This window comes from Passer domesticus, chromosome 33 (genome assembly GCF_036417665.1).
Source record: "Passer domesticus isolate bPasDom1 chromosome 33, bPasDom1.hap1, whole genome shotgun sequence".
NCBI lineage: Eukaryota > Metazoa > Chordata > Aves > Passeriformes > Passeridae > Passer > Passer domesticus.
The window spans coordinates 1,928,631-1,989,639 of NC_087506.1; the positions used below are offsets into that span (position 1 = coordinate 1,928,631).

Here is a 61,009-nt window from a genome sequence, read left to right on the forward strand (position 1 = left end):
AATGTTGATGACTGCCAGTGGACTAAAAGCTTAGAGAAAATGAAGTCTCTTCCACCACAGAGTAATAAATGGCTACTAGATAACATTTTGCCTGATCAGAAAATAAGAATGGTCTCCAGAGCTTTTCAGGTTTTGATCTTTCAGCCAAATCTGCCATGCAAGGAGCCTGTTGGTAGTAAATTTTTTGTCTGTGTTTGATATAGTTTGGTTCAGAAAATGAGCAGAGAGCAGATTTCAGAGACAATATGAGAAAACACTCGTGTTTTGGATGAATTTCAGTCCCCTGTGTAGCATTTTGCTCTCTCTATGCCCCTACTTCAGTGGACATTATAAGAAAAAATGCCATTAACATTGGGAGGGGAAATGGCATTAAAATGTGGAGATGCTCAAATGCCACAGCAATGGGGTCTAGCTAATTCTCTAAGACACCCTGAGGTTTGAAACAGCTGCTTGTTGGAAGCCCCAGAAGCATTCTGCCAAAGACACCAGCTAGTCACTGATATTTCCAATCCAACTGCCAAGCAGCAGCCATCTCTGGTGGGCTGGAGTTTTGAGGTGTGTTCTAATCCTGCCCTTTGCTGTGTGTCACTGAGCAAAGGGAAGAGCCAGATTAGACATCTGGCACTTGACATCAAAGTTATGAAAATGGAATCATCCTTTTTATTAGAAATCTCTCAATTTTCTCTCCACGGGTCATTTCCAAATCTTCAGTGTGGGTTTAGACAACTTCTTAATGGAAATAAAAAGCAATTGAACATTTCGTTTCTTGTTCATGCAGAAAGAGATTGTGGAATAATTTAGTAAAGGGACAATGTCTGCCACAGGGACAAGGCTGTGGTTGGAGAAATTAGTCCTGAGGGGTTGGTGGTTCTGTTTCCAGGATGATCAGCTGCTTTGCCCGTTTCTGGATCATGGGGCTCTCTGCTATTTTGCTGATCTTAGCCAGAAGGCTTCCAGTTAGCAAAAGCAGAGGTAGATCCCTGTTTGCATTGAGGCTGATGGTTGAGAAGCTGTGTCTCTCTCCCGGCAGTGCTTGTGGAGTGGTTTATGCCAGGAGCCCTGAAGTGGTCCAGCACGACGCCCTGCCCGTGCTCTGGTCCTTCCTGGAGAACAAGGCGCTGCCGGTGCGAAGCGCCAATGTCCGCACTGTGGCCACCAAGCTTGCCTCTGCCCTCCACAAGGTGATGGGCACCAAGCTGAAGAGATGTGCTGCCAGCCAGCCTCCACATGTGCGGGAAAACCTCTCCAAAATGTTGGGCTGGTGAAGGCATGATGTTCTCCAGAGAGATGACAACGTGCTGAGTTGGACACCTCCAGATCTGCCTTGTTAGCTGTGCCAAAAGAGACCAAATGCTAAGGAAGGGTGTGCACCTGCCCCCTCTCTCTCCATCGCCCTTCCTAGTCATGGCATGGGGGGCCTGAAGCAACTCCAGACTGAGGACAAGGTGAAGGCTGATCATGGCTCAGCCTCACACAGAGGTGAGGGGGAGCTGGGCCAATCTCTGGTGGGAGGAAGGGTCTTGTGGCAGCCCAGCAAGCCTGTGCACATTGCCAGGGAACAGCTGTGCCTGCATGTGCCCCTGCAATGAGCTGTGCTGCTGCCAGTGCCTGTGGAGCTGGAGGGCTGCTCAGCTGTGGGGCAAGCAGAGGAGCAGGAAGGTGCATGTGCAGCTGAGCCATTGCTGGAGATCACAGGGCTCTGGGCTCCCTGCTGTCCCAGGGCAGCCCAGAGGCCAGGGTGCTCCTGTGGGAGCCCTGTGGAAGTGGGTCAGGGTTTTTCCTTGTCCTGCCTCAAGTGCCTGCCAGCAGGAGCATGTTTCCCTGTGCAGCTCTTTAGAAGTTTGCAGGATGTCTGTCCCATGAGATATGGAATTTAGCTGCTTTAGGTTTGCATTGTGGCCCCTGTTAAACTTTGTGTCTCCATTTTGCAGATGTGACTGGTTACAGTCTTACCGAGAAGGTTCCTCTGGACAATTCCCATCGTGCCTTACCCACAAAGGCCTTGCCTGCTGTACAGAAGAGCTCTCTTTCCTCCAAGCTCAGGAAAAAGCTGCTGCCTGAATGAAGAGTGTTTGAAGAATAGGATTTATATGTTAGGCTTCATAGTTAGAGATGTACATATGTTCTAATCTTTAGATGTAGTTTTGAATAAATATCTTTTGATTGTACCTTTAAATTTTGATGACATATTTTTAATTTTGATTATGAAAAAAAAGTAAATAAACAAATCAAATTTAAATAAACCAGGAGGAGAATGTGAGACCAGGTCCTGCTAGCCTAGAGATTATGGGAGTGCAGCTCACTCAATGAGCCGGTGTCTCACCACATCCTTTCCTCCTCACTGGGCCTCTCCTCTTCCTCTTTGGCCATGTTTTCTTTGCGTCATTTGTGCTGCTATTTGCTACTTGGCATTACAACAGGGCCACCTGTTGACTTGTTTGGGGGACAATGGATCCAAAAGATCCTGTATAGTCAAAAGCTTTCTACATAGGTGTGTTCTGTGCTCAGAAAAGGCCGGAGAAAAGAAACAAAGAGAAGTGTGCCCAAACCCCAAAGCTTTGCTCCTTTGCAGTCTCACACAGATCTGGCTCACAGGTGTCTTCAATCACAATTTCATAGGTAAGAAGAATTCGTGTCTTTCACTGGGAAAAGATGCACTGCTTTGGAAAAGTCTCTTTATGTATATTTACCCTGGACAGCAGCCCAGCTGTCTTGTTTGCATCTTGTTTGCAGAAGGATGAGTGCACTGGGAGGCCAATAACAAGTGACAAGGGTTCCTCAAATCTGCACTGCAGCCTGGGTGCCATTCAGCCCAGAGCTAGGGGACAATTTGTTCATCATGGAACAGTGCTTGCCACTGAAATGAATTCCTGCACAGCTGGAAGAAGCAATTCTGGACGCAGCTCCAGCTGTTGCTGGGCTGCATGATCATTGATAATGCTGCCTTTCCAGAAATTATTCCGCAGTTTCCTTTCATAGGCATTTGAAGCTTTTGAACTTCACATTTCACTTTGCTTTGCCTTAGGGAAAAACACTTCTAGGCCCAGTGCAAAATGTAACCTTTTGCCAGCAAAGTTCTCATGGTTGCCACCTTCTGATGTTACAGAAGAAACGGCATGGGAATGTGTTAATTAGGTCTTCTGAAAGAAAAATTCTATGTCACCTGGCTGCATGTGTTTGCTTAGCTATGGGTCTAGTCCTGGCCTAGTAAAGCCCAGGCAGGGTGGCATGTTGCAGGGAAAACTAGCCCGTGAGCTTGTGGGGTTGCCATCACCAGCAGAGTGAATGTGGCCTTTGGGGATTTCTCTGGAGACAAAATTAGGGACCTACTCAATGCCACAATATTCTCTTACATCTTTCTAAAATATCCTAGAAAAGGCAGTGAAACTTCACATCTCCTTGCACAGCCACTGTTTGAATTGGGGCATTTTTATCCCTCCTCAAAGTCATTGCTCTTGCACACCAGAAACATGAACATCCACCAACAGGAATGATGCACGGTCCTCCTGCTGCTGCTTCAGAGCACTGGGAAGTGCAGACCTGGGTATGACCACCATGAACACTCAATTAGCATTTCATGCTCCTTCAAGCTATCCAGATCTCAGGGCTTTTTGTTTCAAAGCAGCCACTGTACTGGCTCTAGGGAAGAACAGGAAATGGGAAGCAGCAACTGCCAGCCTTGCAAGGGTGTAGGGGAAGACCACAAGTGTCTGCATCAAAAGATGAATTTTCCATTGGGTGTAATTGCCAAAGCAAAAGCCTCATTAGGATAGCAGGATCAGGTCTTTACTGCATGCTTGCATGAAGATCATTAGGGACCTCCTTTTTTGTATCTCATGCAGAAAAGGAGCTCTTAATAATACCATAGTACTTAAAAGCGCATTGGGATGTAGCTCTGTAGTGGTTCTCAATGAAGCAGACTGCCTGCTTTGTCACTGCCAGCCCTGGTGAGCCTGCGAGGGATCCTAGTGTATCCCATGCCTGCTTTGCCTCCAAGCAAAGCTTGCATCTCCTTATTAGTGTGGAGTAAATAGAAGAGTAATAAAATGGACAATTAAACTGGCCACTTTGGAGGATATGCTCATGCTTTCACATGTCAGTTCTGCACCTCATGCTCCCGAGGCCTGTTACTCATTATGGAATATTTTAATAAAAAACCTCAGTTCTCCTGTTGCATCTGAATAAAATTGCATAAAATCACAGAGAATTCTGCTGGCAGGAGCAAGACAAGAGCCTTCCAACACTCGCAGCAGTCCTCGATTTCTGCAGCCCATTGTGAAAAGCTGCTGTAGACTGAGTGTTTGGAGTTGGTTTGGGCCTTTTTGAAAGAGATGTGGAACAGAGTGCAGGGCTCTCCTAGCAGAAAACTGTTTGTCCAAGCCCAGGGACATGGTGCTGGCAGAAGTGGAGCAGCCCGGCTCCCAGCCCAAGAGTCTGTGAGCTGAGCCACGCCAGGGAGAAAAGGCACTGAGGAGCTCCAGCCCAGCAGCTTCACCTGCTGTGACTGTTCCATGGAGCTCTGCCACTGGCAGAAAGTCGATGCCAGACAAGCCACTGAGCTTTCATCAGCTGCTAGAACTACTCCATGACAGCTCCTGTTCTTCCTGAGAGAGATCCCGGCTCCACCTTGTAACACGTGTCATAGGGGGGTCGGTTTATTAATAAACTGTTGGGGTTTTTTTCACTTTCATCTATTAGTAATAATTTCCTATTCCTGGAAAGGGATTGTTGCAACGGTTTAGAGGAGACGACTTATTGCACAGTATCCTGTTTTAAGTTGTCTCAAACTCTGTGAGACAGATGGCTTCACATAGGAGCATCCCCAAGGCTGCTGAGGGAAAGGCAGAGAGGAAGACAAACTGAGTATTTCTCAGGGAAATTCCTTGACACCAAACCAACCTGAGTTGTCAAACAGTGGACCTGCCATTTTGAGACAGGGGGAAACCTTTCAGTGTGTTTGGTCCAGGCTGGGTTATGCTCAAGGCAAAGGTGTGTCAGTGCACTTGATTCCTTCTCTCCTCATTGTGGCCAGCACGCACAGAAGCCCAGAGCTCCTCCAGAAAACATCACAGCACTCAGTGAGAGAAAACTTGTGCCCAGTTCTCACCGAGAACTGTGGTGCCCAGCATTCCACCGCACTGGAATGAGGAACTGTTCCAGCTCTTTTAGAAGGAGCTAAGGAGGTTTGGCCTTCAGATCAGCTCCTTCCTAGCTCTTGATTTGCTGCCCTGGGTAAGCTGCTGCTTGTGGCAGCACTTGTTTCACAGCTGACAGCCCTGCTCTGATGGCGAGCAGCCATTGCAGGAGCTTTTGCTGGTGACATTGAACATTTCAGATCTTCCTGAGGAAAGCTCAGGGCAGAACTTGTCAAAGGAGCATTGCCTGGGCCATGCTTTTAGAATTAGATCTTTCCTCCACTGGCATTCATGTCCAGAGGCCTGTGACCCCAAGTGGGCTGCTGCCTCCTAAAATCCCAAATGCCACAGGATGTCTCCCAGACCCAAGCTGCCAGCACCTCCAACTCGGGCTCCCCTGGCAGTGCCAAGTGCCTCTTGCAAAGTGACACCATGAAACTGGGGTGGTGAGTTTTGTTTCCAATGGAAAATGGCCTGCATTCAGCCAAGGGGCCTGTGGCCCCAACTAGTCTGCTGCCTCCTGAAATCCCAGACGGCGCAGGATGTCTCCCAGAGGCAACCTGGTACCACCTAAAGCTCAGGCTGCCCTGGCAGTGGGAAGCACCTCCTGGAAAGGACATCAGGAAACTGGCCTGGTCAGTTTTGTTTCCCATGAAAAACGGCTGGCGTTCGTGTCCAGGGATCTGCATCCAGCCCAGGGGCCTGTGGCCCCCCATGGCCTGCCACCTCCTAAAATTCCAAATTGAGTGGCATGGGGCCTGTGCTGCAACAACTCCCCTGGGCCCTGGAGTCTCAGACCTCAGGCAGGCACCAATGACCAACAGGGAAAGGCAGGCAACAGGATGCTTCTTGCTTTAGCAAAAGCCTCGATCCTTTATTGTGCCAGCGACCAAGACAAGAAACAAGGGGGTAGTCATGGGTTTTATATGACAGGCTAGGGGTGGCATTTAGGGTCAGGGTCCAATAGCAGAAGGAGCAGGGGACTGCAAATGGGTGAATCGAGGAGGACAACCAATGGAAAAAACTAAGGTGAGGACATTGCAGTAGAATTGAAACCAATGGGGGTACAGGAAAGGAAGAACATTCTGGAGCCATTCCTTCTTTGACAAGATGGAGTGGAATGCCTTTTTCCGGACTTCCAGGGACATGCCCCACAGGGTGGAGGGGTGGAATCTTCTTTAAATCACACCCCTCAACCCATGCTGTCTGTCTGGGTAGAATCCCTGCCACCTGGGGCGGGGGCACAAAACAACTCCCCCTTTTTTATTTCTTTTAGAAACAGGAGAACAATCTTTAAGTTATGGCCCCAGAATACTCTTCAACTTAAATTCCTTCATACTTACGGGGTAACTTCTAGAGGCATTAGGACAACTCATAAAGGGATTCCCGGGGACATAATAATGAACAGTGAAACACTATTAACAAGTAAATGACAATTATAGAACTGATAATTTTAGCTAAACTTCAGACAATAAACAATCTTAATGGAAAGATTAAACATGAAAGGGGTACATACAAGAAAATAATTTTGACATATGTAAAGATTGAAAGGTATAGGTAAGAAAATAAGTTTAACGTAATAATCAAAGTAACACTTAAGGAAAGTCGTTTCTTTCATTTCTTTGTTCTCAACTTAATGCCGTTAATCTTAGTAAACTAGTCCTTTTTTCTCACTCTCACTGTCTCTCTTTTCTTTTTCCTTTTTTTCCTCTTTCTCTTCCCTTTAACAGTCTTTCAAGTATTCTATACTATCACTCCTTGTCTTACAATCAGACAGCTTACACACACCTTATTTTCACTTGCTTTTCACTCTCATTAAAACTTCTCTTACTTTTCTACTAACGAGAATTGTAATTTAACACATCAGGTGCAAAATAAAACACACCACTTATAAAAACACAAAATAAATCACATCATTTCTAAAAAACCTTTTCAACCAGTGAAAAATCAAACATCAAATTAGACACTGTTATGGTTTGAGGCTGGCACAGTGCCAGTGCTTCTATGAAAATACACTTTCTTTAGTGGCTTCTGTGCAATGTGATCAGGAACAGAGCAAATCAGGTTTCAATTTAGGAATAAAGGAGACAAATTTTATTAACTTACAGCATTTAAAAAGGAACAGATACAAAACTAAGAATGAAAACTTTCCCAATACATTCCTCCTCCTTCCCCCTCCTTTCATTCATGGCATGAAATGACACCACAGATTTTTACATTATCATCATCTCTCAGATAATCAACTTTTGAGTCTATCATCACCTTTCAAATAATCAAGTCTCAAGTCTATCAGGGAGAGAGGAGTCTCCCCTTGCATCATAGGCTTCCCCCGGAAACACAATTGAAACTTCTTGTGTTTCCGTGTCACTCGTGGCACTGCTCGGAGAACATCTGCTCTCATGACTTCTTCCCTCCATGTCCAGTGCTCTCACTACTGCACATGGACCAGAACTGCCTTTAGGGTTCTTCTTTTAAGGATGCCCCACCTAGTTCTAACAAAAGCAGCAGTCTCTTAACTTCGGGACACCAGTCCTTCCCAAATTTCACCCCCTGGGGCCGAGGGGCCTCGTAAACAGAGATCTTCTTCTCTGAAGACAGAGGGCATCTCACACCCTCCTAAGCTGTCTCTGTTCTTGCCACTGCTTCACTGTACTCTCTTTGGCTTCAAGGCACTGCCTCCCCCTAAGTGCATTTTTCTGTGTCACAGGAAAAACATAGGTCTGTCCATGGCCATATAAGAAAGAGTCCAGCTCAAGGCAACTCTATTATTTCTTCACACTGAGGATTCTTCTCACCTCTTGTAATATTTCTCACTTGTACTCACTTTCATCACACTTGCCCACTGCTTCATCTCTCTCTCCTCATTCAGATGCAGGAGGATCAGTGTTTGTAAGGTTCTTATTCTACAAAGGGGTTAAAATTTTCCCCTCTGTCTGCCCAGAACTTCTACGGCTGCTGGGCACTTTTTTTGTGCCACATCCCTTACTTCTCCTTCTGGCCGGCTGTGCTGTCAGGCTGTGATATTGAATTTTAAGGCAGCACAGGCACTGGCTCTCTCTCTCCTGGGGAGCAGGGGGTGGCTCAATGCTTTTCAGGGCTGTTCCACTTTTTCATCTTACAAGGCCTTCACCTCCCCTCCTTTGCCTGAAGCTCCGGCCTACTTCACCCAGCCGCAAAGCTTCGCCTCCCCCACCCAGCCCTGGCTGGGTAGGGAAGGTCTGACTTGCTTCACGGACTGGGACCAAGAAAGTTCTCTTAGGAGTTCTCTGCTCTTTTCTCCCCTGGTGTTCTCAAAGGCACTCCACACCTTCAGTGGCCAAGCTAAGTGCCAATATTCAAATCTAAGCACTGATTGCTTTAATCACAGCTTCCCAAAAAAACTCACTTCCTTCTTACCCTATGACAGACACATACTTTTACAATATGATATTGTCTTTCTGCGGGGTTCCTTGCAGAAAGGACAATAGACAGGGTATAAAGAGTGCATTCTGAAAACTCGATTTTTCCAATTAATTAAAATAGAGGCATTTAAAGATTTAACATGAATAATGGGAGTTAGGATTGTTTCTGTCATATTAAATTCTTGTAACTTTAGTTGAGAACTATTTACATTTTTGCATATATTAAAATTAAAAGAGATAATAACAGTCTGTAAAAACTAAATCAACATTAACCAACAAAATAATAATACTGGTATTGAATAGCTTACATCACTTCAATTAATACTATTAAATCAAGTTACTCCTTTTTAATGAAGACTGGGGAGCTGTAAAAGGTTAATCAAACAAACATATCTTCAAGGTGATCTAGAACTTGGTTAAACTTAAAATTATCTAAATACAACTGAAAATATATTTACCAGAAAGGAGGAATAAAAGGGGAAGTGTTATGATTTCTATAGAAAACTTGTACATTTACATTAATTTGCTGTCTGGAGCAGGCTTGGTGATGATTTCTCCTCTGCTGGCGGCACTTGGGAGCTCTAGGTGTCAAACTTTGTTGAATGCAGTTTGCCACAGCATGCTGGAGATGCCTGCCACTGCAATCCATGGCGGTGGTCACTGGCGCAGGCACAAATTCATTGAATATGAAGTTTCTTTGGGGAGTCCGGATGGCAATGGCCGCATTTAAAGGAGGCTCTCGACACTGGAACACATGTCCCAAACTGTCTGATGGATCAGCCTGGCTTTAGAGGGGCTGTATGGTGCTGGTGGAGGCAATGAAGTGGGAGACCCTCTCAGGAGAGAGAGTGGAAGCCCTGATGTTTTATGTTGGGTAACTGTAGCAAGTTGTCTGGGGGTCCAGTCGGGGGGTTATGGGCGCCACCATTTTGGCAGAGTAAAAAAAAGAATGGTTTCCGGAGCGGGGTCTCTGGTTCCATCTTCCCTAGAAGAGACGTGCCCTATGGTGGAACGGTCAGAGCCTCCAGAGGTGGTGCATTCGGGAGAAGAGGCAGAGCCAGAGGCGAGATCAGAGCCAGGAAGAGAAGGTGAAGAGCTGGAAAACAGTTTCAAGGTGGTGTGACCATTACCATCTTGAAAAGGAGGGACTGGGATGCCATGGCCAACACTACTCCAGATCAGGGACTGGGGAGGGTATGGGAAAATCAGAGAGGGGCAGAATAAGGGGAGCTTCACAGAAGCTAGAAGGGGTTTTATGGGAGACGTGACCAAAGGCAGGAGGCCTCCATGTGCTGCATGATGGTGTAAGGTCTCTTGGATGGCAGAGGACATGGGCAGCAATTCAGGTGCCATAGTGAGTGTTCTTCACACAAACTAGGTCCCAAAAGTTGATGGTAAATATGGAGTCTTGCAGATGCACCAGGAAAAGTGTTGTAAAGCCACCAAACAATTCTTTTCAGATCCCATTTAGAAAACTCTGTCCCTTAAGAATCTAAAAATAAATTAAAATGTTTATAAATGACCTGTTCTTCCTTTGTAATTATTGTTCCCATCTTTATCTTTGTCCCTGTAAACCTTCCCCCACGCAACACTAGGACTGGGGGTTCCTGCAATCTTGGCCTGAAAGCTCTTGGGGATGAGACCTGGGTCTTTGTTATAAAATTGTCCTAGCTTGACAGCACTTTTAAAAAAAAGACTTACGGGGCTGTTGGTCTTGACCCGCTCTCTGCTGCCTCTGATGCTCAGCTCTTCTCCTTTCTTACCAAGGGGAGTGTGTCTGGTACGCTGGCAATCAATGATCATCAGGGCCTCAGGGCCCTTAGCATTGCTGCCTCACGTTGGGCACCACTTGTCGTGCTGGGTGGCTGTCTAGAGTACCTTCCCAAAGAAGTGTCTTGGAAAAGACTCCTCAGGAGCACAAGGCACGACTGCGCTCATGCAGGGTGATTTCTGCTCTTCTGAGATCCAGGCGACGCAGAAAGAGAGATGGGGTCTTTGTGTGGGGTTCCAAGGAGAGCCTTCATTGAGCTTCTTCTTCGGGAAAGTCTGGGGACTAGGAGCCACTCAGGCAGGGAAAGCACAGCTTTATATAGGGTTCTTGAGGGGCGGGACAGTACACCAGGGCCAATGGGATGAGGGCACAGGGGTGGTGAGAGTGGGAAGGGCCAATGGGATACATTGAATCTGCATATCACAGCAAGGCATGCTGGAAGAAGCCTTTCTTCTCACCTTGACAAGAGTGGTTATTGCTGGAGAGGTTTTCCATCCAGGGGACAGTTGTAGACTTTTCCCTGTTGGCCCACTGGCCTTCACAACTCCACTACCTTTATTCATTAAAAAGGCTTCTCCCATGGCTTTTTTACAACAGCGTAAAAACCATGAAAATGTAAGCAAAACAAAAAAAAAATTACAATTAAAATCCACAAAATGTTTTTAACTACATGTCCTGAGTTGACTATATAATGCTTTTATCCCCAATCGTCTTGTTCTGTTTATACCAAATAATAAGTTTTACACCTTTAAGACTCTCCCAGACTGTGAAGAGGGGAGGGAAGAAGCGCACAGTTTGTTTTCAGACTGCTCTCACTCCTCCACATTCCTGCTCCTGAACTGTGTTTTCTGCAGATGGACAAACAACCAGACAGAACTCCTTTTTCCTTTTTTTTTTTTTTTTTTTACTTTTAGTTAGTTTTGGCTAGCTGAGGCAAAGAAGTTCCCTAGACTGTATTTTTTTTTCCTTTTTTCTTAGACCTGTTGAAGCATGCTTTAGACTGAACACCCAAAAGAACACCAACAGCTCCACCTGTGGCCCCCCTGGCCGGGCCTGGGCCGCGGCACTTCCAGCACCAAAAAGACTGATCAAAGACTGAGTGAGCCGAGCTGCAACCCGGAAAAGAGACTGTTCTGAGTTTGCTTTTTTAGAGCAGTAAGAAGTTTTATTGTTTAATATTGTTGGAGTTTTATTATTTAATAAACAAGTTTCTTTCCACTTTTTCTCCAAAGAAATATTTTCTCCCGAACCAGTTAGAAAAAAGAAAGGCAATTGAATCTGCTTTTGTAGAGAAGCCCCTTTAAGAGCTATCTCCCAAACTTGCCCTAACCAAGACAAATATAGTTAGTGGCGCCCAACGTGAGGCTTGAGAGAGTAGAAAAAAACCCTTTATTGATCGCGGGTTGGTTATGCTTGCTGTGTAGTAAGTTAAAGTACCCAGTAGCCATGTTGTTTGAATTTGTAATGTCTCTTGGGGAGGCCTTTATGTGGCTCTGGTCTCTAGACCTTTTTGAGGTTTCAATACCTTTCTGGTCACTAAAATTATTGTCCCTATCATGTAGTGTTTGCAGTAAAAAGACACGGATTAGATTAGCTATTGTGCTGGCCTTAGTGATAATGATTTATCAGGCGTTTACAAAGATACTGGTGTCTGTTTATAATATCTATGGTTTATGGTTTCTTTGTCCTACCCTGCATCCCAGTTCTAACAGTATGTTTTGAGATTTTATTAGTTATTACACCGAGCTAGTTAGAGGAGGAGCGGGGAATGAGGCTTTCTAGCCTTTCCTTTCCGTCTTCTCCTTTGAATCTGTTACGTCACTTTTAGAGAATGTTCAGTTTCCCCTGAATGTTAAAGACACCATCTTTCTAGTATTTAATCTAGTAGGCTTCCTCTATATGGTCTGCAGCTTCTCTAGAATGAAGGCTGAGATGTCTAGAAGAGCTAATGAGACCCCTCACCCACGTGTAGAAAATCCTGAGTAAGGTGGAGAATGGGATAACATGGGCCAAATCCTGAAAGAATTCTCTGACCCTATAGTCTGGGACTTTCCCCATGAACAAATTCAGAACCCAGCTGAGGTGGGGAAATATCTGAAAGAGAAATATCATAATGACCCTAAGGAGAAAAAGATCATTGCAGTGATCTAGGCCCTGGCACATGCTTATGGCACACTGCTAGATACTCTAGGGCAGCAGACAGAGGAAGGGGGGCAGGGAGATACATCAAGAGCTATCCCGGTCACTCAGGCTGCAACCAACACCCCAGGCTCAAAGCCAGCAGCTAAACCAGATAGTGAGCCTAAGCCAGCAGTTAAACCAGACAATAAGCCTCAACCAATGGCTGTTGCTACTAGCACTAGAAGTGGGAAGTGCACAGACAAGACCGATCGACCAGTGGATGATGATGATGATGATGCAGGAGAAGGACCCTCAACGTTTCCTGACATAAAATCAGGAGTCAAAGCAACTGGCACAAGATCAGAAGCCAATACTGAGTCCTTCTCCCTGAAGGACCTGCGTGGCCTAAGGAAGGATTACACCCGATGATCTGATGAATCCATAATTAGCTGGTTAGTCCGTCTTTGGGATGCTGCAGCCGAGGCTACAATTCTGGATGGCACAGAAGCGAGGCATTTGGGATCCCTGTCACATGATCGTGTCATTGACCAAGGCATGATGAGGGGGGCTAACCCTCACAGCCTCTGGGCATGGGTCTTGGACAGTGTAGCGCAAAGATACCTGTGTGCCGATGATCTCTACATGCAGCAAACACAGTAGAAAACCAAAGAACAAGGGATTCAACGCCTGAAAGAAATGGCAGTGGCTGAGATTATCTTCTCAGATGACATAACAACTAGGAATCCAGACTTGGTACCATGTACATCTGTGATGTGGCGAAAACTGGTGCGACTTGGGCCACATGAATATGCTTCTGCTCTAGCTATCATGAAGTGGGATGACAGGGATGAGACCGTGCTTGACATGGCAAAGAAGCTCCGAGCTTATGCAGATGCTGTACATAGCCCAACACATGCCAGAATCGCAGCAGTGGAAACACGTCTGCAGAGATTAGAGGATAAGATAAAGGAGAATCATAAGAAGCTCAGAGAGGAGATTAAAGAAGACCTTCTCCAAATCTCGGCAGTACAGATCAGAGGTTCTGGTACCCAACGCAGACGTTCCCCAGATAGAGAGAGAAAGTACACCCCACCAGCTGAGCTGTGGTTCTTCCTGCGCGATTGTGGAGAAAACATGAGGCTGTGGGATGGAAAATCCACCGCTGCTCTGGCCCGAAGGGTGCGTGAATTGAAGGAAGACAGGGCTCAGAGAGGAAGTTCCACCACAAGGAAAGCAGCTCCAGTTGTCCGTAGCCGAACTGCCAGGTATGATGATGATTATGACATGTCTAATCCCCTTGAAGGAACCTCTAAGACATATGCCCAAGGAAAGAAGGATAACCAGGCTTAGAGGGGCCCTGCCTCTAGCCAGGTAGAGGCTAGGGAAAATCGTGTTTTCTGGACGGTGTGGATTCGTTGGCCTGGCACATCGGAACCACAAGAGTATAAAGCTTTAGTCCACACTAGTGCACAGTGTACCTTAATTCCATCAAGACACGTGGGGACAGAATCCGTTTCTATCGCTGGTGTGACAGGGGGATCACAAGACTTCACTTTGGTGGAAGCTGATGTGAGCTTGACTGGGAATGAGTGGAAGAAACATCCTATTGTGACTGGCCCAGAGGCCCCATGTATCCTGGGCATAGATTATCTGCGAAGTGGGTATTTCAAAGACCCAAAAGGACTGAGGTGGGCATTTGGGATAGCAACTGTAGTGACAGAGGGCGTCCAGCAATTGAATACCTTGCCTGGACTGTCTGAGAATCCATCTACAGTAGGGCTTCTGAAGGGAGAAGAGCAACAGGTACCAATTGCCACTTCCACAGTGCATCGTCGACAGTATAGAACCACTCGAGATGCTGTGATTCCCATCCATAAGATGATCCGAGAGCTAGAGAGCCAAGGGGTGGTCAGCAAGACCCACTCACCCTTCAACAGCCCCATCTGGCCTGTGCGTAAATCTGAAGGAGAATGGAGACTGACGGTGGACTACCGTGCATTGAATGAAGTGACTCCACCACTGAGCGCTGCTGTGCCAGACATATTAGAGCTCCAGTATGAGCTTGAGTCCAAGGCAGCAAAGTGGTATGCCACTATCGATATTGCCAATGCATTTTTCTCCATTCCGCTGGCAGCAGAATGCAGGCCTGTTTGCCTTCACCTGGAGAGGTGTGCAGTACACTTGGAACCGGCTGCCCCAGGGGTGGAAGCACAGTCCTACCATCTGCCACGGACTGATCCAGAATACACTAGAAAAGGGTGAAGCTCCAGAACATCTGCAATATATTGATGACATCATTGTATGGGGGAAGACGGCAGCAGAAGTGTTTGAGAAAGGAGAGAAAATAATCCAGACTCTCCTGAAAGTCGGCTTTGCCATCAAGAAGAGGAAAGTCAAGGGACCTGTTCAAGAGATCCAGTTTCTGGGGGTGAAGTGGCAAGACGGACGACGTCAGATTCCCACTGATGTCATCAACAAGATCACAGCAATGTCTCCACCATCCAACAAGAAGGAAACACAAGCTTTCCTAGGCGCCATTGGTTTTTGGAGAATGCACATTCCTGAGTACAGTCAGATCGTGAGCCCTCTCTATCTAGTCACCTGTAAGATGAACACTTTCCACTGGGGCCCTGAACAGCAGCAAGCCTTCGTCCAGATTAAGCAGGAGATCGCTCATGCGGTAGCCCTTAGCCCAGTCAAGACAAAACCAGATGTGAAGAATGTGCTCTACTCTGCAGCCGGGAACCATGGTTTGTCCTGGAGCCTGTGGCAGAAGGTGCCTGGGGAGACTCGAGGCCGACCACTGGGATTTTGGAGTCAAAGCTACAGAGGGTCTGAAGCCAACTATACTCCAACAGAGAAGGAAATTTTAGCAGCCTATGAAGGAGTCCAAGCTGCCTCAGAGGTAATAGGCACCGAAGCACAACTCCTCCTGGCACCCCGACTACCAGTACTGGGGTGGATGTTCAAAGCAAAGGTTCCCTCTACCCACCATGCCACCAGTGCTACATGGAGTAAGTGGATTGCTCTCATAACACAGAGCGCCCGTATTGGAAAGATGAATCGCCCTGGGATTCTGGAAATAATTACAAACTGGCCAGAAGGTGAAAACTTCAGTCTCACTGATGAAGAAGAACAAGAAGTGACACGTGCTGAAGAAGCTCCTCCATATAACCAATTGCCAGCGGAAGAAACACAATATGCTCTTTTTACTGATGGTTCCTGTCGCATGGTAGGAATGAATCGGAAGTGGAAAGCAGCTGTATGGAGCCCCACACGACAGGTTGCAGAGGCCACTGAAGGAGAAGGTGGATCAAGCCAACTTGCTGAACTCAAAGCTGTTCAACTGGCCTTGGACATTGCTGAAAGAGAGAGGTGGCCAAAGCTCTACCTCTACACTGATTCATGGATGGCAGCCAACGCTCTGTGGGGATGGCTGGAGAGGTGGAAAGAGGCTAATTGGCAGCGTAGAGGAAAACCAGTTTGGGCTGTTGAAGAGTGGAAAGACATCGCTACCAGGGTAGGGAGGCTACCTGTGAAGGTCCGCCATGTAGATGCCCATGTCCCCAAGAGTAGAGCCAATGAGGAGCACCAAAACAATGAGCAGGTAGACCAGGCTGCAAAGATAGGCGTGTCCAAGATAAACCTAGATTGGGAGCACAAGGGAGAGTTATTCCTAGCTCGATGGGCCCATGATGCCTCAGGTCATCAGGGTAGAGATGCCACCTATAAGTGGGCACGAGACCGAGGGGTGGATTTAACCATGGACAGTATTTCTCAGGTTATCCACGACTGTGAGACGTGTGCTGCCATCAAACAGGCCAAGAGGGTGAAGCCCCTATGGTATGGTGGGCGGTGGTCCAAGTACAAGTATGGCGAGGCCTGGCAGATTGACTACATCACACTGCCCCAGACACGCCAAGGCAAGCGCTACGTGCTCACAATGGTAGAAGCCACCACAGGGTGGTTGGAGACCTACCCTGTGCCTCATGCTACTGCCCATAACACCATCCTGGGCCTTGAAAAGCAAGTCCTGTGGAGACATGGTACCCCTGAGAGGATTGAGTCAGACAACGGGACTCATTTCAAGAACAGCCTTATCAGCACCTGGGCCAGAGAACATGGCATTGAGTGGGTGTACCATATCCCCTACCATGCACCAGCTGCGGGAAAAGTGGAAAGGTACAATGGGCTGCTAAAAAGCACCTTAAAAGCCTTAGGTGGGGGATCTTTCAAAAATTGGGAGCAGCATCTGGCAAAGGCCACCTGGTTAGTTAATACCCGAGGCTGTACTAACCGAGTGGGCCCTGCCCAATCTGAGCCTTTGCATAGAGTAGATGGAGACAAAGTCCCAGTGGTACATGTCAGGGGTTTGTTAGGGAACACAGTTTGGATCAATCCTGCCTCGAGTGCAGACAAACCCATTTGCGGGGTTGTTTTTGCTCAGGGACCAGGTTACACATGGTGGATAATGCAAAAAGATGGAAGAACACGATGTGTACCTCAGGGAGATCTGATTGTTGGGTGAGAACCATGTATAAATATCACTGTTTGCTGAATGTTGCCACCATTGTCTGTGTATAGCTGTATATTAGATGTATAATGTATGTGTGTGTAGAGTTAGAATATATATATTAGTTTTAGTAGTAAGGTGACGATATGGGGATAAGGGGTGGAATGTCCTGGGTTGACTATATGACGCTTTAATCCCCAATTGTCTTGTTCTGTTTATACTGAATAATAAGTTTTACACCTTTAAAACTCTCTTCCAGACAGTGAGGAGGGGAGGGAAGAAGTGCGCAGTTTGTTTTCAGACTGCTCTCACTCCTACACAATCCTGCTCCTGGACTGTGTTGTCTGCGGATGGACAGACAGCCAGACAGAGCTCCTTTTTTCCCTTTTTCTTGCTTTTAGTTAGTTTTAGCTAGCTGAGGCAAAGAAGTTCCCTGGACTGTGATTTTTTCCTTTTTTCTTGGACCTGTTCAAGCCTGCTCTGCACTGAACACGCAGAAGAGCACCGGCAGCTCCACCTGTGGCCCCCTGGCCGGGCCTGGGCAGCAGCATTTCCAGCACCAGAGAGACTGATCAAAGACTGAGTGAGCCAAGCTGCAACCCGGGGAGGGGACTGTTCTGAGTTTGCTTTCCTTGGATCAGTGAGAAGTTTTATTGTTTAATATTGTTTGGTTTCTATTGTTTAATAAACAGGTTTCTTTCCACTTTTCTCCAAGGAGATATTTTCTCCCCAACCGGTTGGAGGGGGGAGGGGCAATTGAATCTGCTTTTGTAGAGAAGCCCCTTTGGGGGTTATCTCCCAAACTTGCCCTAAACCAGGACACTGCATCAAATAAATCAACACATTTTGAGCAGAGGAGCAAGAGGATGCTCCTCTCCACAAATCCAGCCTGGGGACCAGGTATATGTCAAATCCCCTGGGGGAAAGCCTCTTATCCCAAAATGGAAAGGACTCTATTTAGTACTTTTAATCACTTATACAGCCTTTTAGGCTTGAAGCGTTAACCTCTTGGCTACACTATTCCAGAATTAAAAGACTTCTGCAAAAGGCAAGAGGAGTACACAAGTGGACCTCAGAAAGAACAGAAGAAACCAAGATGGGCTTCACTCCATCATCATCTTCCCGATATTTCTGATCAGAATCCAAGCCACAGTAGGTGACTGTCACTACCATCATGATCTCCTTGGCCTGCGAGATCCTGCTAGATGGAACATTCAAAAATATTTGGGACCTAATTGGCTAAAAGGGAATAATAAGGTAAAACCACTTTATGCTATTTTAAGGATTAATGACCAAGCAGTTGAAGATTGAGGAAAACCTGACTCCATGCTGGCCTTTCTTGTCCCACCTGAAAGCAGGACCTCTATGGCGTGTAAATTTGAAACTCACAAACCTCTTTTAGACGAGATTACTACAGTGACCATGCGCATCCGTGAGATTTCTAACAAGCAGCGTGTGAATCCATTTTCATGTGATTCCTATCAGGATTTTACGCTATGCAAATTAAAATGGGAGACTATAACCTAGCACAAGATAGTTCCCTTCTTCTGCAGTGCACAGGTGGGGTGGGAGGACCATCATCACACAGAGATACAGGAATTGAGCCTGCCAGGAATGCGACCCAACACATATTGTTTCCAGCAGGCAGCTCTTGTGCCACTAGAATAATAAATTGTCCTGTTGGTATGCTTAGTACATGGAACAGGTCTCATAGAGGATCTGCTTTTGAGAACTGAATTTCATTCTTGGCTTATTCCAGGCCATCAGAAATAATAACCAATCAAGTTGGAGGGGAAGCCGGAAGCACAATCATCCTGTTAGGGTATATCATGCCCAATGTCATGACCGTGTGATGGCAACCCAGATATGCATGGACTCCTGACAGCACAACTACATCCTCTTGTGGGCTGAGGTACTCAGAATACTCAGCCATTTGTACTGGGAAATTTAGTAAAGTAAGTGTCCTTTGTAATACTACCAGGGGCCAGTGTAAGGTTTCTGAAGGTTTCTGAAACGCTTGCCTAAAGGCAGGCAATGTATCTGAAGAAACCAGTTACCATGCCTAGGGTACTCGACAAGGAGCAAAACAGAACGGGTCACACAACAGGCATTTAAAATTAAAACAAACAACTTTACATGAGCAAACAATGGCATAGCACGGGACCCATGTGTGAAATAATATAGTCTTTCACTCTGTGGTAAGAAAAATAAATGAACAATTGTTGCTTCTAAATCCAAGGTACTCTCTGAAAAAGCTGGATGTAAAGATACAGGCTAATAGATCCAAAATTAAACAGCAATACTACCCATTCATACAGCAAAGCCTAAAAGGCTGGGAGACATGGATGCATTCCCAGACACCAAATCATAGGTCTAAAAAAGGCTTAAGGGGATGGTTTGGGTCTGAACTGGGAATATGAAATTCTATTGATCAAGAAGTCTTAATAAATGAAGCACTGTGAGTTCTTATATTGGACAGACACAAACTCCTCTCAGATCAGCCCTGCTAACACTTGCCCAAACCCACAGTCTGGCAGCTAACCTATTAACCACCCTGGCCAACAATACACAGCAGGATTGTTTCCAGCAGTCGTCGGCTTTATGGGGAAACTACAGGGTAACATTTCTTTAGCATTTCAATGTAGACCAGCTCAGCTGTGGCTACAGTCTGTAATCTCAGGAAAACTTAAAAAAAGGAGAGCTGGGGGAAATTACCATGAGAATTAACTAAATCATGCCTAAAAATGAAACCACAAAGGAGTTTGAAAAAGACTTCCACACTTGGTGGCAATTGGTCAGTTTCACATAGAATGAACAGAACCCTGCAGTCTTTTACATTAACCATTAAGAATGCAACAAAATACTGTGTCATTCCAATTTTGGCCTGTGTGAGATCTGCTTGCACAACAATGACAACAGATTCATTTAATGAAACTGCTAATGGTACTACCTTCTCTATTTGTAATTCACAACCAAAAGTGGATGTGACTTGAGCTGCACCACACAAAAACTTCTCTTGAGATTATGCAGAGTGTGTACGATGTGTATCATGAAGCACCCAAATTCCAAACTGGAAGGAACATTGATGTACTAAAACAAATGCTGTACCAGCCTAATATAGAATGGCTAGTGGCAGAAGTCAAAAATGCATCTCACAGAGCCTTATGGACACTCAAATTGCTATCAAAGAAGTTACCAAAATCATCACTAAAATAGAGAAAGATAGAGAACATCATGAGTCAGATGTCTTCTTGTGATGGACAAATCTGCAATCACCAACAGCTCCTCAGATTTTTAGCTTCCTCAGCAAACCCGTTCTAATTTTTAAAAAAATGAACCCTCCTCTAAACCATCATGAACCTATGGATGTGGTAGAAAATTAAAAGAGCAGCATAACAGTACATATGTCCTGTGGACTGTGGAGGGAATCTTGCAAAAGAATTGGCATCAGGATAAAGAGAAGGGGAGGATGAAACAAGGCCTTTGTTTGACACAAGCACAAGCAATTCACATAAGCAAACAAGTACTTAGCACAGACCCAGGGAAGTACTTAGCACCAGTTAGCATAAGAAAAACCTGGCGGGCCTAACTTGACAGGAGAGGGACTTGAAAAAAGCTTTAGACACATTCTAGCAGAAGAAGGAAGGGCAAGTAGGCAATGAGCCCTGTGCAGGGAAGCCATGAGGAAGAAGTGCTGCTTTAGGGCATGGAGACCGCTCTGGCCAGCGCCTGGACATCAGCTTCAAGGACAGGAATCTGACAGAATGTATTTCTAACCCCCTGCCTATGCAATCACCTCGGCAGGGTAAAGATGGATGGTATTTTTGATGCAATTCCTATATCAACCCACTGAAATTTATACATGGCAGAGAAGCATTTTGGTGGGGTGCAGACCCCTGCCCTCCCATCAGCTCAAGAAAAGGGCTTTTGGTGGACAGTGCATTTGTCTGCAGATTTCTTTGAATTAGGGAGACCCCTCGGGACTGCTGTATCCTGAGGGAACACCATTGGCCATCCCCTGTGTATATCTGCACAAGCTTAAAATCATGTGCCTCATCTTCCAGGGCCTCTCTTGGCCAGCATCCTGACGTGGATGCAGGACTGCTGCGAGGCACTGCTGGGATCCAGCGGGACAGGACCGGCTGTCTCGTGTCCACGTAGCAGCCCTCACACAGCCAGGGCCATCCCGAACCCAGACAAAGGCTCACATGTCAGCAGAGAGGAGCAAGGAGCACTGGGCTCCTCTCTGGGGATCTCAGCTGTGCTTGCTCCACAACACGCCCCCATTTTAAGGCCTGCTGATGCCCAGCTGCCAGAAATGCCTACCGTGTTCTCTGCAAGATGCACAGGGAGGCCCAATGAGCAGGTCACCTTGGGAGGCAAACCTTGCAGGCCTTTTCTGAGGCCAGGGACACACCAAGATCAGCCCAGATACTCCACGCTGCCTGGAGAGAGAGACCAAAGAGGAACACTTGCACCTATCTTACTGGGAGCTCCCTGGGGAGCACTTTCCTTGAGAAGGAAGTTCCATTCCTCCTAAGGCGTTTCCCGAAATGTTCAGTTTTCCTGGGAAACACCAACACACCATTCAGCAACGCTGGCAAAGCTGAATGACTTCAGGTCCTTTCAGGACAGGCACTCCAGCTCTAGCTGTCATTGCCCCAAATGTGTTTCCAGGTTCAGATGTGCAGCCCCAGGCCCTCTACAAACACAAGCTGCCCACTGCCTCTTCCCTTGCCTCAACTCCTGCCTGCGCTCTCGGCACCAAAACCAGGCTGTTCCCGGCCAGGGACCAGAGCCCTGTTCCCGCAGGACGCTCTTGCCAGCACCTTCCAGGACTCTCTGCTGTGCACACTGCGCTTTTCATGCCCGCTCCCAACGGGCTTTGGAACGCAGAGCACAAGCTGGCTGCCTCTGCCACCAGCACACCCCAAACACAGGCGGAGGAAGAAGCAGCAAGGACTGTTTTGCGACCATGGCCAAGAGAGACTGGGAGGGTGCCCTCCCTCTGCTCTCACCTGGTTGGCTTTCTGCCTGGGGCTGAGCCTGGGGCTGCCATTCCTCACTTGTGGGGACCAGAACCACAGCCGGGATCCCGGCACTGCCTGCCAGCGCTCCGGGCACCGGCACGGTCGCGTGTCCGAGTCTGGGGCACCGTGCTGCTGCTTCATTTGCTCTTGGGCACACCCAAAGCTGCCTGTTAAGCCTGGATAGTCTCTGGTTCTGCCCTCTTCCTGATCCTGCTGTGCATGGATGGAGCACTGCCGTGCTTTCAGGATGCTATTCTTGAAAACTTCCAGCATTCCCAGCCCCTGTGCTCTCCATGGATGCCTGCCATGGAATCCCTCTCAGCTGGGTTCAGAACATCCTCAGATTGGCTCTTCCCAAATCAGGGGTGTTACAGTTTCTGGAGGATTCCCATGCAGAAAGACTTAATTGTACTTGTGATTGGAAATCCAGTTTTGTTTGATCAGCTGCTCTTGCAAAGAATATGTACCAACCCCTGGAATGATGAAAAGCCGCTGAGCAGGAGCAGGAGATGGAGCATGGTGCTTCATTGGGAGGGGCAGGCAGGCCACCCACATTCAGGGCATCCCCTCCATCAGAAGGACATGCATGTTGTCCCTCTCATCCCTCCACCCCACAACTAGGCCTGACATCTCCTCCTCTGGAGCGGAGTTTTTCCTGTTATAACGTCATCTCATGCTTGGTCAGCGCGTGAGAAGAGGCTGCAATGGCTTGTGATGCCACCTCCATGCCAAACACAGCTCCATTGGGTGTTGTTCCTCTTTCACAGGTTAACTTCCCATCGATTGACCAATCCATTGTCTCCTAAGGGTCAAATTCCCCCGAGTTAAACCATAAGGTTTCCTTCACTGTCTGTTCTTCATTATCTTGCTGACGTGCACAACAGCAGATCAAATGTGGCAGGGCCTTAGACACGACTTCACTCCTGACACACAGGCTCCTTGTGCCACTGCTGGCCTTTCGTGTGCTCAGCAAGATCTGTAACTGCACAGGGTTGTGGAACTGCACCTTCAGCACAGGGACCGTGCCAGCTTGACCTGCCCTCGTTCATGTGCACAAAGCAGGGCGTGGAAGAGAACGGCAGCAGGGGCCTGTGTGTCCCAGGGCCCCGGATTTGCGGCGCTTCAGCTCCACAGGGATGCAGGCAAAGTGAAGAAGCCAAACCGTTTATTAATGAAATCCAAAAACAAGGGGTGATATGGGAGGGGAAGAGGGAATGGGCAGTGTCTGAGGGCTGGAGGGAGGGAGGTATCTACAGGCAGGGAAAGGCCAGAAGCCATGCGAGCTTCCCACAGGCTCAGCTGTACCAATCATCAGCTGTGCCTGGAGCTCCAGTGGCAATGGGAGATGGTGTCCTTTTCAGTGTCTCCTGGTGCTGTTCTTGGGACACTGGTTCACCGCATCCTGAAGATGGACCTAATTCTTCAGCTCTTCTGGCAAACTGGGCGTGAATATTCAGGTTTCAGTGGGACAGACTAGTGTCTTTCCTTGGGACTGAAATGGCTGGAACAAAGAAGAGAGCCACAGTCAGCACCCACATCTGCATGAATCCTAGGAGACCCTCCTGCCAAGGTGTGCTGCTTTGTGCACCCCAGACGTCATGTTTTGGGAGAAGCTGCTGGCAGCTTCCTCCGTGTCTGCTAGGAAACCAATCAATGGCTGCCGTTGGGAATTGATAATCTGGAAAGCTGTACACAAAAGCCTCTGTGAAAAACACATCTTAAAAACAAAAGAAACTCGGGGAACTTTCTCTTTTCCCTTCTGGCCGACAAAGAGGTAACACTGCTGGCCCAGCCAAGGCCTGGCTGACGTCCGTGAAGAAGAAGTCAAGTCCTAGATGGGAAAGATGAGGAGATGCCTTTAGTTTTAGGCCAAAATTCTCTTGTAATTCTCCTGTATTATATATTCTTCCCGTTATAGGGAAAAAAGTATCATTCTCCTCCATAAACAGGAGAATGATACTTTTTTCCCTATAACGCATGAAGGTATGGGGAGATGAAAGTGTTCAAATGGTATTGAGCAAAGACCTCCATGCTAAAGTCAGCAGATATTAAAGTAGCCGTGATTCTTTGAGAAGTTTCAACAGAGACGGAGAGAAGAGTGATGAAGATCCTGTGTCCCCAGGAACAGAAGATCTCTCTTGCTAGAGATGAAGATGATTTTAGAGAACAAGAACTTTGCTTTTGAACAGCTCATCTTTAAAACAGTTGCCCATAAGCTGACATGCCACATAAACCCAGCTGTGGGAAAAGCTTGTGGAAAATGGGAGTGATTTCAGCATTGCACATTTCCCTGGGTGGCTGCTATTCATGGAAATTGAGAGCCACGAGAGAACTGTTTTCTTATGGAAAAGTCTCCATAACATTAATAAGAGGAACTTCTCTCCTTAAGCAAAGAGACAAAAGACTATTGCAGAGGTAGTAAACTGACTCAAAATTTTGGTTTGGTCTCTTTACATTGTCAGTGGGAAAGAAAAGGTTGTAGGGGGAGGAGAAGTGTTCTGAAGGTTTTGTTCTGACTCTTATTACTCTTTCTTTTAGTTTCTCTTAATAAATTGTTCTTCATACCCTTTTAAAGGCTCGAGCCTGCTTTGGCTTTCTCTTAATCCTATCCAAAGGGGAAATGAGTAAATACATTCTAGTGAGCGAAATGCTGATTAACCAGCACTGAACCCACCACAGCAATTGGCACATTGGCCAGGAAATCCTAAATTGGCAAACCAAAACCACTACATACATCAAGGGTGTCCCACTCAGCTCTTCTATCGGCCAGAAGAGAGGAGGGGCCCACGGGATCAGCCACAAGACGCTGGCCATGAATCCCCCCAGCAGTGTCCCTGCAATCGCTCTGTGTGCTCTGGCCACGCCATCCCTCATGCACACAAGGAGCGAAGCCCACCGCACCCGGGACAGGGATGGCAGCTCCCTGCCCGGGCATTGCAGCTCTCCCTGGCAGCCCCGCTACCAGCCCGCTGCCCTGACTCACCCTGACTGTGGAACTGGAGCTCTTCCCTCTTCCTCGACAGGTAGCGCGCGGCCATCCCTGTGAACACAGAGCCTGTCAGGGCGGCAGCGGCACAGCTCCCTGCCAGCGGCGCTGCCAGCGCTGCGGCCACACGCCCTGCTGGCCCGGCAGGGCTCAGCCCGGGCCCTTGCCGCACGCTGCCGCCCAAGGGCACGGCTGCCAGAGGGCGGCAGCAGCGCCCGGGCCAGGCGGGGCTCCACGGCGCCGGGCCCGGATGGCGCTGCCGGGGCAGCGGGCGGGGCTGGGGCCGAGCTGCGGCGGGCCGGGGAGGGAGCCCGGCCTCGTGGCTCACCGATGATCCTGAAGGCCGCCTCTCGCAGGGACTCCTGTGGGCTATCCAGGAACCGCAGGGCCCATTGCATGCGCTCGCTCGCTTGTCTCCTGTCCTCTAGCAGCTGCAGAGAGCGGCAGCAGGGAAGGCTTGGCGCGGGCTCAGCCCCTGTGGCGGGCGCTCCCTGCGCCCAGCCCCGGCCTCCCCTGCCCGCACAGCCCTGAGGCGCGGCCAGCAGCCGCTGGCGCCGGGCTCCGCAGGGGGCAGAGGGCCGGCTGCTGCCCGGGGAGCCGCGGGGCCGCCCCGCAGCCCCGCCGCGCCGGGGCTCCATGGGCACCCGGCTCGGGCCCACAGCAGCCTGGAGAAGAGCCCGGCCGCCTCTGGGTGCAGCAGCGGGCAGGGGCACATCTGCCAGCCCCGCACACTGAGCACCGCGCTCAGGGGCCTTCTCCAGGCTGAGCTTGGGGCTTCCAGGCCCTCCTTACCAGGCACTCATCAATTTTCAATGGCTGCTCTGTCTTCAGAACCCTCTGGAGATCCGTCTTCTCCAAGAAGCCAGCCGCACAATACAGCGTTTTCATAGAGGCCTGGAGAGCAGCAGAGAGCCAGAGATGGCCCCACAGCCCAGGGCACCGGACTCACATCCCTGTGCCAGGGCCTGGAGGAGGCTGCAGCCCACCAGGCACCGGGCAGGAGGCAGCTGAGCCCCCTGCCAGAGATCCACCAGCATCACAGAAAACCTCACCTCTGCCACACGCTGGTTCTCCTCATGGCAGTGCAAGAAGAGTGGGAGCAGGCTCTGGCTCACAATTCTCTTCAGGGGCTTTTTACCCTCTTCCACTACCAATTCCATCACCTTGCAGAAGAGGGAAATGGAGAGCAGCTGCAGATGGCTGTTGTCCTGGAGGAAAGAAGGAGAAAAAGGCCTAAGCATCACATATGCAGTACTCCTGGGCAAAGGCCTGAATATCCAGAGAGCACAAAATTTCTGGCCAGCGGCCAGTGCCCATGGCTGGGGCCACAGAGCCTTACACGGTCAAAGAGTGGCAGGAGTGCCTCAGCTAGCTTTGGGGCAGAAGTGCTGGATATCATGAGATGTTTTTTCTGGAGCATCTTCTTCAACAGAGAGAGGGACATGCTGACCACTTGTCCATCTGCATCACCCAGCAGCTCCAGAAGTCTTCGAGACACGCTGCGTATAGGTCTGGCCTGTGTGGAACACAAGGCTGAGCTGGGAGGCCATGGACGGCTGCACCGCCAACAGCGCCCGGGCACTGCGACCCCACCCTGCTGCTGCAGGGCCCACGGGCCAAAGGCCTGACCCAAAGCAGTGGGGCAGGTGAGGCAGGAGAGCTGGGAGCAGCTGCCTCAGCTGCTGAAGCCCTGCCAGCCCATGGGGCTGCCTTCCCCAGGGCAGCTTCAGCCGCTGCCCCTTCTCACCATCAAGGGATCCTTGCTGAGCACCTCGAGGCCTCTGAGCGCCAGGCGACGCCTCTCCCTGCACTTGCTGTGCAGGCAACTTGACATGATCTTCAGGACAGTGTGAGCACATTTACTCAAGTCCAGGCACTCGAGGACCTGAGAGGCACAGGCAGTGATGGGGGACCCGGCCAGCAGCAGCCCGGAAACGCACAGGGCTGGGCCCAGGCAGCAGCACAGGGCACGGGCACCGTCCCAGGCAGCTGTGGCTATAAGAGGGCAGAGAGCTGGGAGGCAGCTCAGCGAGGCAGTGCTGGCCACCAGGCTCACCTCCACAAGGAATGCCAGGAAGGGCAGATCCCACCTTGGCTTTTCACAGCTGAGCACAAGGAGAAGGCGGTATGCGACATGGGAACACATGGAGGTCAAGACATGGCGCATCTCCCTGGAAGGGGGAAAAAGGCACCAAGACCCTGAGGTGGGGGGACCAAACCTCTGCCAGGACTGACTCACGGAGGTCTGGTCTTTCCCCAGCATCCCTGGAGGGGATGTGAGCGCTGTGGGAGGTGGCCCCTTTGGGGCACCCTCGTCTCCCAGCCTTTTCCAGTCTCCTTGGCTGTCCCTCGGTGTCAAGGCCCTCTGGCCCTTGACCACAGGGACTGTGTGGGGCACCCGGGCACAGGGCAGAAATGCTGAGGGCAGTGTAGAGGAGAAGGGGGTCTCACCTGGCCAGCAGACCCACGGCATAGTGCTGGGTGTGAGCAGTCAGCAGCGTGTCCCAGCCACACTTACGCTCCATATCCATCACCTCCTGGTCACACTGCAGTCGGTAGAGCAGAGCCTTCATGGCCTGCACTGCAAACCTGTGTGCAGAGCAAAGCCCAGGTCACACTGGGAGCACTGGCACTGGCCACAAGGGCATGGGAAGGACAGGAGGACTGGGACCTGTTGGGCCTGCAGGGAAGGCGATTTTCCTCCTGGCATGCTCTCCAGAAGTTTTCAACTTCCTCTGGTGGCATCTGCTGTGTGGTGATGACAACGTGGAAGAGCAGAGCCGTAAACAGAGGGTAGAAAGAATGAATCCTTGTCTCATGGTACAGAGGCACCTGGACAATCACCCAGATCACCAGAGTTGCCTGCAAGAGAAGCAGCCCAAAACGGAGCTCAGTGCCGAGGTGTCCTTGGGGCAGGGCCCAGGGGCAGATGCAGGGGGAGCAGTGGGCCTGGTGGCCCCTGAGCCTGGCCCTAGCCCAGGTTTCAGCCCAGTGACTGAGGCAGGGAGAGGATGGAGAGCTGCTGGAGAGGCAGCCGGGGACTGAGAAGAGACCAGTTCCAGAAACTCACAGCCAGGGCAAAAACGTCCTGATTGACCCCATCGGAGGTGCACATTTTGCTCAGAGGCCAATCCTCCATTACACGGACCAGTGTTGGCAGCACTTTCTCCATTGTTAGTCTTGACGAAGCAATGGCTCTCCACATCATTGCAGCAGCTCTGTGGGATCAGGGCTCTGTGTCAGGGGTGTCTCAGTCACAGTACCATGCCCTGTGCAGCTGTGGGGGCACAGGTGACAGAGCCCCGGTGCCCTGAGGGGCAGGGAGGGAGCATTGGCAGCAGGCTGGGCAAAGAGAGGGGCCCGAGGGTCCTGGAGCTCTCTGCCTGTCTGGCAGAGCCCATTGGACAGGCTGTGATGGGCCACGGGCCCTAAAGGCTGGTGAGCCCTGAGCTCTCAAGGCACGTGGGCCCTGTACCTGTCACACGTTGGGGCACAGCGCAGGAGGGTCAGCACCACATCAACAGGATGTTCTTCAGCCAGCCTCACAATGTCAATTTTCAGCCTGGCATCCACAGTGTCATGGGACAGCAGCCTCTGGTGGATGTTCCTTACAATGGCTGGCACCTGGAGGACACCTGGGGGAAACTTGGAGCGCTCTTCAAGGGAGCAACTTCCCCAGCTTCCCTTCCCGCCACAATGTGCTGGCCTCAAAGGCTGAGGGGCCCCAGTGATCACGGCTTGAGGGGGCACAAAGTCCTGGGAGGCCTCCAGGCCTGATCCCAGCCTGCTTAGCTGCTCCTGAGAAGAAAAACAAGGGTCCCTGAAATACTCTGGTACCAATTCCTCAATCAGAGTCGGAGTGGGCGTGGTGTCAGGATTTGCGGTGGCTTCAGTCTCTCCAGTGTTGGCATTTGTCATGGCCACGTCCTCAGTCACTGCCTTGTCTCCGTTTGCTATGTCCTCTTTCATTATGGTGTCAGAGTCTTGTGAGTGCTCAGCTGAATCCAGGCTGACATCAGGCTCTGCCTGGAACTCGGTCAGCCCCGAGTCAGGCTCAGCTGGGCCCTCAGCTGCACTGGTCCCGGTCTCTCTGCGCTGAACTCGCAGAAACTTCCGGAACATCTGCAGGACAGGGAAGCCAGAGATACTCCATGGCATTCTCCAAGCGTAGTGCTCGGCTGAGCAGGGACAGCAGGCCCAGCGCATGGATGGGATGGCTGCAGGTACCTTCAGGGTTCTGTGGAAGCGGCCGCGGCTGGATTGCTGCTCTTGTGTGTGCTCCACGGCTGCATCTGGCAAAGAGCGAGCACAGCCAGAGCTGAGGGGCTGCGGGAGAGGCCGGAGAACACAGCCCAGCCCTGCGCTCCCCAGGCAGGGACAGCCCCGCGATGCCCCAGGGGGATGGAGCACGGCCACTGCGGGGTATCTGCCTGGGCCCTCTTCCGTCCTGTCCATGGGCATGTCCCCAGGGGATGGGATGGGATGGGATGGGCCCACACTGGCTGCAGCCATCAGCCCTGTGGCCCAGCTCTGACACTCACCATCCTGCAGTGTCTGGATCTGCTCCGGCTCTTCAGGCTGTTCTGCTGGGGCAGCTCCAGGGCCTTTGTTTTTTTTCCCCCTGAGCACTATGAACAAGCCAAGGAATCTGCCTGCCATGTCAGAGTCTGGCCTAGAGGGCACCTTAAATAGAGGTTCCTCGGGATATTGCCAAGTCAACAAGTCTTGCAGTTGTTGAAAGCACCTGCAAGAGAGAAGCCTCAGGAAGGCAGCAGGACAGCAAGTCCTGCACTTTGGTCTTGAGGACTCCTGCCAAAATCACAGGAGACTCCTCAACAACGATTCAGGTCACCAAATCCCACGGTCTGGCCTGGAGTGCACAGGCCACAGGGATAGATGTCTTGGAAAAGATCCGAGTCACCAAATGCCACAGTCTGGCCGCAAGGCCAGCTGCAGGAACAGCGTCTGGAAAAAGCTCCGGGTGGGACACGAACGAGTGCGCTGTGCAGGGGCTCCTCACAGCACCGCTCTGTCCCGTCCTGTCCCGTCGCCTGCTCCGAGCGCTGTGGAGTGTTCTTGTCACCCCCAGCTCCTATGTCACCACGTGTCACAAAGGACACCCTGTCCCGTTCCATGCCAGTGCTGCAGCGTGTCACAAAGGGCCCTTGCACACACTGCCACCTGCCCTGGGGCCGCCCCCAGCCCACCCAAAGTGGCCCCGGTTGGAAGGAATCCCTGGCCCCAAGTGTCTAAGGCAGCCCGACAGGATCTTTAGGAAGGGCTCAGCCCATCAGCAAACGCTGCCCTGCTCTGCGGGCTCAGGGCAGCAGAAGGAGCCCCCAGGGCTGCCGAGGCAGCCGCGCTGGCAAGGGCACAGGGCCTTCCACGGAAGCTGGCACGGCCTCCTTGGGACACGTCCCGGCTGCTGGCCATCCTAAACCCGCGGCTGTGACAGGCACAGGGAACGTGTGGGCCAGGGCACCAATGCTGCTCTGAGCCCTGGGGCCCGGGCAGCGCTGCCATCAGCAGGTGTGGCAGAGTCCCTGCCCAAGCAGAGCCTCCACCCCCCGAGCCCTGGCAGTGCTGCTGCCCCTCTCCTGCCCCAGAGACCTGTGCCCCGGGGGGGCTTGTGTGCCACAGGGAGCCAAAGCCCACGTGCACTGGGAGCTGTGCTCCTCCCTGCAGGGGCTGTTGGCAGGAGCACCTGGAGCACTGCTGCAACACTTGGTGTCTGGGAGAAGGCAGAGGCTGTTAGTCATGATTTTTTTCATAGAAGGGATTGCAGTGTGAAAAACAAGGTTCACTCTCCTGTAAAAAAATTAGAAAATGTAATAAAGTACAATAGGAGAGAATAAAGCAAATATTTTTGACTGGATGCCTTTTGCCATTCAGCCTAGACTATCCCAGCTATTTTGAAAACACTCTTTGTATACCATTTCTATTGCATCTGCCTGTTACATATTCACAAACAATTATGCATGTTGAACTTTTCTCCAAACCAGTTTCCATGTTTCAAGAACTGTTCCATGGCTCCTCCTCACGTCTGCCTTTTTAGAGCATGCGTATTCCTTGTTTGTGCTTTTAGTTCGTTCTTATAATCACCTCCATTTACGGGCTTTTGTGGATACTGACAGCCTGGTCAGTGAGAAGGCCACATAAACATTCCCAGGAATTGTTCTGGGGAGTTTTGAAAAGGCTGAGAGAAAGAATGAAAACAATCTTGCGGCTGGTGTTTTGAACAGTTGTTTTCTCAGAAGATGTTTTCCAAAGGGCATCTTCTTAATTAGCCAGTGGTGACGGGGTGTTGATTAAATGACCAGTCAGGTCCAGCTATATCGGAACAGTGTATAAAAAGGAATGGCTTTCTAATAAACTCAGCATTAACCTGCTGAAGAGAGTTAATGTGTCACTTCACTTCGGTTCCTGACTCAACGGTGACAGGTTTTGGTCCACATTTTCTTCAGACCGTGAGTGCTGATAGTTGACATATCTGTAGCAGGTGTCCTCGTCACATGTTCATTGGATGGTATCCCATGCAAGCAGGCATTTTAACACAAGCATACTACATCAGCTGTTTCTAAGTTTTAGTTAACAACAGAAATGAAAACGAGATCTTTATAGCAAAGTTCTTTTAACACCACACATATAGAATCCATTTCAACATTTGAAAAGGCCAGTATTGTACTGTGTATCTATAACAGCAGCAGCAGCACCTGAACACCACCAGCTGCTGAATTTCACAGGACAATCAGATTATACAGAGGCACTGCCATGTTTCCTTGTGTTCTGGGAAAAACATCAGCTCAGTCTTTGATGTTCAATGCTCCAGCTGCTGCGTGTCTGGCAGTGGTAGCTCATGTCCAAACACAACTGGGTGCCTGCTAAGCACGGCACTGGGGAGCCACAAACAGGGAAGTTCAGGCATCGCAATATATCAAGCTTCCAACAATCTCTTCTCCATTTCCAGATGCAAACATCAGCAAACACATGCTGGAAAAGTCAATGAGTTCCAACATTGCCAGGATACGAATTTCACTACCGAAACCAAGCAAGGATTGCCCACAAAGCCTTTGGAAACATTTCCTGGATGAATTAATGTCTCTCCCATGTAGGGCTGTAATAGCTGAACATCTGCAGTGCTGGAAGATTCCAGGTAGAGTGGGAACAAGTCCACAAAATTTCTGTACAGTCTGAAATAGGGATGCAGGGCTGGACCAAAAGCTTTCCTGGGATGATGCTACTGAAATCCATTGCGTAATGATGCCCAGAAATTAATCAAAGCAAACAGTACTGCGTAGTATACGGCCTATGGGGCAGGAATTTAATTTATTCGACATGGGGAGTGAGGGGCTTTAGTCTACCACAAATTCATTCTGGAATGAGACTCCCGATGGAGCCCCAGTGCTGCGGGGCGGCCCCGCGGCTCCCCGGGCAGCAGCCGGCCCTCTGCCCCCTGCGGAGCCCGGCGCCAGCGGCTGCTGGCCGCGCCTCAGGGCTGTGCGGGCAGGGGAGGCCGGGGCTGGGCGCAGGGAGCGCCCGCCACAGGGGCTGAGCCCGCGCCGAGCCTTCCCTGCTGCCGCTCTCTGCAGCTGGCAGAGGACACGAGCCGAGCGGCCGAGCAGCTGCGCCGGGCCCTGCGCTACCTGGAGAGCCCCCAGGAGCCCCTGCGAGAGGCGGCCATCAGGTTCATGGGTGAGCCCCGAGGCCGGGCTCCCTCCCCGGCCCGCCGCAGCTCGGCCCCAGCCCCGCCCGCTGCCCCGGCAGCGCCATCCGGGCCCGGCGCCGTGGAGCCCCGCCTGGCCCGGGCGCTGCTGCCGCCCTCTGGCAGCCGTGCCCTTGGGCGGCAGCGTGCGGCAAGGGCCCGGGCTGAGCCCTGCCGGGCCAGCAGGGCGTGTGGCCGCAGCGCTGGCAGCGCCGCTGGCAGGGAGCTGTGCCGCTGCCGCCCTGACAGGCTCTGTGTTCACAGGGGTGGCCGGGCGGCACCTGAGGGGGCAGCCAGGAGAGCTCCAGCTCCTCACTGAGAGTGAGTGAGGGCAGCGGGCTGACAGCGGGGCTGGCAGGGAGAGCTGCAGTGCCTGGGCAGGGAGCTGCCATCCCTGTCCTGGCTGCGGCAGGCTCGCTCCCTGTGTGCATGAGGGGTGGCATGGGCAGAGCACAGAGAGATTGCAGGGATGTGGGAGTGTGGATTCGTGGCCAGCTGATCCACTTGACATCCCCTCTCTTGTGGCCATGGCCAGAGCTGGGTGGGATGGCCCTGGCAGGACGGTCTCCTAGGATTCCCACCGATCCAGGCTCTGACTGTGGCTCTGTTCCTCTCCGTTCCAGCCCTTCAAGCCCTGAGGAGAGATGACAGCCCTTCCCAGGCATACATGTTAGTTCAACAGATAGTCAGTGGGAGAGCTGCAGAACGGGCTCAGAAGAACCAGAGTTTGTAGAAGACCTGCAAATGCCATGGAAGATGAGACTGCCTTGAGACCAGAAGAGACCAGCTGGAGCTCCAGGCACCGCTGATGATTGGCACAGCTGAGCCTGTGGGAAACTTGCATGGCTTCAGCCCTCTCCCTGCTTATAGATAGCTCCCTCCCTCCAGCCCTCAGACTCTGCCCATCCCTTCTTTTTCCCTCCATTCTCCCTCCCTGTTCACGGCTCTTTCCCTCTAGTCCTCAGATCCTGCCCTTCCCCTTTTCCCCACCCTGCTCACTCCTTTGCTTCGCCTTCCATGAATAAACAGTTTGGCTTCTTCACTTTGCCTGCATCCCTGTGGAGCTGCAGCAGAACAAATCCGGGGCCCTGGGACACACAGGCCCCTGCTGCCGTTCTCTGCCACGCCGTGTTTTGTGCACAGACCCAGAGGAACGAGGGCAGCTCAGGCTGGCACGGTCCCTGTGCTGAAGGTGCAGTTCCACAACCCTGTGCAGGTACAGATCCTGCTGAGCACACGGAAGGCCAGCAGTGGCACAAGGAGCCTGTGTGTCAGGAGCCAAGTCGTGTCTAAGGCCCTGCCACATTTGATCTGCTGCTGTGCACGTCAGCAAGATAATGAAGAACAGACAGTAAAGGAAACATTATGGTTGAACTGGTGGGAATGTGACCCTTGAGAGAAACAATGGATTGGTCAGTTGATGGGAAGTCAACCTGTGAAAGAGGAACAGCACACAATGGAGATGTGGTTGGCATGGAGGTGGTATCAGAAGCCATTGCGGCCTCATCTGATGCGCTGGCCAAGCGTGAGATGACGTCCTAAGTGGAAAAACTGCAGAGGAGGAGATGTCAGGCCTGGTTGTGGTGTGGAGGGATGAAAAGGCCAAAATGCACGCCCTGTTGATGCAGGGGATGTCCTGAAGGTGGGTGGCCTGCCTGCCCCTCCCACTGGAGCACCACGCTGAGATCCCCTGAGAGGAGCCCAGTGCTCCTTGCTCCTCTCTGCTGACATGTGAGCCTTTGTCTGGTTTCGGGGTGGCCCTGGCTGTGTGAGGGGGGCTACGTAGGCACGAGACAGCCTGTCCTGTCCCGCTGGGTCCCAGCAGTGCCTGGCAGCTGTCCTGCATCCACGTCAGGATGCTGGCCAAGAGCAGCCCTGGAAGCTGAGGCACAGGTCAGGGCCCATGGTGTTCCCTCAGGATACAGCAGTCCCGAGGGGTCTCCCTAATTCAAAGAAATCTGCAGACAAATGCACTGTCCACCAAAAGCCCTTTTCTTGAGCTGACGGGAGGGCAGGGGTCTGCACCCCACCAAAATGCTTCTCTGCCATGTATAAATTTCAGTGGGTTGATGTAGGAATTGCATCAAAAATACCATCCATCTTTACCCTGCTGAGGTGATTGCATAGGCAGGGGGTTAGAAATACATTCTGTCAGATTCCTGTCCTTGAAGCTGATGTCCAGGCGCTGGCCAGAGCGGTCTCCATGCCCTAAAGCAGCACTTCTTCCTCATGGCTTCCCTGCACAGGGCTCATTGCCTACTTGCCCTTCCTTCTTCTGCTAGAATGTGTCTAAAGCTTTTTTCAAGTCCCTCTCCTGTCAAGTTAGGCCCCCAGGTTTTTCTTATGCTAACTGGTGCTAAGTACTTACCTGGGTCTGTGCTAAGTACTTGTTTGCTTAAGTGAATTGCTTGTGCTTATGTCAAACAAAGGCCTTGTTTCATCCTCCCCTTCTCTTTATCCTGATGCAAATTCTTTTGCAAGATTCCCTCCACAGTCCACAGGACATATGTACTGTTATGCTGCTCTTTTAATTTTCTACCACATCCATAGGTTCATGATGGTTTAGAGGAGGGTTCATTTTTTTAAAAATTAGAACGGGTTTGCTGAGGAAGCTAAAAATCTGAGGAGCTGTTGGTGATTGAAGATTTGTCCATCACAAGAAGACATCTGACTCATGATGTTCTCTATCTTTCTCTATTTTAGTGATGATTTTGGTAACTTCTTTGATAGCAATTTGAATGTCCATAAGGCTCTGTGAGATGCATTTTTGACTTCTGCCACTAGCCATTCTATATTAGGCTGGTACAGTATTTGTTTTGGAACATCAATGTTCCTTCCAGTTTGGAATTTGGGTGCTTCATGATACACATCGTACGCATTCAGCATAATCTCATGAGAAGTTATTGTGTGGTGCAGCTCAAGTCACATCCACTTTTGGTTGTGAATTAAAAATAGAGAAGTTATTACCATTAGCAGTTTCATTTAATGAATCTGTTGTAATAGTTGTGCAAGCAGATCTCACCCAGGCACATCCCCTTCCCACATAACATACCTGTGACTGTGCATGGGTTACTGGGCTCATTTCACAAATACAAGGGCTGCCCTCAGTGTGCAGACACCGATCCTCTCTGTCAAGCCCTGCATTTTTGCACACAAAATTCAGTGCATCCCTTGGCACACATGCTTTGATACTAAGAGTTTGCCAGTTTCCAGTTTTCTTGTTGAAAATGACCCAGACATTATGCTGAACGGGACCGAGAGTTACATGAGTTCTTATAACTCCAAGGGCCAAAACTGGAATTACACAGTATTTTGTTGCATTCTTAATGGTTAATGTAAAAGACTGCAGGGTTCTGTTCATTCTATGTGAAACTGACCAATTGCCACCAAGTGTGGAAGTCTTTTTCAAATTCCTTTGTGGTTTCATTTTTAGGCATGATTTAGTTAATTCTCTTGGCAATTTCCTCAGCTCTCCTTTTTCTAAGTTTTCCTGAGATTACAGACTGTAGCCACAGCTGAGCTTGTCTACACTGAAATACTAAAGAAATGTTACCCTGTAGTTTCCCCATAAAGCCAACAACTGCTGGAAACAATCCTGCTGTGTATTGTTGGCCAGGGTGGTTAATAGGTTAGGTGCCAGGCTGTGGGTTTGGGCAAGTGTTAGCAGGGCTGATCTGAGAGGAGTTTGTGTCTGTCCAATATAAGAACTCACAGTGCTTCATTTATTGGCTAAGACTTCTTGATCAATAGAATTTCATATTACCAGTTCAGACCCAAACCGTCCCCTTAAGCCTTTTTTAGACCTATGATTTGGTGTCTGGGAATGTATCCATGTCTCCCAGCCTTTTAGGCTTTGCTGTATGAACGGGTAGTATTGCTGTTTAATTTTGGTTCTATTAGCCTCTATCTTTACATCCAGCATTTTCAGAGAGTACTGTGGATCTAAAAGCAACAATTGTTCATTTGTTTTTCTTACCACAGAGTGAAAGACTATATTATTTCACATATGGGTCCTATGCTATGCCATTGTTTGCTAATGTAAAGTTGTTTGTTTTAATTTTAAATGCCTATTGTGTGACCCATTCTGTTTTGCTCCTTGTCGAGTACCCAAGGCATGGTAACAGGTTTCTTCAGATACATTGCCTGCCTTTAGGCAAGCGTTTCAGAAACCTTCAGAAACCTTACACTGGCCCCTGGTAGTATTACAAATTACACTTACTTTACTAAAGTTCCTACTACAAATGGCTGAGTATTCTGAGTACCTCAGCCCATAAGAGGATGTAGTTGTGCTGTCAGGAGTCCATGCATATCTGGGTTGCCATCACACGGTCATGACATTGGGCATGATATACCCTAAGAGGATGATTGTGCTCCCGGCTTCCCCTCCAACTGGATTGGTGACTATTTCTGATGGCCTGGAATAAGCCAAGAATGAAATTCAGTTCTCAAAAGCAGATGCTCTGTGAGACCTGTTCCACGTACTTAGCATACCAACAGGACAATTTATTATTCTAGTGGCACAAGAACTGCCTGCTGGAAACAATATGTGTTGGGTTGCATTCCTGGCAGGCTCAATTCCTGTATCTCTGTGTGATGATGGTCCTCCCACCCCACCTGTGCCCTGCAGAAGAAGGGAACTATCTTGTGCTAGGTTATAGTCTCCCATTTTAATTTGCATAGCGCAAAATCCTGATAGGAATCACATGAGAATGGATTCACACGCTGCTTGTTAGAAAGGTCACGGATGTGCATGGTCACAGTAATAATCACAACTAAAAGAGGTTTGTGAGTTTCAAATTCACACGCCATAGAGGTCCTGCTTTCAGGTGGGACAAGAAAGGCTGGCATGGAGTCAGGTTTTCCTCAATCTTCAACTGCTCAGTCATTAATCCTTAAAATAGTGTAAAGAGTTTTTACATTATTAATCCCTTTTAGCCAATTAGGTCCTGAATATTTTTGAGTGTTCCATCTAGCAGGATCTCGCAGGCCAAGGAGATCATGATGGTAGTGACAGTCACCTACTGTGGCTTGGATTCCCATCAGAAATATCAGGAAGACAATGATGGTGTGAAGCGCATCTTGGTTTCTTCTGTTCTTTCTGAGGTCCACTTGTGTACTCCTCTTGCCTTTTGCAGAAGTCTTTTAATTCTGGAATAGTGTAGCCAAGAGGTTAACGCTTCAAGCCTAAAAGGCTGTATAAGTGATTAAAAGTACTAAATAGAGTCCTTTCCATTTTGGGATAAGAGGCTTTCCCCCCGGGGATTTGATGTATACCTGGTCCCCAGGCTGGATTTGTGGAGAGGTGCATCCTCTTGCTCCTCTGCTCAAAATGTGTTGATTTATTTGATGCAGCTGTTTTGTCAGTTGCACAGCATGGTTCTGCAGATACCCCTCCCCAACTTGTACAATGTCTTCCCCTTGACAGTTATGCTTATATGGTCTTCTGTACAGTATTTCAAAGGGATTCAGATTTTCTTTTGTTCTTGGTCTTCTCAAATCCATAATAAAGCCAAAAGTAGGGCCTGGGGCCAAGGTATGTTGGCCCCTTGTCCAGTTTTGACTATTTGTTGTTTTAGGAGATAATTCCTCTTTTCCTCTTGGCTGCTGGCCTGCGGCCAATACAGCATGTGTAGGTGCCCGTTGATTTGGAGCTTATTGCAAAGTTGCTGTGCAATATTTGCTAGGAAACGTGGCTCTCGATCAGAGGAGATGTCTAAAGGCACTCTGAACCAGGGCATTATGCTGTTTAACCAAATGTTGACAACTTCTTTAGCTTTATTTTTTTGGGTCGGGAATGCTTCAGGTGACGCTGAGAAGGTATCAGTGAAAGGTGAAATGTATTTATAGCCCCATTTTCTTGGCAATTGAGAAAAGTCAACTTGCCAGTGCTGTCCAGGATATTGTCCCTTGTCTACTATGCCAAGCTCAACTCTAGTCCTAGTTTGTGGATTGGTTCTAAGACATCATTTCACACCCTTGGGTTACCAGCTTTCCACTAGAGTACAGGTTGCATCTTACTCTTGTCCTTCTCAAATAATTATGTAAGGCATCCTCTTCCCAGTGTATACAATTATGTTCATCTGTAATTAATTTTCACAATGCTTTTTCAGGTATAACTGTCTATACCTGAGGAGTTGCAAAAACAATATGTTTCCATTCTGCTCATAAATTCCTTGCTAATTCTAGATCTTTCTGATTATACGACATACATCATTGTCATATTGTTCCTTACCTTTGGGAATTAGTGCCCAAAACTCAGCATGGCTTTGTTCTGCTGCTCTTTTTGCAACCTGTTACCCCTTTTGGGGTCTGTTTCTCCTTTCTGATGTCCTTTGCAGTGCATAACTGCAACCTCTTGAGGTACTAGTACTGCCTCCAGCAATTTTAAGATTTCTTCTTGATGCTTAATTTGCTTTCCTTGAGCTGTCAATAATCCTTTTCTTTCCAAACTGCTTCATGGCACATATTACTCTGAAGGCATACTTGGAATCTGTTCATATAGTGATCCTTTTTCCTCAGGCTGGTCAGAAGGTACAGCTTAAAGTGATTATCTCTGCCTTCTGAGCTGACTTGCTCCATGCTAATTGTATATCCTGATTTTCACTGATCTGCTCTTACAAAGACACTCCCATCTGTGTACTGAGATTCTCCTCCTGGATTTGGGCTTTCTTTAAGATCTGGGCAGCTGGAATAAAGTGGACTTCATGGTTTTGATAGAGTCATGCTACAAAGGTTCCTTGTCTGTCTGGTGAGTGGCCAGGAATGCTGCTGGATTAACTAGAGAAGACATTAGTTTGGTAATACCACATTGTTCCACCAAAACTGCCTGATGTTTAAGAAATCTGGAGGGTGAAAGCCAACGCCCACCCTTTTGCTCAAGAAGTGCTGCTACTGAATGTGAGATAAATACAATTATTTGTTGACCTCGAGTGAATTCTCAGGCTTCTTGGATGTTTGAAACAAGAGCAGCAACTGCTCACAGTCAGGCTGTCCCCTACTCACTTCATCCAGTTGTTTTGAGAAGTAGGCTATTGCTCTCTTCTATGGGCCAATTGTTTGGGCCACTACAAGGACTACAATCTCTACGCCCCCTACAAAACAAACAAGGGACCAGAGGGTTACAAGGAGCATAGGGCATCAGCCACTTTGCTTTCCCTGCCACTCCCGTCATCAGAAAATGGAAATGCAGGTAGAGCTCCTGCACTTGGTTCCTGTCAGACTGTAAGTCTCATTCGTGTCAGAGTCACTCTGGCCTTTCTCACCATCTACTTCTTCCTTGTCCCTCACCTGCCAAGCCCCTCTGGGTGACAATGCAAATGCAGTTCCACATATTCACACTCTTTCATACAACACAAAAGGGTACTTAGGGGCTTTCCCACAAACTAGAAAATTGTCTGAGCGCTTAAGGTGCTCCGAGCATCCAAAAGATATCATCCTATTGCTGGAAAAATTCCCCGCTAGGCTGCCAGGGACCTATGTCCTCCAGAACCTCCTCAGAGTATTTTAAGTTCTCTAGACAATCAATTTCAATTTCCAATCTGCAAGACCATTGTCCTGGTTCGGGGCTTGTTTGGGACATAACCCCCAAAGGGGCTTCTCTACAAAAGCAGCTCCAATTGCCCCTCCCCCCTCAAACCAGTTTGGGAGAAAATACCCCCATGGAGAAAAAGTGGAAAGAAACCTGTTTATTAAACAATAGAACCCAAACAATATTAAACAATAAAACTTCTCGCTACTCCAAAAAAACAAAAAAAAGCAAACTCAGAACAGTCCCCTCCCCGGGTTGCAGCTCGGCTCACTCAGTCTCTGATCAGTCTCTCTGGTGCTGGAAACGCCACGGCCCAGTCCCGGCCAGGGGGCCACAGGTGGAGCTGTCGGTGCTCTTCTGGGTGTTCAGTGCAGAGCAGGCTTGAACAGGTCCAAGAAAAAGGAAAAATCACAGTCCAGGGAACTTCTTTGCCTCAGCTAGCTAAAACTAACTAAAAGCAAAAAAAAAAAAAGAGGAAAAAAGGAGCTCTGTCCGTCTGTCTGTCCATCCGCAGACAACACAGTCCAGGAGCAGGATTGTGTAGGAGTGAGAGCAGTCTGAAAACAAACTGCGCGCTTCTTCCCTCCCTTCTTCATTGTCTGGAAGAGAATCTTAAAGGTGTAAAACTTATTATTCAGTATAAACAGAACAAGACGACTGGGGATAAAAGCATCATATAGTCAACCCAGGACAACCATACAACGCTGTTTCCCTCTGAGACTGTGTCTCCACTTCTTGCATTCTTAGAGATGAACCTTGGAACACACACTCAATTTTCTGACTACTTCTACTCCAATTAATAGCATTCCATCCCCAAAGGAAAAAGGTAACAGTGTTGAGCACATTCCCTTCCTTATCTTCACATAAGGAAAGAATAAACGATGTTGCATTGACAGATTTAACACATGGACACACACACGATATTATACCAGACTTAATAAACTCTCTAAACCAGCTCCCAATCCAAATTCCAGCCACATTTAATCAATGCCAGTTAGCACACCACTCCCGAACTCTGGGACTCTAACCCACCAAGGGGACGCTCGCCCCTGACCCGGGACCGTGTAGGTGGGACTCCATGTGCCACCTGTGCAAGGCACCCATCAGACTTGAACCCACATGGTGTGAATGAGCTGTGTAGGCGGGGGCCTCTGTGTATGACAAACGAGTGAGTATTGCTTTATACCACGGGTAACAAAGGAACAGACAGAACAAATGCGAGCGGTTAGTGATAAAGAGTTTTTCCATATGACATACTTCACATCCTTGTCTGTCCCAGCATGGATCCAGGGTCTGTGGAGGCACCAGTTTCTTGCCTGTGGAATGTTCTACCTCCCCCAAGAGGAAAGAGGCAGCTGGAGGAAGAGCTTGCCAGGCTGCTCTCCATCCTTTAGCAGCAGCCCTGGCTGAGTGGAGAAGTCCCAGCCAAGCGCAAATGTGCCAAGGGAACAGCCGTGCGTAGGAAGGCTCGGTGGGAAGGATGATCCAGGAACCATGGGCCTGGCAGCCTGAGCTTGCTCCCGGGAAAGGCCTTGGAGCAGATCCTCCTGAGGGCCATCCCACGGCATGTGCAGGGAACCAGGGGGTCTGCTGGAGGCTGGGAAAGCTCTGCGGAGGGACAGGGACAGCTGGGGGTCCTGGCGGGGTGTTGAGGGCTCCTGTGCGGGTGTTTGGGGGGATTAGTGTTGGGGGGCAGGTTGGGGAAAGAGTTGTCTGGAAGGGGAGAGGTCTAGGCTGGAATTGGAGTCAGTTTGAAGACAGCATCTGTGGTTTGGTGGAGCATTGGTTATGGAGGGCAGAAAGAATACCTGTGACTATTTCTGTTCATGGTCCTGATTATCCTGCAGGGAAGAAGAGGACTTGCATTCTTTTAGAGCTTCTATTCCTTAAGGGAATGAGGATGTTACCATCCGTTCATTGAAAACCATTTGAAAGCAAAGAATGGCCTTCTGTTCACCTCTGGGTAGTGTAATGTTTGTAAAGTGACTCCCAATGCATGACATCAAGGCACATGAGTTGCTGCTTTGAGAGGGGAAGGCAATTTCCAACTCTCATGTTCTCAGGCCATCACAATTGACTGGGGGAGTTTGCAACTTTTTTGGAACTACTTGAGTTGAGAAATGGAAAGTAAAGCTTTCCTGAAGTGAGGAGTCTTTAATGCCAGATTCTTCTGTGTCATCACGGTAAAGAGGCTTTTGTGCTGCAGGAAATTACTTTAATGAGAAAACACTTCCAGCATGTAGTACGAGCTTCTGACAGACACCAAGTGTTGCAGCAGTGCTCCAGGTGCTGCTGCCAACAGCCCCTGCAGGGAGGAGCACAGCTCCCAGTGCACGTGGGCTTTGGCTCCCTGTGGCACAGAAGCCCCCCCGGGGCACAGGTCTCTGGGTCAGGAGAGGGGCAGCAGCGCTGCCAGGGCTCGGGGGGTGGCAGCTCTGCTTGGGCGGGGACTCTGCCACACCTGCTGATGGCAGCGCTGCCCAGGCCCCAGGGCTCAGAGCAGCATTGGTGCCCTGGCCCACACGTTCCCTGTGCCTGTCACAGCCGCGGGTTTAGGATGGCCAGCAGCCAGGACGTGTCCCAAGGAGGCCATGCCAGCTTCCGTGGAAGGCCCCGTGCCCTTGCCAGCGCGGCTGCCTCGGCAGCCCTGGGGGCTCCTTCTGCTGCCCTGAGCCCGCAGAGCAGGGCAGCGCTTGCTGATGGGCTGAGCCCTTCCTAAAGATCCTGTCGGGCTGCCTTAGACACTTGGGGCCAGGGATTCCTTCCAACCTGGGCCACTTTGGGTGGGCTGGGGGCGGCCCCAGGGCAGGTGGCAGTGTGTGCAAGGTTCCTTTGTGACACGTTGCAGCACGGTCACGGTGGCATGGAATGGAGGAGTGTGTCCTTTGTGACACGTGGTGACATGGGAGCTGGTGGTGACAAGAACACTCCACAGCGCTCGGAGCAGGCGACGGGACAGGACAGGACAGAGCGGTGCTGTGAGGAGCCCCCGCACAGCGCACTCATTCCTGTCTGACCTGGAGCTTTTCTGAGGCGTTGTTCCTGCAGCTGACCTCGAGGCCAGACCTCAGGACCTGGTGACCTGTGGCCTTCCGAGGCTTCTGTTTGGCAGTGCCCTCGAGGGCAGAGCGTGGGACTTGGTGCTCCGGAGCTTTTCCAAGGCATCTGTCCTGCTACTAGCTCCAGTCACTGACATGGAGCAGAGACCCCCAAGAGACCCTAGGATGGCCTGGGTGGAGGAGGAGGAAGAAGGCTCTGGAGCTGACCCAGGACAGGAGACAGAAGAGGTGGTGCCATTCCATCCACCACAGGAGGGTGAGTGGCAGCGTTGGGCTGTAGGACTGGAGCCTGCAGCCAGCTTGGCCCCATCCTGTGGCATATCCGATCCCATCCCATCCCATCCCATCCCATCCCATCCCATCCCATCCCATCCCATCCCATCCCATCCCCTGGGGAAATGCCCATGGACAGGACAGAAGAGGGCCCAGGCAGACACCCCGCAGTGGCCGTGCTCCATCCCCCTGGGGCACCCCGGGGCTGTCCCTGCCTGGGGAGCGCAGGGCTGGGCTGTGTTCTCCGGCCTCTCCCGCAGCCCCTCAGCTCTGGCTGTGCTCGCTCTTTGCCAGATGCAGCCGTGGAGCGCACACAAGAGCAGCAATCCAGCCGTGGCCGCTTCCACAGAACAGCGCAGGTACCTGCAGCCATGCCCACCTGGGCTGGGCCTGCTGTCCCTGCTCAGCCGAGCACCGTGTGTGGAGCACTCCATGGAACATCCCTGGCTTCTTGCCCTTCTCCTACAGCTCGTTTGCAAATTCATCAAGAGGATTCGGCAGGAAGAGACCATCACCAGGGGCGCTGCGTACAGACCATACTCGCCCATCTTCCAAAGCAACACCAGTGCTGCCCTGCTGTATATGCTTGTAGAGGAAGATTGTTACCATCCAAAGCAAGTAAGCAGCCTGTGGCCAGCGTTTGATCCTCCCAGGAACTCCTTGGCCTCCCCAGCCACACCTGCTGGTCCTTGTGAGCCTTTGAGGCCATCACAGTGTGGTGGGATGGGAAGAACATCTCTGGGGAAGCTGGGGACATTGCTCCCTCTGGCAGCTTTCCAAGTCTCCCTGTGCCTTCTCCAGGTGCCCGCCATGGTGAGGTACATCCACCAGTGGCTCCTGGCCAATGATTCCGCTGAGCACAGGCTGGACATGGCCCTGCTGGATCTCACTGAAGCACTGACAAATGACGCAGTCATGACGCTCCTGCGTGTGGCCCCGTCCTGTGACAGGTAAGGGCCCAGCTGCCCAGAGGGCTCAGGGCTCCCCAGCCCATCATCCTGCACAGCCTGGCCCAGGTGTCTGAGCAGCAGAGACTTCCAGGGCCCTCTGGCTGCTCCCTTTCCCAGCCCTGGCATGTCAGCCCCCGAGCCTGCTGCCGTGCTCCCTCCCTCCCTGCCCCTCAGGGCTCTGTCCCCACAGGGCTGGGCTGCCTGGCTGCTGCTGGCCAGGGGCAGAGGGCAGAGGCAGAACTGGCAGCCAGCTCAGCTCCCAGCGGTGCTGTGTCTGACACCCCCCTGAGACAGAGCTCTAACCCTGCAGAGCTGCCGCGGCCATGTGGAAAACCATCATGGGCTCAAGCAGGACTGCGGAGCTGGCACAGCTGGTGCTCCTGGATGTGCTGGGGAGCTGGCCGGAGCACAGCACGTGCACCTCCGATGGGGACAAAACGGGTGTCTTTGCCCTGGCTGTGAGTTTCTGCAAGTGGCCTTTGCTGGCCCCAAGGCTGCCTCTCCAGCAGCTCTCCATCCTCCTTCCCCCACTGCATCTCCCTGCCTCAGGCACTGGCCTGAAACCTGGCCCAGGGGCAGCTTCAGGGCCACCAGGCCCCCTGCTCCCCCTGCGTCTCTCCGGGCCTCTCCCTGCCACGCTCGGGCCCTGCCACACGGACACCTCGGCACTGAGCGCTCTCTCTGGGCCTTTGTCCTTTGCAGGCAACTCTGGTGATGTGGAAGGTCCTCCAGGTGCCCTGCATCCCACGTATAATGAAGGTGTATTTCCCACACCTGTTTGTGCACCTGCTCTTCCAAGTGTTCTTCAGCACTCTGGATATGCCAGAAGAGGTGGATACCTTCTGGAAGGGATGCCAGGAAGAACACGGCCTTACCACCAGCCCCAACAGGTGCTCCATCCTAGAGCTCCTGTCCCTGCCACGTGGCCTGGGAAGGAGCCAGTGCTCCCAGTGTGACCTGGGCTTTGCTCTGCACACAGGTTTGCAGTGCGGACCCTCAAGTCCCTGCTCTGCCTTCTCCGCTGTGAGGATGTGGTGGTGGCAATGGAACGCAAGGGTGCCTGGGACACGCTGCTCTGTGCTGACACCCACCACTATGCCGTGGGTCTGCTGGCCAGGTGAGACCCCCTTCTCCCCATTGCTCCAGCCACTTGTGCTCTGTGCCCAAGGTGCCCCACACAGTCCCTGTGGCTGTGGGCCAGAGGCCCTCGTCACTGAGGGATGGCCAAGCAGACTGGAAAAGGCTGGGAGAGGAGGCTGCTCTGGAGCAAACCAACTCCCAAATGGCCCAGGGCCCCTTGCTGGGAGGGTGGTGAGGAAAGATGTGAACTGTGTGTGTCACTCCTGGCAGAGGTTTGCCCCACTGGCTCAGGGTCTGGTTTCCTTTTTCCTCTTGTCAGAGAAATTCGCCTGTCATCCATACACTTTTGTTGTGGGATTGCATTCTACCTGCTCGGCCTGCTCAGCAAAGAGATGCCATACTGGGATTTCCCTGCCCTGGTGTTCATTGTGGAGGTGAGCCTGAAGGCCAGCGCTGCCTCGCTGAGCTGCCTCCCAGCTCTCTGCCCTCTCGTAGCCGCAGCTGCCTGGGACGGTGCCCGTGCCCTGTGCTGCTGCCTGGGCCCAGCCCTGTGCGGTTCCGGGCTGCTGCTGGCCGGGTGCCCTGTCACTGCCCTGTGCCTTTCAGGTCCTCGAGTGCCTGGACTTGAGGGAATGCAGCGACAGTGTTCTGGAGATCATGACAAAGAACCTGCGGAGCGAGGATGGGGAGAGGCGTCACTTGGCACTCCGAGGCCTCGTGGTGCTGGGCAAGAATCCCTTGATGGTGAGAAGGGGGCAGTGGCTGAAGCCCTGCCGGCAATGTGGGGCTGGAAAACGCTGTCACTTGGGCTTGGCTGGGCTTTGGGCCCGGAGCAGCTGCTCCCAGCTCTCCTGCCTCCTGCTTCAGCTGCCCGAGTACTTCAGGACAGGCTTTGGCCTCTAGGCCCTGCTGCAGCCGGGTGGCCTTTCACAAACTTGTGTTCCACACAGGCTGAAAAAATGTGGAGCCTGACTGAAAGTCTTGTGGAGCTCCTGGAGGAAAATGATAGTGACGTGATCAGGATGACCATTCTCCTACTCAGATATTTATTCCTGGATAATGGTACCCCAATACCCAGCTCCCTCGCCCTGCAGCTGGCTGAGGCGCTCCTGCCACTCTTTGACCGCGTAAGGCTCTGTGCCCACAGCCACGGCCACTGGCTGCTGCCCGGGCACTTGGTGCCCTGTGGAGATGCAGGCCTGTGCCCTGCTGGACCCGAAGCAGCTGATGCTGAGCTCTTTTGTTCTTGCTTTCATACAGGATGATAGCCAGGTGCAGCTGAGCTCCATGATGGTCTTTCAAGAGATGCTGGAGTTATTAACGGAAGATGGAAAACATGCCCTGAAGTCACCCGTGCACCACAGCCTGCTGCCACTCTACTTCCACTGCCATGATGAGAATCAGATTGTTGCTGAGGTGAGGACTTGTGGCCGGCTGCTGTCTCCCTGGCAGGGGGCTGGGCTGCCTCCTGTCCTGGCGCCTTGCAGGCTGCAGCCTCCCCCAGGCTGTGGCACTGGGATGCTCCTGTGCCCTGGGCTGTGGGGCCATCTCCACGTTTCTGCTGCTCTCCAGTGTTCTCGGGAAACGCTGCTTTGTGCAGCCAAGTTCCTGAAGAGGAGGGATATAAAAAAGCTGGTGAAGGAGGAAAAACTGTGGAAGTTCAGCAAGTGCCTGGTAAGGACGACCGAGAATCCCCAACCTCAGCCTGGAGAAGGCCCCTGAGCGCGGTGCTCAGTGTGCGGGGCTGGCAGCTGTGCCCCTGCCCGCTGCTGCACCCAGAGGCGGCGCGGGCTCTTCTCCAGGCTGCTGTGGGCCCGAGCCGGGTGCCCATGGAGCCCCGGCGCGGCGGGGCTGCGGGGCGGCCCCGCGGCTCCCCGGGCAGCAGCCGGCCCTCTGCCCCCTGCGGAGCCCGGCGCCAGCGGCTGCTGGCCGCGCCTCAGGGCTGTGCGGGCAGGGGAGGCCGGGGCTGGGCGCAGGGAGCGCCCGCCACAGGGGCTGAGCCCGCGCCGAGCCTTCCCTGCTGCCGCTCTCTGCAGCTGGCAGAGGACACGAGCCGAGCGGCCGAGCAGCTGCGCCGGGCCCTGCGCTACCTGGAGAGCCCCCAGGAGCCCCTGCGAGAGGCGGCCATCAGGTTCATGGGTGAGCCCCGAGGCCGGGCTCCCTCCCCGGCCCGCCGCAGCTCGGCCCCAGCCCCGCCCGCTGCCCCGGCAGCGCCATCCGGGCCCGGCGCCGTGGAGCCCCGCCTGGCCCGGGCGCTGCTGCCGCCCTCTGGCAGCCGTGCCCTTGGGCGGCAGCGTGCGGCAAGGGCCCGGGCTGAGCCCTGCCGGGCCAGCAGGGCGTGTGGCCGCAGCGCTGGCAGCGCCGCTGGCAGGGAGCTGTGCCGCTGCCGCCCTGACAGGCTCTGTGTTCACAGGGGTGGCCGGGCGGCACCTGAGGGGGCAGCCAGGAGAGCTCCTGATGATCTACACTGGTGAGTGAGGGCAGCGGGCTGACAGCAGTGGTTGGCGGGTGAAGACCTGCAAGCCCTGCCCCAGCTGTGGAGGGCTCTGCTCCCGGTGCAGAGGAAGGCTGGTCTGGGCAGAGCACACACAGATTTCAGGGCCACGTGGAGGATCCATAGCCAGCAGCTTCAGGCTGATCCCCTTGGTCCCTGCTCCCTCCTGGCCATGGCAAGAGCCGGCTGGGATGGCCCTGGCAGGGGACTCTGCTCGCATCCCCACAGGTCCAGGTTCTGACCGTGACTCTGTTCCTTTCTCTTGCAGCCCTTGAAGAAATGGCCAGTGACATCAGCCTTGGTGTCGGAAGCCTGGCCATTGAAACCTTGTGCATCCTGAGGTTAGCAGAGCGGGCTCCAATCTCCAGGTTCCAGAGGCTGCAAGATCAGCTGCGCAGGGTGTGGAAGGCTCGGCCGCGTCTCTCGCGTCTCCGCAGGCTGAGCTGCTGGAGCTCAGTGGAGAACTAATCCCAGAGGCTCTTTTTGCTGGGACCCCCTGAGTAATGGGGAATTTTTTTTTCTTCTAAAATGTTCTCCTTTTTGTTTGCTTTTACTTTATAAATATAGAATGCGTTATAATACACAGGCTCCAGGATGTTTCTTTTGCTGCCCTGCATCCACAGGGCATAGATGAGGAGGGGGAAAGTGGTGCTTGCACTCAGCCAGCTGCCCAGGCGTGCAGTGCTGCAGGGACAATGGCCAGAAGCCCCTTGGCCTGTGGTGGTTCTGCTGAAGCCTTTGTGCTGCCGGCAGAGCGGGTGGGCAGGGCCGGAGCTGCAGGGATCCCTGCTGGAGCGGTGCCTGGAGATGGCCACAAGGCCTGTGGCAGGCAGGAAGCGCCATCCGTGTCCTCCTGGCCGTGTGCTGCTGGCTGCATTGCTGAGGGCTCCCAGGTGCCTCTGGCTGGGGCTCCTCTGGAGCTCCTGTGGGGCTGCGGCGCTGCTGCCGGGCAGCTTGGCCGGGCTGGGGGAGAGCCTGAGGGGCTGGGGCACTGGGAAGCCCTGAGCAATTGGGTGTCAGAGGCCATGAGCAGCCCCCTGGCAGCCGCCTTGTTCCTGACAGCCGGCTGCTCTGGCGCTTCCTCAGTGGGCGTTTGGAGGGAACCCCTGGCATCAGGTGTGGAACCCTGGTCCCGGCCTTTCAGGGCTGTGAGGCCAGGAGTTGTGGGGCTGGGCGTGTGCCCTCCCTGTGCTCGAGACTGGAGCCCGCGGCCCCTCAGCCTTAGGCACTGAGCTCCAGTGCCTGCTTGCCGAGTCTTGTTCCTGTTGGTGTGGGGGAGGCCGAGCTCTCTGGCTTTAGGCAGGATTGAGCCAGAAGAGCAGCAACTCTGAGCCCAGAGGGGCTGAAGAAAGGCAAATAGAACAATTTTGGTGCCGACACCCAGAAAGGCTCTCCAAGTCCCGGGGAGATGGATAGCCCTCGGGAAAGGAGCTCCCCACCACCAGACTTTTAAGTGGTCCTGAGACTAGACCAGTCTCCCTTGGAAAAGAGAGCCTTAATTCCAATAACGCATAAGCAAATTAGTTATTATGAGCGCGCAAATGAGGCTCCTATCAGAGTGGCGGCTTAGAGGAGAAAGGGAGTAGCCATATAAAACTTCTTTGTGCACCAAGACCCTCGTGAGGAAAGGAGGCTGTGAGTATCACGAGGTTTTGGGTCTGGGGGGCTGCTGTGTGCATGTGTGAGTGTGTGTGGAGTATCTGAGACGGGGGCTGGGCAGCCTTGGACCCCCAAAGTGAGTGGGAGCTGCCAGTACCGCGTTTGCGAGATCTCCGCCAGGAGACCGGCCGAGAAAGGAAGAAAGCAAGAAGTGAACAAGGGAGGCCCCTGGGAGGGATTGACCAAGGCAGGAAGGGAGTCCCTGGTCCAAGAACCTGTGGGAAGGTCCTTGAGCAGCAGAGAGTGACTCAGTAAGAAGACTAAGAAGAAGGGTGATTGAATTAGTTCAATTTGCTTTGAAGAGTTGATAGCTAGAGGTTTAGTATGTGATGAAATAGTGAGAAGAGGTAACCAGAAAAGTGTAAAATAAATGAAGAAAGGAAGGTAGAAATAGATTGAGAAAGAAGGAGAAAATTAAAAAAGAGAAGTGGAAATAGATTGAGAAAGAGAGAAAAATAAATAGGTGTAGAACAAGTAGTTTGAGAAGGTAGTGTGACAGAGGAGTAAGTGAGGCAGTTGAACCACGGGGTGAGTGTGAGAAACCAAGATTCTCCTGCTACTGGAGTTTGGTGCCGTAAGGGATAAGTCAGGGAAAAAGTAAGTGCCTAAACCCAGGGGCTGCAGATGGTGTGAAAAATTCACAGGAATTTGGAGGATCTGCGGACCATGAAGGAAGCTCTCAAGAAGAGAGCATTCCTCAAGACAGCCGCTGGGGATGATGATACAGTTTTAGGATGAATGAGAATCCCGAAGGGGAAAAAGTAAGCAGAAAATGATTAAGTATTGTATGTTTGAATAGACAAAGGAAATGATCCAGAAAAATAATTTCTATTGGCCTAAGTTTGGATCATTTGAGGATTGGATTTGCCAGGCTCTAAATATATATGTGAATTCCAAAGAGCCTGTTAATCAGGAAGAGAGTGAGTATGCTGCCTTACAGATCCCTGAGGGGAGAAGTGGGTTTGTTGTTCAGAAGCAAGAAGGTAAGGGTTACCCGTTGTATCCTTTATTAAGCAAAGAGCAAGCGGTCAAAAGGAACAGGCAGGAGCTGTGAGACCCATTGAATCATCTCCCACCCCCCTATGGACAACCTAAGCAGCTAGCTCAGCCTCAAGTCCCTGAGGGTCCCCCTGTGAATCCAAAGGCACCGCTTATTCAAGAGGAACCAGTGGCACACAGCACCAGAGGCAGGGGGAGGCAAGGGGAGGAGAATGATGGAGATGAGGGGGAAGAAAGGGAAAATCGATTATTACCCACTTAGAGAGGTTCCAATGGCAAATGCAGGACAGGACCACCTATTAGTTATGTGAGTGCAACCCTAAATACAGGGGATGTCAGGGAGTCTAAGAAGGAGATGGGCGAGATGCAGAGGACCCCGTTGGAGTGGCAAAATAGTTGGATGAGGTTTTGGCACCAAACACATATACCCGGGTGGAGTTGCAGTCTATCCTAGGAATTTTGTTTACCAGAGAAGAAAGAGAGATGATCTGACAGGCAGGGATGCGGATTTGGGACAGAGAACATCAGGGACCAGAGCGGGGTGATCAGAAATGGCCTGTGCAGGATCCAAATTGGAATAACCAGGATGTGGGACATAAGCAGAATATGAGTGATCTTCGGTGGACAATTATTCGAGGAATTTGGGAGGCAGTGCCCAGGGGGCAAAATATGGGAAAAGCTTTGAGTGAGCATCAAAGAAAGGATGAGTCCCCAGCAGCATGGTTAGAGAGATGAAAGGAGGACTTGCAATTATATTCAGGTATAGATGCTGATTCTGCAGCTGGGCAGGTTCTTTTCAAACCTCGGTTTGTGGCGAAATCTTGGGGAGACATCAGAAAGAAGCTGGAGAAACGAGAAGATTGGCGGGACAGGGGGCTTCAGGAGTTCCTGAGAGAAGCACAAAAGGTGTATGTAAAGAGGGATGAGGAGAAGCAGAGGGCAGATGCAAGAATCTTGGTGGCAGCAGTTAAAGAAATGCAGGCAGCTTTGAATAGAGAAAAACCCTCAGGAAAGAACAAACAGCAGACGTCAGGTCCTCTTTTTAGAAACCCAGGACCCACGTGCTTTTTCTGCCACAAGAAGGGACACTTCCAAAATTCTTGCCCTGCCTTTATGGGTACAGGACCCACCTGTTTTTATTGTCATAAAAAGGGACACCTACAAAAAAGTTGTAGGAAAAAGCAGCAAGATGAGGAAAATTTTCAGGAAGATTAGGGTGGTCAGGGGCTCTATTTAATGAAGGGGACTGAAACACAACCAGAAGAGCCCTTGATAAAGTTAAAAATAGGTCCCCATAGTGAAGAAATTATATTTTTAGTGGACACGGGAGATTCTAGGTCAACAGTAAGGAAATTACCACAGGGATGTAAGATAAGTCAGGAGAAAATTCCAGTAATTGGAGTTAAGGGAGAGGCTTTTCCAGTTCCTGTATTTAAAGGGGTGCAAATAAGAGACAGATGAGAGATTTGGAGTGAGTGACTTATTGTTGCTCCCGGAGGCTGAGAATAATTTGTTGGGCAGAGATTTAACAATAGCCTTGGGAATACAGATAAACCCCTGTGAAGGAAAACTCAAAATCTATTCTTTAAATGAAGAGGATAATCTGGAAATTAATAATAACTTTTGGCATTCAGGTGAAGTAGGGAGGTTGAACATTCCGCCCATTCAAGTTGAAATACAAAATCCAGAAATACCAATCTGAGGGAAGCAATATTCAATATCACTGGAGGGGCGGAGGGGATTAAAAGAAGTAACTGAAAATTTAATACAGCAAGGAATATTAGAACCTTGCATGCCACCCCATAATACTCCCATTTTACCGGTAAAGAAATCTGACGGGAGCTACAGACTGGTTCAAGATTTAAGGGCAATAAATCAAAGAACTATTCCTCCTTTTCCCATAGTAGCTAACCCATATCCTTTGTTGAGTCAATTGCCCCCTAATTACACCTGGTTCAGTGTAGAGGATTTGAAAGATGCCTTTTGGACTTGCTCTTTGGATGAGGGCAGTAGAGACTATTTTGCCTTTGAGTGGGAAGATCCGGATACAGGTAGAAGGGAACAGCTTGGGTGGATGGTGCTACTGCAAAGTTTCACGGAGTCACCCAATCTTTTTGGGAGAGCATTAGAAAATCTCTTGAAATCTTTTGAGTTGCACAAAGGTATCTTCTTAGTCAGTGGGAATGGCCTAGAAGGGGGGGGCGGCAGATTCGTGGCCAGCTGATCCACTTGACACCCCCTCTCTTGTGGCCATGGCCAGAGCTGGGTGGGATGGCCCTGGCAGGACGGTCTCCTAGGATTCCCACCGATCCAGGCTCTGACTGTGGCTCTGTTCCTCTCCGTTCCAGCCCTTCAAGCCCTGAGGAGAGATGACAGCCCTTCCCAGGCATACATGTTAGTTCAACAGATAGTCAGTGGGAGAGCTGCAGAACGGGCTCAGAAGAACCAGAGTTTGTTGAAGACCTGCAAATGCCATGGAAGATGAGACTGCCTTGAGACCAGAAGAGACCAGCTGGAGCTCCAGGCACAGCTGATGATTGGCACAGCTGAGCCTGTGGGAAACTTGCATGGCTTCAGCCCTCTCCCTGCTTATAGATAGCTCCCTCCCTCCAGCCCTCAGACCCTGCCCATCCCTTCTTTTTCCCTCCATTCTCCCTCCCTGTTCACGGCTCTTTCCCTCTAGTCCTCAGATCCTGCCCTTCCCCTTTTCCCCACCCAGCTCACTCCTTTGCTTCGCCTTCCATGAATAAACAGTTTGGCTCCTTCACTTTGCCTGCATCCCTGTGGAGCTGCAGCAGAACAAATCCGGGGCCCTGGGACACACAGGCCCCTGCTGCCGTTCTCTGCCACGCCGTGTTTTGTGCACAGACCCAGAGGAACGAGGGCTGCTCAGGCTGGCATGGTCCCTGTGCTGAAGGTGCAGTTCCACAACCCTGTGCAGGTACAGATCCTGCTGAGCACACGGAAGGCCAGCAGTGGCACAAGGAGCCTGTGTGTCAGGAGCCAAGTCATGTCTAAGGCCCTGCCACATTTGATCCGCTGCTGTGCACGTCAGCAAGATAATGAAGAACAGACAGTGAAGGAAACCTTATGGTTGAACTGGTGGGAATGTGACCCTTGAGAGAAACAATGGATTGGTCAATTGATGGGAAGTTAACCTGTGAAAGGGGAACAGCACACAGTGGAGCTGTGGTTGGCATGGAGGTGGTATCAGAAGCCATTGCGGCCTCATCTGATGCGCTGGCCAAGCATGAGATGACGTCCTAAGTGGGAAAACTGCACAGGAGGAGATGTCAGGCCTGGTTCTGGTGTGGAGGAATGAAAAGGACAAAATGCACGCCCTGTTGATGCAGGGGATGTCCTGAAGGTGGGTGGCCTGCCTGCCCCTCCCACTGGAGCACCACGCTGAGATACCCTGAGAGCTGCCCAGTACTTCTTGCTCCTCTCTGCTGACACGTGAGCCTTTGTCTGGGTTCGGGGTGGCCCTGGCTGTGTGAGGGCTGCTACGTGGGCACGAGACAGCCGGACCTGTCCCGCTGGGTCCCAGCAGTGCCTGGCAGCTGTCCTGCATCCACGTCAGGATGGTGACCAAGAGCGGTCCTGGAAGCTGAGGCACAGGTCAGGGCCCATGGTGTTCCCTCAGGATACAGCAGTCCCGAGGGGTCTCCCTAATTCAAAGAGATCTGCAGACAAATGCACTGTCCACCAAAAGCCCTTTTCTTGAGCTGACGGGAGGGCAGGGTCTGCACCCCACCAAAATGCTTCTCTGCCATGTATAAATTTCAGTGGGTTGATGTAGGAATTGTGTGAAAAATACCATCCATCTTTACCCTGCTGAGGTGATTGCATAGGCAGGGGGTTAGAAATACATTCTGTCAGATTCCTGTACTTGAAGCTGATGTCCAGGCACTGGCCAGAGTGATCTCCATGCCCTAAAGCAGCACTTCTTCCTCATGGCTTCCCTGCACAGGGCTCATTGCCTACTTGCCCTTCCTTCTTCTGCTAGAATGTGTCTAAAGCTTTTTTCAAGTCCCTCTCCTGTCAAGTTAGGCCCGCCAGGTTTTTCTTATGCTAACTGGTGCTAAGTACTTACCTGTGTCTGTGCTAAGTACTTGTTTGCTTATGTGAATTGCTTGTGCTTGTGTCAAACAAAGGCCTTGTTTCATCCTCCCTTTCTCTTTATCCTGATGCAAATTCTTTTGCAAGATTCCCTCCACAGTCCACAGGACATATGTACTGTTATGCTGCTCTTTTAATTTTCTACCACATCCATAGGTTCATGATGGTTTAGAGGAGGGTTAATTTTTTTAAAAATTAGAACGGGTTTGCTGAGGATGCTAAAAATCTGAGGAGCTGTTGGTGATTGAAGATTTGTCCATCACAAGAAGACATCTGACTCATGATGTTCTCTATCTTTCCCTGTTTTGGTGATGATTTTGGTAACTTCTTTGATACCAGTTTGAGTGTCCATAAGGCTCTGTGAGATGCATTTTTGACTTCTGCCACTGGCCATTCTATATTAGGCTGGTACAGCATTTGTTTTAGTACATCAATGTTCCTTCCAGTTTGGAATTTGGGTGCTTCATGATACACATCGTACACATTCTGCATAATCTCAAGAGAAGTTATTGTGTGGTGCAGCTCAAGTCACATCCACTTTTGGTTGTGAATTACAAATAGAGAAGGTAGTACCATTAGCAGTTTCATTAAATGAATCGGTTGTCATAGTTGTGCAAGCAGATCTCACACAGGCCAAAATTGGAATGACACAGTATTTTGTTGCATTCTTAATGGTTAATGTAAAAGACTGCAGGGTTCTGTTCATTCTATGTGAAACTGACCAATTGCCACCAAGTGTGGAAGTCTTTTTCAAACTCCTTTGTGGTTTCATTTTTAGGCATGATTTAGTTAATTCTCATGGTAATTTCCCCCAGCTCTCCTTTTTTTAAGTTTTCCTGAGATTACAGACTGTAGCCACAGCTGAGCTGGTCTACATTGAAATGCTAAAGAAATGTTACCCTGTAGTTTACCCATAAAGCCAACAACTGCTGGAAACAATCCTGCTGTGCATTGTTGGCCAGGGTGGTTAATAGGTTAGCTGCCAGGCTGTGGGTTTGGGCAAGTGTTAGCAGGGCTGATCTGAGAGGAGTTTGTATCTGTCCAATACAAGAATTCACAGTGCTTCATTTATTGGCTAAGACTTCTTGATCAATAGAATTTCATATTCCCAGTTCAGACCCAAACCATCCCCTTAAGCCTTTTTTAGACCTATGATTTGGTGTCTGGGAATGCATCCATGACTCCCAGCCTTTTAGGCTTTGCTGTATGAATGGGTAGTATTGCTGTTTAATTTTGGATCTATTAGCCTGTATCTTTACATCCAGCATTTTCAGAGAGTACCTTGGATTTAGAAGCAACAATTGTTCATTTATTTTTCTTACCACAGAGTGAAAGACTATATTATTTCACACATGGGTCCCGTGCTATGCCATTGTTTGCTCATGTAAAGTTGTTTGTTTTAATTTTAAATGCCTGTTGTGTGACCCATTCTGTTTCGCTCCTTGTCGAGTACCCAAGGCATGGTAACAGGTTTCTTCAGATACATTGCCTGCCTTTAGGCAAGCGTTTCAGAAACCTTCAGAAACCTTACACTGGCCCCTGGTAGTATTACAAAGGACATTTACTTTACTAAATTTCCCACTACAAATGGCTGCGTATTGTGAGTACCTCAGCCCATAAGAGGATGTAGTTGTGCTGTCAGGATTCCATTCATATCTGGGTTGCCATCCCACGGTCATGACATTGGGCATGATATACCCCAACAGGATGATTGTGCTTCCGGCTTCCCCTCCAACTTGATTGGTGACTATTTCTGATGGCCTGGAATATGCCAAGAATGAAATTCAGTTCTCAAAAGCAGATCCTCTATGAGACCTGTTCCATGTACTAAGCATACCAGCAGGACAATTTATTATTCTAGTGGCACAAGAGCTGCCTGCTGGAAACAATATGTGTTGGGTCGCATTCCTGGCAGGCTCAATTCCTGTATCTCTGTGTGATGATGGTCCTCCCACCCCACCTGTGCACTGCAGAAGAAGGGAACTATCTTGTGCTAGGTTATAGTCTCCCATTTTAATTTGCATAGCACAAAAATCCTGATAGGAATCACATGAGAATGGATTCACACGCTGCTTGTTAGAAAGGTAACGGATGCGCATGGTCACTGTAGTAATCTCGTCTAAAAGAGTTTTGTGAGTTTCAAATTCACACGCCATAGAGGTCCTGCTTTCAGGTGGGACAAGAAAGGCTGGCATGGAGTCAGGTTTCCCTCAATCTTCAACTGCTCAGTCATTAATCCTTAAAATAGCATAAAGTGTTTTTACATTATTATTCCCTTTTAGCCAATTAGGTCCCAAATATTTTTGAATGTTCCATCTAGCAGGATCTCGCAGGCCAAGGAGATCATGATGGTAGTGACAGTCACCTACTGTGGCTTGGATTCTGATCAGAAATATCGGGAAGATGATGACGGTGTGAAGCGCATCTTGGTTTCTTCTGTTCTTTCTGAGGTCCAGATGGGGACTCCTCTTGCCTTTTGCAGAAGTCTTTTAATTCTGGAACAGTGTAGCCAAGAGGTGAACGCTTCAAGCTTTAAAGGCTGTATAAGTGATTAAAAGTACCAAATAGAGTCCTTTCCATTTTGGGATAAGAGGCTTTCCCCCAGGGGATTTGACATATACCTGGTCCCCAGGCTGGATTTGTGGAGAGGAGCATCCTCTTGCTCCTCTGCTCAAAATGTGTTGATTTATTTGATGCAGTGTCCTGGTTTAGGGCAAGTTTGGGAGATAACCCCCAAAGGGGCTTCTCTACAAAAGCAGATTCAATTGCCCCTCCCCCCTCCAACCGGTTGGGGAGAAAATATCTCCTTGGAGAAAAGTGGAAAGAAACCTGTTTATTAAACAATAGAAACCAAACAATATTAAACAATAAAACTTCTCACTGATCCAAGGAAAGCAAACTCAGAACAGTCCCCTCTCCTGGTTGCAGCTCGGCTCACTCAGTCTCTGATCAGTCTCTCTGGTGCTGGAAATGCTGCTGCCCAGGCCCGGCCAGGGGGCCACAGGTGGAGCTGCCGGTGCTCTTCTGGGTGTTCAGTCCAGAGCAGGCTTGAACAGGTCCAAGAAAAAAGGAAAAAATCACAATCCGGAGAACTTCTTTGCCTCAGCTAGCTAAAACTAACTAAAAGCAAGAAAAAGGGAAAAAAGGAGCTCTGTCCGGCTGTCTGTCCATCCGCAGACAACACAGTCCAGGAGCAGGAATGTGGAGGAGTGAGAGCAGTCTGAAAACAAACTGCGCGCTTCTTCCCTCCCCTCTTCACTGTCTGGAAGAGAGTCTTAAAGGTGTAAAACTTATTATTCAGTATAAACAGAAGAAGACAATTGAGGATAAAAGCATCATATAGTCAACCCAGGACATTCCACCCCTTATCCCCATATCGTCACCTTTCTACTAAAACTAATATATATATTCTAACTCTACACACACACACATTATACATCTAATATACAGCTATAGACAGACAATGGTGGCAACATTCAGCAAACAGTGATATTTATACATGGTTCTCACCCAACAATCAGATCTCCCTGAGGTACACATCGTGTTCTTCCATCTTTTTGCATTATCCACCATGTGCAACCTGGTCCCTGAGCAAAAACAACCTCGCAAATGGGTTTGTCTGTACTCGAGGCAGGATTGATCCAAACTGTGTTCCCTAACAAACCCCTGACATGTACCACTGGGACTTTGTTTCCATCTATACTGTGCAAAGGCTCATATTGGGCAGGGCCCACTTGGTTACTAGAGCCTCGGGTATTAACTAACCAGGTGGCCTTTGCCAGATGCTGCTCCCAATTTTTGAAAGATCCCCCACCTAAGGCTTTTAAGGTGCTTTTTAGCAGCCCATTGTACCTTTCCACTTTGCCCGAAGCTGGTGCATGGTAGGGGATACGGTACACGCACTCAATGCCATATTCTCTGATCCAGGTGCTGATAAGGCTGTTCTTGAAATGAGTCCCGTTGTCTGACTCAATCCTCTCAGGGGTACCATGTCTCCACAGGACTTGCTTTTCAAGACACAGGATGGTGTTCTGGGCATGAGGCACAGGGTAGGTCTCCAACCACCCTGTGGTGGCTTCTACCATTGTGAGCACGTAGCGCTTGCCTTGGCATGTCTGGGGCAGTGTGATGTAGTCAATCTGCCAGGCCTCACCATACTTGTACTTGGACCACCGCCCACCATACCATAGGGGCTTCACCCTCTTGGCCTGTTTGATGGCAGCACACGTCTCACAGTCGTGGATAACCTGAGAAATACTGTCCATGGTTAAATCCACCCCTCGGTCTCGTGCCCACTTATAGGTGGCATCTCTACCCTGATGACCTGAGGCATCATGGGCCCATCAAGCTAGGAATAACTCTCCCTTGTGCTCCCAATCTAGGTCTATCTTGGACACCCCTATCTTTGCAGCCTGGTCTACCTGCTCATTGTTTTGGTGCTCCTCATTGGCTCTACTCTTGGGGACATGGGCATCTACATGGCGGACCTTCACAGGTAGCCTCCCTACCCTGGTAGCGATGTCTTTCCACTCTTCAACAGCCCAAATTGGTTTTCCTCTACGCTGCCAATTAGCCTCTTTCCACCTCTCCAGCCATCCCCACAGAGCATTGGCTACTATCTATGAATTAGTGTAGAGGTAGAGCTTTGGCCACCTCTCTCTTTCAGCAATGTCCAAGGCCAGTTGAACAGCTTTGAGTTCAGCAAGTTGGCCTGATCTACTTTTTCTTTCAGTTGTCTCTGCAACCTGTTGTGTGGGGCTCCATACGGCTGCTTTCTACTTCTGATTCATTCTTACCATGAGACAGGAACTATCAGTAAAAAGAGGATATTGTGTTTCTTCCACTGGCAATTGGTTATATGGAGGAGCTTTTTCAGCACGTGTCACTTCTTGTTCTTCTTCATCAGTGAGACTGAAGTTTTTACCTTCTGGCTAGTTTGTAATTATTTCCAGAATCCCAGGGTTGTTCAGCTTTTTAATACGGGCACGCTGTGTTATGAGAGCAATCTACTTATTCCATGTAGCACTGGTGGTATGGTGGGTAGAGGGAACCTTTGCTTTGAACATCCACCCCAGTACTGGTAGTCGGGGTGCCAGGAGGAGTTGTGCTTCGGTGCCTATTACCTCTGAGGCAGCTTGGACTCCTTCATAGGCTGCTAAAAATTCTTTTTTTGTTGGAGTATTGTTGGCTTCAGACCCTCTGTAGCTTCCACTCCAAAATCTTAGTGGTTGGCCTCGAGTCTCCCTAGGCACCTTCTGCCACAGGTTCCAGGACAAACCATGGTTCCTGGCTGCAGAGTAGAGCATATTTTTCACATCTGGTTTTGTCTTGACTGGGCTAAGGGCTACTGCATGAGCGATCTCCTGCTTAATCTGGACGAAGGCTTGCTGCTGTTCAGGGCCCCAGTGGAAAGTGTTCTTCTTACGGGTGACTAGATAGAGAGGGCTCACGATCTGACTGTACTCAGGAATGTGCATTCTCCAAAAACCAATGGTGCCTAGGAAAGCTTGTGTTTCCTTCTTGTTGGATGGTGGAGACATTGCTGTGATCTTGTTGATGACATCAGTGGGAATCTGACGCCGTCCGTCTTGCCACTTCACTCCCAGAAACTGGATTTCTTGAGCAGGTCCCTTGACTTTGATGGCAAAGCCAGCTTTTAAGAGAATCTGGATGATTTTTTGTCCTTTCTCAAACACTTCTGCTGCTGTCTTCCCCCATACAATGATGTCATCAATATATTGCAGATGTTCTGGAGCTTCACCCTTTTCTAGTGTACACTGGATCAGTCCATGGCAGATGGTAGGACTGTGCTTCCACCCCTGGGGCAGCCGGTTCCAAGTGTACTGCACACCTCTCTAGGTGAAGGCAAACTGAGGCCTGCATTCTGCTGCCAGTGGAATGGAGAAAAATGCATTGGCAATATCAATAGTGGCATACCACTTTGCTGCCTTGGACTCAAGCTCGTACTGGAGCTCTAATATGTCTGGCACAGCAGCGCTCAGTGGTGGAGTCACTTCATTCAATGCACGGTAGTCCACCGTCAGTCTCCATTCTCCTTCAGATTTACGCACAGGCCAGATGGGGCTGTTGAAGGGTGAGTGGGTTTTGCTGACTACCCCTTGGCTCTCCAGCTTTCAGATCATCTTATGGATGGGAATCATAGCATCTTGAGTGGTTTTATACTGTCGA

General features: G+C 50.4%; 1 protein-coding gene across 1 annotated transcript; it reads right to left on the reverse strand.

Annotated features, from left to right (window-relative positions):
- Window positions 1-21,263: 21,263 nt before the first annotated feature.
- On the reverse strand, window positions 21,264-30,034 carry LOC135288468 (maestro heat-like repeat-containing protein family member 6). Its single transcript, XM_064401857.1, has 15 exons — window positions 29,499-30,034; window positions 29,185-29,249; window positions 28,433-29,079; window positions 28,028-28,175; window positions 27,629-27,819; window positions 27,409-27,546; window positions 27,014-27,128; window positions 26,705-26,842; window positions 26,297-26,473; window positions 26,010-26,165; window positions 25,750-25,851; window positions 25,286-25,388; window positions 24,955-25,011; window positions 21,960-22,117; window positions 21,264-21,275 (listed from the first exon to the last, which is right to left on the reverse strand). Exons 1-15 carry the CDS (start codon window positions 29,614-29,616, stop codon window positions 21,264-21,266), a joined length of 2,325 nt encoding a protein of 774 aa, XP_064257927.1. The 5' UTR covers window positions 29,617-30,034.
- Window positions 30,035-61,009: the final 30,975 nt, after the last annotated feature.

Excerpts from the sequence above, each read along its gene's own strand:
- LOC135288468 (XM_064401857.1), bottom strand. The coding sequence starts at position 29,616 with ATGGCAGGCAGATTCCTTGGCTTGTTCATAGTGCTCAGGGGGAAAAAA. Across the intron at positions 29,250-29,498 it reads GATCCAGACACTGCAGGATG|ATGCAGCCGTGGAGCACACA; the intron begins GTGAGTGTCAGA and ends GCTCTTTGCCAG. Across the intron at positions 26,843-27,013 it reads TCCTGGCATTCCTTGTGGAG|GTCCTCGAGTGCCTGGACTT; the intron begins GTGAGCCTGGTG and ends TGTGCCTCTCAG.